We start from the raw sequence: 72089 nt of genomic DNA, 5'->3' as shown, positions 1-72089 counted from the left end.
TCATAAACTGGTGGGAATGCAAAATGGTATGGACACTTGGGAAAACAGCGTTAGTTTCTTATAATGTCAAACATATAATTACTATAAGACCCAAAGATTCCACTCCTAACTTCTTACCCCAAACAAATGAAACACATGTCTACAAAAAGACTTGTACTCTAATGTTCACAGAAGCTTTATTCATAATGGAGCAAAAAACTGGGAATAAGCCAAATATCCTACAACTGGGGAATGAAAAGCAAACTGTAATCTATTCATACAGTGGAATACCCTCAACAATTGAAAGGAATACTACTGATACATACAACACCATTGATTAATTTCAAAATCAGTAGGCAAAATGAAAGAAGTCAGACACAAAAGACAACACCATGTAGGAGTCCACTTATGTGAAATCTTTTCTAAAAAAGCAAACTGGGTGGAAAGCAGGTCAGTGGGTGCAAGAGGCTGGAATAAGGAGAAAGATACGGCTGCACAAAAGCACAAGGGAATTTGGAGAGTAACGGAAATGTTTATCTCCCAAGTGTAGTGGTACTTATACGTCTGTATCTGTTTGTCAAAACTCAGCAAGTTGTACACTTAAAACTGGTGAATGTCACTGTGTGTAAATTATTCCTCAACAAAGATGATAAAAAATATGATGCAGGTCTTAGACCATATGGCCATAGGAAAGCATTTAGAATCTATTAATAAAGTAAGTGGATCTATCAGAAGACTGCCAAGAAATGGGTACGTTTGTCAGGCTGTTTAATAGAAGAATTTCATTTGTGGGAACTAATTAATTAAGGTATTGGAAGAACTGAAAGGACAACTGGAGAAAAAGAATCAAATATCAGGAAGTCACTATCACACATAAGGTAGAAAGAAATTAAAAAAAAAGAAAAGATGCTGTTATCAGATTCCAGGAGCAGCGTCATTCCAGAGGAGCTAGAATAAAAGCAGGGGTTTCCCTGTGAGAACACTACAGAGGACAGGGCTCTCTGGAACCACCACCAGAGACACTGAGCCTCTGACAAAGAAGAATGGCAAGATACGGACTAAGTCTCTCCTTCCTCCCACCTCCCCACCAGGGCCTTCCTTTGGCTGAAACTAGCAGAAGCCATTTGGCAAGGCAACCAATGAAAGAGTCTGCAGGGTCCAGCCACCTGTGACACGCAGCAGAGCAGGGTAAAGGTTGTTTAGAGATGCACAGAAAAAAAAAAAAAAAATGCAAAAATATGGTCATAAGGTACCTCCTACTACTATGGGTAGTTCCTTATATTTTATCTTTTTTAAAAATATATACTTCTCTCACAATAAATAATGAACAAAGTTATAAAAATCCACTCAAGTGAGTTTGAAGAATTTTCGGTATTCTGATGAAATGAAAAGAATTACAACAAAGAGTCCAAAGTTTTCCATAAAATTTTATTTTCTCCTCTTTAAAAACACAAAGATAAAGTTTCTGGGTTCAACTTAGACTTGACTCTAGCTAGTGAAAGCATTAAGTCTTCAGTCATCCCTACTTAATTACGTTATATGCCATGTTGTTTTCAAATGTTCCAGCAGAGCTTGGCATGGTGCTGCTTTCCCATCCAGCCAGCTGGAAAGACCACCATTCCAGAACAGAGCCAGAAAAAGCTGCAAGCATGAGCGGTGTAATCACACAGGCAATTCACTCTGTGGCCAGATGCCTTTCACAGTTTAACCTAAGATGCGAGGCAAAGATGATGAATGAGGGGCCAACCAGACCTCATGAAATATATTTGGGTGATTTCTGCATAGATTTATAGTATCTTCTTCATTTCACAATGATGATAACTGTTCTGAGCCTAAAATGCGTGTTAAATGAGGTTATAGTATTATTTTAAAATCTCAATGTATCAGTCAAAGGTCAAGCACATAAACAGAACCAGTAGGATGGACACACACACACACACACACACGTACACACATACACACATAGATGTACATATGTGTATACGTACAGAGAGAGAGAGGAGGAGGGGGGGAGAGAGAGATTTATCATGAGGAATTGGCTTCTACCATTGTAGAGGCTGGCTAAGCATTGCTGAGATGTGTGGGCAGGCAGGCAGGCCGGAAGAGAAGAGTATGAGCAAGTCGGAACCCCAGAGGCACAGGCCAGAGCTGATGTCACAGGCAGGCAGGGGGGACAGATCCAGCAAAGGGAGAGCAACCGCAGTCTCCGTTGCTGTTGGGAATCTCTTTTTCCAGGAAGAACCCAGTCCCTTTTAAGGACTTATCTGATTAGGTCTAGCCTACCAAGGACAATCTCCATAGTTTCACGTCAACTCTTCAGGAACTTTCATGACATTTGCAATACGTCTTCACAGAAACACCTAGATCTGTGTTTCATCGAATAACTGGAAGAGGGTATGTGTATGCTCCCAAATGGCTGCTGCCCTCTCTTTTGCCCCCAGAGTTTAGCCTAGCTAAGTAAGTTGACACAGCAAAAAAACAGTCACACTCAGACACATACATTTAGGAATACACATATATACTATCAGCTAGCATTGTTTTAAGAATCAAAATATCTCCCTACCCCCAAACAGTGTCTGCCTTCTTCCTAACTCTAAGTCCCCACCGTGCATGCATGGTAGGTGCTCAATAAATACTGAATAAATGAATGAATGACATTTTCTTCTATAGGTGCTGCAGCATCAAAGTGTATGCTGTGTCCACTAATTTAAAAGTCATTTTACTTCGAAGACAAGATAAAAATTAAACTATACAAATAGAGAAAGGGTGGCATAAAAAAATGACATTCTTATGACCAAGAAGAGTGCTTCCAGCCTTCCATTGCCTTCTGCTTCTTCCCTGAAGCCCACCTGCACTTCTCCCAGCCTAGCTGATCCAGGACATGTACTCTGCATGGGCTACTGTCTGTTTCAAAGTCAGATGGATCAGTTAGGAGGCTTCTTTGGCTCTGTCTGCATTCCTTTCCATAACCACAAAGTCTTTCCTTACACATGGAATTTGATGTCCCTAAACTTATCCTTACTGTCACTTGTACCAAGCTCCACCAGAATGGGCCACTGACTGCTGTGTCTCAGCCTCCTCTACCGTTAGCTCCTTGTCAACGGGGGCAATCTTGTTCACTTAATAGCGCAAGAGTCAACCAAGCTCCTGGAACGTGCCAGCTCATTGAATGAGTGAGACAATGAACGAAGAATGTGCCCTTGCCTTAAACTCCTGAAGCACCCTTGCTTCCTTAAATGAATATGTTTCTGAGTAAACCCTTTCCTTCTCGCCTCAATCCCATCAATAATGCTAAGACAGGGACAAAAATAAAACTCAACTGTCAGTGGATATGTTATCGGCCAGGAATAGATCTGCTATTTCCCCAAGGATTATGTATATACCTGGGAATTTTTTTAAAAATTTTTTAATTAAAAATTTCTCATCTTGATGAGCTCTGCAGACTCAGTGTGGAAAAGCTCAGTATTGATTAATGGAGGCATTTAAGGCTGGGGGAACGTAGTCAAATAAATAAACTCCAGGAAAGACTCAACGAGTAGCCTCATATATCAAAGATAATCTCTTGAGAACACAAGCCTGGATTATGAAAGGTTTCACGCTTGTCTTCCCTGTCATACACTCAATTTTCTCTCAGGAGAGCAATTGAAAAAAAAAAGGGGAAAAAAAAAAAAACTCAGGGATAGAAAAAACAACCTGTAATCTATTTCAGCCTTCTTAGTGAAAAGCACTAGCTAGCAAGCTTCATTCTGCTAACAAACTAATGCCAGTATAAAGTCAGGAAGTGATCATATTCGGCATTCAAGTTCCCTGCATTTTCCCCTAGAAATTTTTTGACACTAACCAGATGAATATTTTATTAGAATTCCCAAAGAGGATAACTTTTTACCAGTTTGTTATGAAAGCTGAAGTTCCCAGTTACTGATTTATAAATAAGTTTTATAAATTTATAAATGTACACTAAATGCATTCCTCTGTTCTTTGAATTTTGGAGTGTCTTACAGATGCCTAAGGAGTGAGAGCTGCTAGGGTCACAGGAAGAACATCTTAAGAAACAGACAACTTACTAATGTCATAATTAAGAGATCAAAATGTTTTCTTCTGCTAAGTGTTGGCAAGAAGAAACTCGCCTTTATGCTCAGATCCTAAAGCAAAGCTCCTCTAGGCTCCCCTTCCCCCAAATGCAATGCTGTTCCAGACTTCAGCCAAAGTCACTAGAAGTGGAGCGCTGAAAACACAAAGCTAAAACACACAGAATAGGAACTTCTCATATAGCCTCCTGTTCTTTGGAAAGTAGTGGAAAGACCTGAGTTGGCCCTTGATGCTCCATCTGTGAACACTGATTGTGATGGGGCCCAGCGCAATGCGCAAATAACCCAAAAGAGCAGCTACCAATCCATTCACAACTGATGCTGTGTAACAAATAACCACAATCAATCAGATCATGCATTTTCTCTACAATCTACCTGAATCATCTCCTCCACGAAGTCTTCCCAGGCTTCCAGAAATCTAACAGTGTGTGGTATGTCATCTTAGATTATTGCTTAATTTTGTTTTCCCATAGATTTCTTATTTCCCAAAATTAATTATAAGCTTCTTGAGGATAGGGTAGATAGCATCTAATCCTTCTGTGTCTCCCAAAGTCCAGGAATGATAGTATCTTCTTAGAGTATAGGCTCCAATACAGAAGTCTCAGAAGTCAAATTAAAACTGATGCCTTGATTATACACAGAATTAGAACCATGAGAATTTATGAGACAGATAACTAAAACAAAAAAAGAAAGAAAAAAAATAAAGGTACTTCATGGGGAAATAAATGACCAGTGAAAATGGATTTGTATGGATCTCTTGTTTTATCCATTTTATCAGTTCAGAAAATGTCAAATGTAGTACTAAAACCTCCAAAAACACACACACACACACACACACACACACACACACACACACACACACACACACACAGATCAAGAGATTTATTCTGGAAATCATTTCCTTCAGTACCTGGAGGAAGAAATAATTTTTAAGGAAGTCTGAGGTCTAGTTTCTAGTTGTTAATTTGGTTTGCAACTTTTTACAGATCCTTCAGTCCTTTAGGCTTTATGCCTTCTGCAAGTGAAATGAGAAATGCTGACCTGGATGACTTTACTGTCCTGTACAACTGTAAATTTCCAAGCTAAGGATTTCTAACCTCACTCACGGCTTAGGAACTTGTACAGTATGGCCCTTAAACAGCAACCAGGGTGCTTCATGGGAGATGGGACTCAGACCATTGAGGAGGGTTCTCCCCCAGACTCCTTGTTCTGCTGAGCATTGTGTTTCGAGTGACTGCCCACAAAGGCAATGAGATGCTCTTTCATTAGCTTCCTATGTACCCTAAGTTCTACACTGAGGCTCTGAAAGCTCTCCTTCTTTTTCAATGGCCTGGTTTTTTGTTGTTGTTGTTGTTGTTGTTGTTGTTATTGTTTTGCTTCCTAAATGCACCTGCAGAGGAAAATTTTAATACTTAAATGTGTGTGCCTTCCAGATAAAGCCTAAGCATACCTTTTCATTGACTTGGAAAATGCAAACAAATAATGAGAAAATGCCAGGAAATTGTGAAGTTTTTGAAATGAATGAGAAATAATACAAAATAGAAGAAGATTAAAGACATTATTTACCACCTCCTACAGATCTATAGCTCTCTGCTTTGAAAAAAATTTTCAGAGAGATTCTTATGCCCTGGTTCCTTGCTTGTTTCCTATCTTAAGAGAAGTTCATCTGACATTAGATCATGTCATAAGGTGTCACAATCTGACTGATAAACACCCATGTCAAACACAAACTCTTCAACCATCACTTGGCATTGAGAAGTTGGGCAGGGGGGGAGTGCTAGAGATAACCAAATAAGTCTAGAGAAGGCATGTGGTGCAGTCAATCCTTAAATTTGAAGTGAAACAGCAAGGAACATTTTATTATGCCTGTTCACTTTTAAGCCCCTAAAGGGAGATCAGCGACAAAGTAAATACACATCAAAAATATCTTTACCATCCAAAATGCAATTGTTATAGGGGACAAATTCTTAAAGTTGCATTATGACATAGAGTGGCTTTGAAGTCAGGCAGCTCTTGGCATAAAAAGCCAAAGAGGACTTGCAGGGCAGCCTGCTACCGGCCTAAAAGAAAGGAGCATCTTCTGTTGGGAAAACAAACGCTTGATAAGTAGAATGTTGACTTCATACTGTCGAAGGCCTCAAGCTTCATCTATTTATAAAAGAGAGGCTATTTTAGAGCAAGTCACACATGCACTCAGTTGCAGGGAAGCAGGGTGGAGATGGAAAAGGATAATCTCCCTGAACATCTGTCATGATTACACATAAAACCTTACTACAAAGTCAAATGCGATCTGTTTGGTACTTTGGACTGTTAAGCCTCAGCACTGCGAATGAGTGTTTGCAGTCACGGCTATGTGTTTTATCTGTTTTTATGATGCCTATCACTGGAGTCCCAGGCAATCAAGGGAGGCATAACCAACATAATCAACAGGTCAACAGAGAAGATGCATTTGACCATCTAAGTCAGAGAATGAGGCACACATTATCATACTCTCTTGTTCGTTTCCAAACGGAGTCCTACGGAGAAGGAAACATTCTTGCCATTATAGTAGCTGCCAATTTACTACGCCTTTCCCAGTTGATGAAGCAGCAGGCCACCGTCACTCTGAACCTTGTCAGCAAAGATGGCAGTGAAAGGACAGCAGCAGCTGCCTTCCCTTCCCCACCCCAGCAAAGCAGGGAAAGCAGTTCTCCCACAGAGCCGGCACATTTGGTGCTAACTCAGACCCCAGCATGGCTCCTCCGGGCCTGGCTGCCTACTGCACAGTGAGGGCCTTTGTAATTTATTTAGATGCATATTGACCTTATTTTCTTGGCACTGTCATGTGAGAGTATATTCTTTTGAAGGATTTGGGGAATGGGCGTGGGGGTGCCCAGCACACCGTCTGGCTTTGAATTCACCAGTACCGAGCAGCGGGCCATCTCACCTCCCTCCATCGCCATCAGAGCTTCGCCATCTAGGCAGGAGACGGGATTTTCAAGCTTTCAATTTCAGTCAGAACTGGAAAACATGAGGCGATACAAAATGGAATATTTGGGTGTCATTTATTACCCTTTAGACACAAACACCCAGTAATGACTTTATTTTTCTTAAAGTGTTTGCTGGCCAGGTTTTTCAAAACAACAAGTGTTCCTAATTACAAAATAATTCTCCAAAATCAGAAAACCACAGATATTTGAAATGAAATGACACTCTGATTCTTTTCTTAGATAAAGATACCCCATAATAATGAGTTTTAAAGGGGCATCTCCTGCATACTTAGTAAACAGACATCCTTTTGAGACTCATACTAGAGCCTGCCACTGTTTTAAAGTCAGTGTATCACCCTTTCCTAATCCACTGAAAAACATCCAACAAATATCTTTTTTTTTTTTAAGATTTTATTTATTTATTTGAGAGAGAGCAGAACAAGAGAGAGTACAAGGAGGGGAGGGGCAGAAGGAGAGGGAGAAGCAGGCTCCCCACTGAGCAGGGAACCCCAACAGGGTTCATCCCAGGACCCTGGGATCATGACCTGGGCCGAAGGCAGACACTTAATGCTCAACAAATATCTTATAAAAGGAGTTACTTCATGGGGCACCTGGGTGGCTCAGTCGATTAAGTGTCAGCCTGGAGCCTGCTTCTCCCTCTCTCCTCTGCCACTCCCCTTGCTTGTGCACACTCTCTCTCTCTCTCTGTCAAAGAGATAAGATCTTAAAAAGTATTAAAAAATAAATCAATAAAAGGGGTTACTTCCCTGATGATTTTTACTCTTTCGTTACATTATGCCACAGCTTATAACCTACAGGTAGTATTAAATTCAACTCTCCTTCTCCTCCTGTATTCTTATATATCCAAAATGATAATCATTTACATTTAAAGTATGGTGAGTATTTTAGATCATCACAAACTGTCAATGTCTGTATTTTCACAATACTTCTGGACTAGGACACAAAAGAAAGACACGTGGATCACTTTTAAGGTTGACACCAAAACAGGATGAAGAGCTGCAAGAAAGACTATGACCCAGTGATAGCGGAGTCAGAAGGGACCCAGAGTTTCCCTCCTACTCTTTTAATTCCTCCATGAGACACAGAAAAAAATTTAAATAAACTGGCCAAAATGACACAATTAATCTTCAGAATTTGGCCAATATTTTCCATATTACCAGCATGCACAGCAGAGCCAGAACTAAATGTATATGTTGCATTAAGTCCTACCTGGAAAATTTTAATCTTAGCTCATCACCTCTCCCTCATTTCCACTGTTGCTCTCCAACCTCACAATGTTTTATTTTTCTTTGCTGTTCTTACCAGGTTAGAAATTATATTGCCTATGCACTCAGCTGCTTGCTCATCGTCCACCTCCTCCACTGGAACAGAAGTGCTGCAGTGGCACAGCTCACACCTTCCCTATTCTCTGCCAGAGCCCACCAATGAGAAGAATGCCTGGCACATAACTGGCACTCAGGACACACTTGAAACATTCATCAGTCAACTCACAGTTGAGATTTTAGAAGGCCAGCTGGCACTTCACTGAGCCCAGAAATCACGCAGCAGTCCCTTACAAGGAAGCCCAGATTCCCCTACCACCACCAGCTCGCGGCCTTCGAAGTCTAGTTTTCCGTCCACATCAGCCTCAATGCAAACTGCAAGCAACTTCCTGCCTCTGCCACTCCGCTGAAACGGTGTACTCGGAGTTCCCCCAAACATTCTGATCCTAATATTCAGTGGCCTTTCCCCCTCCTTGTTCTCTTTTGCTCTCTCACAGCATTTGCCCTCTCGGAACTTACCTGGGCAGCGGCCCCTCTCCTTTATGAGTGGCTTCTCTGATTTTCCTGATAGAGGGCCGGTTCTCTTTTCCTACTGATTATGACCATCAGCATTTCCACCAATTCCCACGGTTTCTCTCCCTTATGTGCACATAATCCCCAATTATCCCAGTTTCCAGCCCTGTCTTCCCCTGTAAGATCTACAGCTTTATCTCTGAACTTCTGCAAGATATTCTTCTCATAAGTACTGTCGTCACCTCCAACTCCCCATGTCTAAAACCTCCTTATCACCGACATTTATTTGTATGGAAATACATCTTGTCCTCCTAACCAGATTAAAGGAAGACTACACTATACCTTTTTGGATTCCTAGATCAGCAAGCAAGCCCAGTGCCTTGGGCTTTCTAGGTGCTTCATAAATATCTGTGCTTGACAAATTTATCAAATACGGTGATTGTTATGGTAGAACTCTGTCCCCCAAAAGAGAGATACTGAAGTCCTAAACTCTGGGACCTCAAAGTGGGAGCTTATTTCAAAATAGTGTTATTGCAAATATAATTAGTTAAGATGAGGTCATGCTGAAGGAGAGTGGGCCCTTAATCTGATGTGACTGGTGTCCGTAAGAAGAGGAGAGAGACGCATAGAGTGAAGAACACCAAAGACAGTGGATGCAGAGACTGGAAGGATGCATCCCCTGCATCTATTCTAATTAAGCCAAGGAATAGTCAAGGACTGGGGCAAATACCAGAAGCTAGATGAGACAAGGAAGAATCTTCCTCTCTATGTTCTCGATGGAGCATGGCCCTTGATTTCATATTTCTAGTCCCCAGGACTATGAAAGAATACAATTCTGTTGTTTTAAGCCACCCCAGTTTGTGGTACTTTGTATAGCAGCCCTAGGAAACTAATGCATGATTTAAGCTTTGGGATCAGACAACTCTGAAGTCAGTCCCAACTCTGCTATCTAATTATGTGAGCTTGGAAAATATTAACTTCTCTTTGTGTCTCAGTTTTCTTATCTGTAAAATGGGATAATACGTGTTTCATGGGATTTTTATAAGATTTACATCTGTAATATATATTACAAACTTTACACAGAGCCTAGCATAGAGTATGTGCTCAAAATGGATTTTTTATTTGCCTTTTGAATTTTTAATTGAGCCCTTTACTTACAGTAACTACTGCATTCATTCAAGCAATATTTATTGAAAGTCTTTTTGGGTTAGGCATTGCTCTAGGCAACTGGTATACAGAAGTAAAGGACACAGAAAGACATTTCCTCAGGGAGCTTACCTGTTTTGTTCTCTTAATGAAAGGATGATGAACTAAAACTGTCATTACATCTGTCCTAAACTGTTTCAAGCAATTATGTATTATGATAAGAAAATAATGAGTGAACTTGACTATAAAGTTACAGTAATCCTTTTCAAAGTATCAAAATACTGTAGGCCATCATTATACAACACAATGCATGCCATGGCATAAAGCAACATAAACTACGATTATCTTTTCATAAGATACAAAGAGAAGAAAAACAATTTTTATTACTTTTCTTAACTGCAGCTCCACATTTTAATGAGGCTACAAGAAACCAATTAAATTTAGCATATACAAAAAACAATTAAAAGGTTAAACTGTCATTTGTAAAGATACCTTCAAGTAAATCTCCACCAGTGGAAAGAAGAAGTATTAGCCTCAATGTATTTTTCAATTGTAAAAAGAAAATCTCTCGTGTAGTTATGATAATTTTTATCATTTTCTAAAACGTATTTAGTGACACCGGGTCAATGGGGAAAAATTTAAGTAAGTGCTGACAAAAATGTAAAGCAGTATGAGTGACAAGGTAACAACAAAAAGATCTTAACCTCTGGAATAGTTATAAGAATGGAGCGAGAATCAACATTTTTTTAATCCCAAAGTAAGGAATTCCTTTATAGATATTTGAGATGATATATTTATCAATAGGAAGGATGTCAGAAAATGTAAGTATCTGGTTTGAGTGTCTCAGGAAGTATCCCCAGTGTGGATTATTTCCCTTGTTCCCCATCCCTGTGGCTCTGACTATGTCTCTAGGGTTTTGCTGTCCACTGGGGTAGCACAGCCGTGCCCCACATGTGGCTACTGAGCACCTGAAATGTGACTCGTCTAGACTGAGCTGTACCATGAGGGTACACTGCACACCGAACTTTGAAGACTTAGTATGAGAAAAGGAACGTATAGTATATCAATTATATTTTATAGTGATTACAATTTGAAATAACATTTTTGTTACATTGGTTAAATAAAATACTGTGCAAATTAAATTCACCTGTGTCTTTGTCCTTTCTTAGTATGTCTACTAGGAAATTTCAACTTCTAAACATGGTTCACATCTGTGGCTCACGTTCTGTTTCTATTGGATAGTGCTGTTCTTGTTCTGGAGTCACAGTCCTGGGGAGTAGCAAGGGCTTGTGGTAAAAATCAGGAATCTAGTGATCAATTAATCACTACCACTAACTGATTGATCCATGGTTTCTGTGTATCAGCTTTATTCAAACTATGAACCAATTATGGACCAACTTCCTCCACGTAGCAGGAAACAGAAACACATTTCCCAGGGTGCCTGGGTGACTCAGTCGGTTAAGTGTCCCAGAGCTCTGGGATCAAGCCCCCCATCGGGCTCCCTGCTCAGTGGGGAGCCTGCTTCTCCCTCTCCCATTCCCCCTGCTTGTGCTCTCTCATTCTCTCTGTGTTAAATAAATAAATAAGCTCTTAAAACACACACACACACACACACACACACACACACACACACACACACACAATTTCCCTTCGACATTTTGTTAAACCCGCTGTCACTGAGTAATACACCCTCACTAGGCCCAACACAGAAACCTCAGAAAGAGCTCTGGCCTGATTTAAGTCAGATGCCAAGCATGAGACCAATAACTGCAGCCAAATGGGTGGAATTTGTAGGAAAATGCAGGTCTCTGCTAACTATAGGGCTGGAGTGAGGGAGGAGGAGTTCCCTAAGAAGAATGATGATGCTCCTAGAAGAAGCAAAGGTATAGGGTTGGCAATCTAACAAATATCCATTGTAGTATGAACGTGTTGACAATATTGCAGAGAAATCCTTGCATTGTGTTTCTATTTGTGAGAAGCACATACTGTTGCTTTGATGCAGTACTGCTTCCTTTGCAGAACAGAGTTGTTCTATTTGGAATGTTATCCTTTAAAATGAGCAGTCACAGTTAACACCCCCATCCCCACCCAGTGGGCAATGGGGAAGTGCATTTGACTCTGACCTAGTCAAGCATGGTGCTATATTCCCCTGGTCACAACTATTGTTCCCAAGTTAGTCCATGACTAAAGGAAGACAAATCCCACTCCCTCTAGAACTGAATGACAAAACTAGAAGGTAAAAGTTTTCTTTCCACTGTGATTCATAAAGGAAAAGGAGGGGAATCTAGGACTACTGAGGGATATCCTCCCTGGATGCACAAAGGAGAACCTTCTTCACTAGGACGGAACAAAGACAACCCACAGAGGGAAGCAAAGCTGATAAAGAGAGAGAAAAAGAAAACAAAAGAAAGAAAAGGAAGAGGAGGAAAGGAAAACCAGGGAAGTCCTAGGAGCTAGCTAGTCTGGGCAATCGGGGATTTCCCAGGGCTGTGAACCAGTACATTCCTTATTTTGCTTGAGCTTCGTTTGAGTCTAGATTAGATCTTTTGCATCAGAGAGAGTCTATTCTGATTATCTTAATGATCTAATCAATTGAACCTTGACTTTTAATCTGTCAGTGCTAAATTGTCCTGGAAAGGACAGAAAGCTTAAAATAAACCAGGAGTCCTGAAATACAGACAAATTCTACATACAGAAGGCAAATTTAAGTGTAATTTCCCTTGCCTTGAGATAGGCGAGTCACAAATAATCCAAAGTGCCTCATCTGTGGCATGCCCACACGTCGATCACTGCACTCTAAAATCTGATGACATGTATTTAAATATTTACTTGTCTATCTCCACGACTGGACTTTAAGCCTCTTGAGGGCAAGACACTTTGTTTATCTTTATGATGGTGCTAGGCAATGAATGCCTGTAAAAGGTGAATGGAAAGGAATTAAAATGGAGTGAGAAAAGATACTACAGTCTACCAGGTGCTTATTTGAATTACACTTTCACACATATAACTTCCTGCTACCTTCTTGTTTAACTGTTGGTTTGTACCATAATACACCAATGGAGGGATGGTCTGCTCCTAATGAAAGGATACTGTAATCATCATCCTCATCACACCAGCTAACATTTTGTGGATGTTTTTCTGTATCCCAAACACTCTGCTAATTGCTTATATCTTTTCTGCTTAGAATGCTGAGTTTGGCACTAAGAAGAGGAAAATGCTTTAGAATACTTTATATCATAGTTCTTTATAGTACTTTACAGTTTGCAGAATACTTCCACATAGATCTTCTTGCTTGCAGTTGTTCGCAACCCAGTGAGGTGGGTGGGAAAATATTACTATCTCGTAACTCATATGGAAAAAAGCCTCAAGAACTTAAAAGACGCTTAAGTAACAATATTAGTAAATCAGAATAAGAATCCAGGTCTCATGACCCCACATCAGTACTTGCTCCACTACGGAAACAGCATCTAACATCATTACAAATTAACCGACGAGAGTCAGACACCTGCAGAACCCAAATTGTACCAGTAGCTCCTTACTTCCCATTTTCCAGGCATTTTCAAGCTTCATTTCTGCATGAAAATTCTCCTCCAACTCCCTCCCATCCTCTTTTCTCTTAATAAATCCACTTACTGGAATGAAAGCAAATGCCATGATTGTAACTACTGGTAGGTTTTGCTTGCAAATAGGAAGCTACAGACCTTTCCCTAAAAAGTAATGCCTCCTTCTTTTAAGTAAAAGACAATGAACCATGACAGAGAAAACTCCTTCCCCATAATTCAGAAAAAAAACTTTTCCTTGATATTCCTGCTAAGGTGGCTGGTTCTCATCACAAACAATGCCCAGAGTCATTTTAGACTCAATACACTGCACAGGAGAAGCTTTACTCTAAGAGGGACAGATTTTGCCTTCCCTTTACTGCCCTCACATAATTCCTTAGATTAGGTACATTTTTAGCTACATGGTGGGTGCACCATAAAATCTCATATACATGCACATCACACACACACACACAGACATGCACTTAGACAAATAAAAGAATATGTAATTTACGCAGTTATTTTTATGTTGAAACTGAAATTCTATAAAACAGTAGGTGAATAGATTTCATTTTTTCATGATTTTTTTCACTTTTTGATGATAATTTTTAGAGTTTTGTATAGCCTCAATGATTTACCAGTCTACATATTTCATTCAGGGCATAAAGAAGAGAGGGGGCACTTGAAGAGAAGCACTACAATAATTTCGTAACAGCTATATTCCTTTTTTTTTTTCAAAAGACTGTAAAAGAGTGGGAATCCCATTTTAGCCTACCAGGAAAAGAAAGCTTAAGAGTAAATTCTGGGAACAACTAAAATTGTTTTCATCCTTCTAGAAAGAGCATTCAGGCCGCTCCTCCCTGCAGTCAAGAGATCCTGAGTCCTACTATGTGCCCTGTGTCTGGGGCTAGAATTACCTAGCTGGATACAACCCATCTGCCTGCTTCCTGATCTACCATTTAGCTATTCAGTCAACAAATACTTACCAAGCATCTTGGATGTTCCAAGTATTACATGCTAAAAAAAGCAGCTAAACTCTACACCTTCGTGGAACTAACATCCCAGTGGGCAAAAGAGATAATAAACAAATACATTTTAAAACAGCCTATTTACATTCAGAGACTGATAAGGTTCTGAAGGAAAAAAAAAAAAAGAAGAAAGAAATTCAGAGTGCCAAGGGGAGGGGATTCTAGCTTAAAGCGATGAGCAGAAACCCGTCAATGGACAATCCCTGAGCAGGCCTCTGACAATGGGAAGAATGCAGTTCTGTGCAGACCCACAAGAAGAGCATAGGAGGCAAAGGCCCCGTGCAGAGTACAGCACCCTGAGCGAGGGGAACAGTAGTAACGTGTAACCCTGGAGAGATGGGCAGGGGCTGAGGAGTGGAACTAATAAAAACTCTGGACTTTATTCTGTCTGATATAAAACCATTTGGGCACTATAAAAAAAAATGACGTGCTTGAGAAAGCTCAGTCTAGGCAATTCGTAAAGAAAAATCTGTAGGTTTGTAAAGGGGAAGGAGACGGAGCAATTTGAGGCTCTGCAGTGATCTAAGTGAGGGACAATGGTGGCTTTGATTAGAGTGGCCATGATAGCGAGAACGAACATAATACTAATACAGATAGCACAGTGGCATCATGTACTGTTCTACTAAATTGACATTTATTAATTTATTTGGACTCCTGTATTCAACATTTGAACCATTTAATAACAACCCTATAAGGTACTATAATCATACCGACTTTATTGGTGTAAAGAAGAAAGCAGAGTGAATTTAAGTAGTGTACTAAAGCCTACACAGATAATAACTGATGAGGGGATGTGTAAGTTTAGCCAAGTGAAAAGTCAGAGGGAATGGCCCACACATAAGACCACCTTCCCTTTGATACCAACTGCAAGTTCAAGGGACCCCAAGACCACCTTGGGGTTCTATAATTCACTAGAAGGACTTACAGAACTCATTGAAGGTTGTTATGCTCATAGTTATGGATTATCAGAGGTAAGGGAAATGGATCAAAGTTGGTCAAGGGAAAACAAAAGAGGGTGAAGTCCAAGAAATACCAAACATGGCGCTCCCAGGTGTCATCTCTTACAGAGTCAAGACAGCATTAATTTGTCAGCATCCATGTGTGGAAATATACACAGAGTATTGTGGCGGTTCCATGGTGTAATGGTTAGCACTCCGGACTCTGAAATATACACAGAGTATTGTCAACCAAGCAGTTCACCTGAGCCTCATATTTGGACTTTTAACTGAAGCTCCATCATGTAGGCATGATTGATTGCCCAAGTGGGGGGATCATAGTCCCTAGTCTCTCCAGAGATCTAGTGATGCTGCATGACCCAAATCCCCCCGTCCAACCGTATTACATTGTTGGTCCTTCTGCTGTGGCCAGCGCCCACCCTAAATCATATTAGACGATCGTGACCCAAGGTCCATAGGCAAAGACACTCCTATACACTCTTATCTGGCATGACATGCCTAGGGCTTAGAGATAACCTCCCAGAAACTGGTAGCAAAGGCCAGACCTCTCCTTGGGCAATTGTTAGATTCTTTACTGCACAGGGGAAGACATGAATAAGAGGAAAACAAATAGTTTTTTTCCAGTCATGATAAATTTGAGATGCCCATTTTATATCAAAATATGGATACTAAGTAACAGTTATATAAACATATCTAGGGTTCAAGCATGAGAAGACTGGACTGGAAATTCAAATTTTGAAGCCTATGGATGGTATTTAAATGTCATGGCAGAGCCGCAGAATCACTATGTCATGCACCTGAAACTGAGGCCAGTTGACACTGCGTGTCAACTATATTTCAATACAAACAGACAGACAGACAAATGTATGTCACGGGATGGAATAAGATGAACTAAAAAGAAATTTTAGAGAAATGAAGAGCAACAGGCCTGAGCCTTGGAGTGCAGCCACATACAGAGGCTCAGGAAAAGGAGAAAATCTAGTAAAGGCGGTTGAGGAGGAATGACCACTGGCACAGGAGAAAAATGAGGAAAATATGGGAAAAGTATATCCAAAAAGTGGGAGTAATGTAGGGAAATGACCCCATATTTTGGAAATGCATTCTGAAGTATTTCTAAATAAAGTAACACAGTATCTTCAACTTACAAATGGTTCAGTAAAAATTAAAAGATAAAAATATATTTGTAAACATAAAAGCAATACAGCAAAATCTGTAAAAAATTATTGAATCTAAGTGCACACTGTATGGGTTGTTCACGGTATTATTTGTTCTATGTCTTGTATTTTTTACATTTTTCATAATAAAATGTCAGATGCAAAAAGGGAGGGTGCTAATGACCAGTGCCAAAATGTTCCTGAGCAATCCCAGACAGTAAGGGCAGATGACAGACTCTTGGAATTTGGGATTTGGGATGTGGTAAAGTTAGGAGGAGACAGAATGGGAAATGAGGAACAAGCAGGGAGATTTTCTCTGAGGGAGAGCAAAGAAATTGGTCAAGGCCAAAATAATGCAGCAAAGACCCAAGCAGAGTGGCGAAAATTGGATGGGGATAGGAAGGTGAAGTTTCAAAAGGAGCTGACGTGTCAGTTATGTTTGCAAGAATTAGGAGACTCTTATCAGGGTGAGAAAAAGGGAGAGGAATTCCAGGCAAGAAGAACAACATATGAGAAAACATGGAGGTGTGAGAAAGGTATGATACGGCATTTAGTCTGGATGTCTACAGTTTGGCTAGGACTGAAGCTGATGAGTACAGGTCATCTCACAAAACAGCCAGAGTTCTTCCTCTGAAGTTCCCCAATAAACCTGGGGCACCGGTTAAAACGTAGATTTACAGACTCCCCCAAAGACCTGTTGCAATCAGAATCCCTGCAGGGTGGAGCTCAGGCTGGGAAAGGGAACAGGAGGGCTTGTTTGGCAAGGAGCATGTGTGTGTGCCCTCTCCCCGTCAGATGGCCCTTCAGCTCTGCCATCCTGAACCATAGCTTTTCTCCAAATTTCTTACGCGTTCCCTTTTCCTGCGTGCTCACAGCTTCCGTTCCCCAGACGTTGGTTTGCTGTGGCTTCGTCTTGACAGAGACCGACTCCAGCTAATACCTTCAGGAACATCCACCACAAACAGACATCTACATCTAGATAAGGCTACACTTTTAGTTCTGACGACAGAGAGACAGAGGGGAAAAAGAATGAGACAAAAGGGAGGAAGAGAGACTGATGTTGCACTGAATGAGCCATGAGCACCCTCCAGCGTCAGTAAGCAGCGACAAGGGGCATATCACACGTAGAGAGGGGCAGGCTCTCTACAGCAGTGCTCCTCAAGACGCCAGTCCGCAGTGAGAAAAGGAGCCTGTGTCAGAATGTAAATCAATGCACTGCTTCCTTCGTCAATAAAGTCTTGCTATGGAAAAACAAACAAAAAGTCGGCTGAAATAAATGGAGTGCTTAGTGACAGAGTTAATTTACACTCTAGCGCAAGCCCTTTCTCTTACCGGGGACCGGTTGGTAACAAACAGTTCAAAGACCAATAGCCAGTCCAAGGACCAGCCTTTGAAAAACACCGCTCTCAGAAGAACAGTGGATAAAACAGGCATTTAAAATAATTATCTAAAATAAATAAGATACGATACATGTTGATGTCAGTGATCAAAAATTAGCAAAATGTCCTCCTAGCGAACCCATGATAAGAAGCATTCTTAAAAAGTACAAAAGTGTAAGACAGACTTCATTCCCGAGCATGAGACCATATTTCTAAAAATAATGAGAAATTAGCTTAAAGTGAATTCCCCACTGAAAATAACTCAGACTACCAAAAAGTAAGATGTATGTTTTTATAAAGAAAAAAGAGTGAACCCCAAGAGCACGAGAGGCAGGCCTTTATGGCTTATTTTTATTCCTCTCCACCAGGTACAGTCACCAGAGTGACCTGGGGAGCATAAAAGTCAGAGACCATTTTTTTAAACTCTCTAGAAGGCTGTTAGGAGGTATAAAATACACACCCTGAGCAAAATAAATGTATGCACCTTAAGAAGGTAATAAATCACTTGTAGCTTTATTGTTGTCAGTCATCCGTTCTTGAAGGGCAAACCATACTTGATTCTTGACTTGTTCTTTGCTTCACTGATCAGCAACTTTTCTTAGAAGTTACAAAGTTTTCACTACCAACAACTCTAGGATTCTTTTTAAAACTCCCATCATGTTTTCTAAATACTATTCTATGGCCATATTGGTGTGCAATTTAATTCTACAAACTCCAGTTGAATGCCTACCATGTGCCAGGAACTGCTTCCTCTCTGCTCTAGAAGGAATGCGAAAGGGAATAAAATGTCAACTGAGGAACTCATATAACCCCTTGGGGGAGACCAATATGTGAACAGATACATAGAAATTAATGTAGGTTGCAATTAGTGCCATAATTGGGCAAGAAAAGGGAATGATTAATTCTGACAATGGGAACACAAGAAGACTTCACAAAGTCTTAGACGGATAAGTAGAATTTCAAGGAAAGAAGAAGTAAAGAACATCCTAGGCAGAGGCAATAATTGAACTCAGTCATGGAAGACTGTGATTCATTCAGGAAACTTCAAGTAACCTAATACTAGCCCATAAAATGTGTTGGGGGAAGGATGGACAGCGTGAATAAGAACATACAGGCTTATAAATGCAAATTGTGTTCATGGAATTGTGAGCAGTCCCAGGTTACAAGATCAAGGTTGTATAGAAGAGTGGTGGGCTCCGAGACTGGGGTGTCAATTAAGGCCACATTATGAAAGGCATTGAATGTCATGCAGAGGAACTCAGTGCAAGGAAGAATCAACACGAGACCTATGACATTATAAAATAGCCGCTGTGGCAGATCATAATATTTGGAATTTTTCATTCCCTCCTTACAGCAATTTTCTCTCTGCCATTGCCTTTGGCCTCCATCATGTGATCTGCTCTCTTTTGTGATTTTCTAACAGAGCCAAATGTGAGCAGACATGCCCTATATCACCCTCAAGTGGAAACTTGTAGAGGCAATGAAGATTTCTGCCAGACTATTTGCTCTTGTACTTTTGCCATGGAGAGAGTCTGCTTCTTTAGCCTGAGTCTTAGAATGGAAAGAATTCAACTTCTATAACCACAGATCAGATAAGACCCATACTAGCTGACTGGTGGTCACCAACATAAGTAAAGAAAAAAACCAAGTATCTGCTATTGAAATCCACTGAGATTTCAAGATTTTTTGTTACCCAGTATAATATAGTGAAAGGTGATTAATTTACCCTTTTAAAATTATAAAACTAATATACTTTTATTATAGAAAATAATGAAAATTTTAAAGAAAAATAAAATTACCTATCATTACAATCCCCAAACACAATCACAGATAAATTGTGACTATACCTTGGTGCTACATATCAGTCCAGATGAACCACAGATCTAATAGGAAAGGTAAAGCAATGAAGTTTTTAGAAGCAAACATAAGAAGGTATTTCATTATCTTGGGGTAGATAAAGATTTCTTAAACAGGACACAAAAAGCGCTAAAGTAAAAGACTACGACATCAGACTACACTAAAATAAAAGATGCCTTCTAACAAAAGACACCAGGAAAAGTGTGAAAAAACAAGCCACAGAATGAACAAAACATGTATAAACTCTATGTCCAACCTAAGGGATCATACTCAGGATATGTAAGGAAGAAAGCAAACACGTCAATAGAAAAATGGTCAAAATAAGGGCACCTGGTTAAGCTTCTGCCTTTGGCTCAGGTCATGATCACAGTTTTGGGAGATGGAGTCCTGCATCAGGCTTCCTGCTCAGCAGAGAGTGTGTTCCTCCCTCTCCCCTGCCCCTCCCCCGCCTTGTGTGCTCTCTCTCTTCCAAATAAATAAAATCTTAAAAAAAGAAAAGAAAAGAAAAGAAAAATGGTCAAAACACTTGAACTGGCCCTTCCACCAATAATAATGTTATTTCCTGTTTCAGTGCTGGTTACACTGGCACATTAACTTGGTAAAAATCAGTGGAGTTGTATGCTTATTATAGAGTGTGTGTGTGTGTGTGTGTGTGTGTGTGTGTGTGTGTGTGTGTGTGTATGTGTGTGATGTGGGAAATAAAGGCAGAAGGAAATGTAGATAAAGTTAAATTTCCTTATAACCTGCAGCCCATTGACAAATAACTTGAGGCAGGCAGAGTATAATATTCCTCCAGGAACTCCCAACTGTCTTATTGCTGATGCTTTGCTAGAGGGAAAAACAACCTTAGCTGCAGAACAGCTTGGCCTCCAGGATCCTGTGAGTGTTCTTTCGCACATGAAAGTCCTTTTGGAAACCTGCCTTTGTCTTTACCTCCCCCAACTCCAGTCTATAACCAGCTACCCCTCACAACCCTGGTGCAGCAGCTCTTTCTGCCCCCAGGTCCCATCCCTGTGCTTTAATAAAGCCACCTTTTTGCACCACAGATGTCTCAAGAATTCATTCTTGTCCGTCAGCTCCAAACCCCAACACTCCAAACCACATCACTAGTGTGTGTGTGCGTGTGTGTGTGTGTGTATGATGTTATACCTCAATACAAATATATATTAAAAATGATAGTATCCAAATTGTTATGTGTAGATTTAATTTAAAGTCTAAACAAGCAACTTCTCAATTAAAAGGGGCAGGATCCTTTGAAAATATCAATGGAAGTTTTCTTCAAGAAGCTTTTTAGCACAGAGCACACTTGGCTATGAACTATTATAGATTTCTGCAAAACTTCATAACTGCCAACATAATACTGGTTGTCAGAGATCTGGACATCTTAGCCAGTTCATCTGAATGAATATAATTTGGGGACATATATCAGGCTTAAAAATCCTATTATATTCTGCCTAAAACTAAACTTGCACAAGCCTCCAGTCAGATATTAACAAATACAAAAGATAAATTCCCTTTCCATTTGCCTCAATTTTCCATTAAGTATCATAGAAATCATATTTCAATCAATACATCTGATCTTTTCAAATTAAATTATCGTCTTTTAGAGAGCCTGAACAAAAGATGTTTTGAATGGATGAAGCAATTTGATTAGCTTTACATTTTTGTAATACATTCTATTTAAATGCAATTCCTTTACCAATTAAATTTGTTACTAGTTGTTGCTAGTTGTTACTTTTTAGAAAAACCAAAACTAAAATTCAAAGTGATAGTCCAAGATTTTATGACTTGAATTTAAAAAAAACTTTTTCATAAAATAAAAAATCTTTTTGATATATTTAGGCTGTTACAAATTAATTCCTATGCTATCTCACTCATTTGTTACTGTCTTCTTTTATATCACTGGAGATATAATATAGGTAATAATCATAAAATGATTTATTTATTCAAAAAATATTTATTCAGGGCCCAATGTGTACCAGAGTTGGGAGCCTAAGGGTAAACAGGGAGACAAGTCCCCTTCAAAGAGCTTACCTTTTATAGGAGGAAAATAATTGGGAAATGTGGAAGGAGGGACACTGATGTGTGAGAGGGACTGGGAGGGGCTACCTCCGTTGTATGGACAGAGACCTCCCGAGGAACCGGGATCTGGATCATAGGAGCAGCTGTATACATTTGCTCAGGCTGACATAGCAAAGTCCCACAAGCTGGGGGACTTAAACAACCAAAGTGAATCGTCTCCCAGTTCTGGAGGCTAGAAATCAGAGATCAAGGTGTTGGCAGGTTTGGCTCCTTCTGAGCTTCATGAGGGAGAGTCTGTTTCACATCTCTCCCTTGCTTCTGTGGGTTTGCTAACAATATTTGGCTTTCCTTGGCTGGTAGAAGCATCACCCGGATCTCTGCCTTCATCTTTGCATGCCGTTCTCCCTGAATCTATGTCTGTCTCCGTGATGAAAGATATTTGGAAAGGGACCAGGGGCCCCCGTCCTAAGAGGAAACCACCCTTAAAAGGATTTTACACCACCCTGGAAGGAACCCTCCACCCTTTCCCATGTGATAGGTAGATGACAAAATGCTGACTGGGTGACAGGTGCAGGGAGGGTTAATCAGATTAAAACAGCCTGCCAACAAGCCCATAAAAACCCCTAGACTTAGAAACTCTGGTGGCACCCTTCTTGGGTCCCCTCCCTCTTCGGGAGCTTTGTACTATCACTCAATAAACTTTGCTAAACTTTACTATCGCTCAATAAACTTTGCGTTGGTGCCCACCACTCTTTGTCTGGTCTACCTCTTCATTCTTCGAAACAGTGTGACCAAGAACTGAGGGCACTGAAGGCAAGAAATCCTGTAACATCTGTGTCCAAGTTTTTTCCTGCCAATGCCTTGATCTTGAATTTCCAGCCTCCAGAATGGTGAGCCAAAAGACTTCTGTTGTTTTAAGCATCCCAATTGGTGGCATTTTGTTACAGAGGCCCTAGCAAATTAATACATGGAACAAAATAACATTGTGTCTTATTTAACTCCTAGTTTAGGGAATTCTAATGAAAACTTTAAATATATTATAATCTCAGAAATGTCCAAAAGTTACCATCTAGAAGCAATTTCTCTCAAGGGCAAATAAAAAATTCTTTTGAAGAGATAGCCTCTGTATTTTGGGTTCTTCAAATCAATGACTACTTGTCATTATCTTGATGGTAAGATCATCTATTTTCATTTGGTTATTTTGATATCAATGTAGACACATTCTAATCGTACATTTCATAATTAGAATAAGTTAGTGGAATCATTAGAGTTCATGTATTTGCCAATAGCAATTTAGATATTGAATAAAGTTGTTACTCTTTATCTAAATTGACATATCCTGCTGACCACGTGAAAGCTGTTAAAAAAGTGACAACAGGCCCAAAATGGAGTCACTTGTGCTAAACCCACAACACCAAACCAAGGTTTAATACCCAACCTACCACCTTCTCCAGAAATGTAGTCTTAACCAGTCAGTCTGCAATTGTCTGGTCAGCACCAATGAGGTAATCTGTTATACAGACCCTTTCCATCCCCCAAAGGAAGATGAAGTAATCTGCTTTTTCTTCATCCCTTCCCCCTTCTACCTACAAAAACTTTCCACTTTGTACAGCTTCTCTGGGGTCCTTTCTATTTGCTTGGGGATGCTGTCCAATTCATGAGTTGTTAAAAAGCCAGTTGGATCTTTAAATTTACTCAGTTGAATTTTGTTATTTGACAAAGCTAGGGACGATTTTTAATGGTTGCCAAAATAGTAGCAAAAGAAGTCTCCACTATTATTTGCCAATGAAAAAGCCAAATTCTGGGGCGCCTGGGTGGCTCAGTCGGTTAAGCGGCTGCCTTCGGCACAGGTCATGATCCCAGGGTCCTGGGATCGAACCCCATGTCGGGCTTCTTCCTCAGCGGGGAGCCTGCTTCCCCTTCTGCCTGCTGCTCCCCCGCTTGTGCTCTCTCTCTCTCTCTCTGTCAAATAAATAAATAAAATCTTTAAAGAAAAAAAAGAAAAAGCCAAATTCTCTTATCTCTGAAACCAGACCCAACCTATCTCCACAGAAAGTGTATGAACATGGTTGAATTAAGAGTGTAGTCCTCACTATTTTCCTTGGAGATGGCCACAGTTGGGATGCAAGGTAGAATTGTGACCACCCTTTAGCCCCTAGCCAGGAGATCCTGTATCTGATCCATTAGTAATAACAAAGTGTGATTGTTCTTTCCAACAAGGTACACGATGCTCAGAGTCAGCAGAGGTGGAGATGTCCCTCAGAGATCGCCCCCAGCGCTCTCCAAAGCCTGGTGAAAAACTGACAACAGCAAAAAAAAAAAAACAAACAAACAAAAAAAAAACTCCAGAGAATTTCCCTTTTATTTATTTATTTGTTAAAGATTTTATTTATTTATTTGTCAGAGAGAGACACAGAGCACAAGCAGGGAGAGCAACAGGCAGAGGGAGAAGCAGGCTTCCCCCTGAGGAAGGAGGCCGATGTGGGACTCGATGATCCCAGGACCCTGGGATCATGACCTGAGGCGAAGGCAGCCGCTTAACCAACTGAGCCACCCAGGCATCCCCAGAGAGTTTCCCTTTTAAAGTGCTGGATCAATAAGTCTGTCATCTGACTTATTCTAAAAAAAGGAAGCTCATGAATCTTAGGGAGCACAATTACCCTCTTACACCATTCCACTGCCCCAAAGTAGCTACTACTTAACTGCCTCTAGGCTGGAACATCAGTATCCGTAAATGGAAGGAGTAGATCTTGCTCTTAATTTCTGACCAAAATTCTTTTGTCTTTCCCTGCTCTCTGTGACAAAGGCTGTATAGTTCTTCTGAGATGAATAGCAGAAGACAGTGCAACAAATTAATACAAATGAAGTCATTCCTGAGTGACTCCATCTGCTTTAGAAATAAGGCTCGGACAATAATGTGGCCAAGATCCAGATAATTAGGCCTGACTCCAAATGAAGGCACACAGGTAACTTATAGCTTCATTAACTCTCTTCAAGAAGGCAGACATCCAAAAACTAACCTTAATAGAGGCAGCATATGATCCATTGACAATCTGTTTTGATATTAAAAAATGAACTTTGTTTTTGCAACGTTGCACGAACAGTAGGCAAATAACATGCAAGTCAAAATACCATGGACCAAGGCATGGTTTAGCAGCCTAGAAGCGAGGCTCAAAATTTAGAGAACAAAGACCTTAATTTGTGTTTACAGAATTTAATTAAAAGGCATTAATAATCTAGCAACTAAGAAAGGCACATGAGGTGTCTGCAAGTGTCTTTTCTCTGTAATCAACAGGAAGATTATTAGGTAATAACAAATGTTATTCATCTTCATAATGGCTAAATGACAGCCTGTTTAAAAATAACAAATGACTATTCCTCATTGACTATTACAGGGTGAGCATGACCTTCACATATTTTAAGCAAACAAGTCCTCTTTTCAAAGACTTCAGGAGTCCTTTAATTGATAATGATGAGATGTTTTATCTTTACCAAGGGATGCTAAACCTTTTAAGATGCTATTTAAATTGAGATAATTTTATACAGCCCCTGAGTGAGAAAAGACCCTGAAGGTCTCATACTGATTTTTTTCATAAACAAGATATTAATGAACCACAAACGTAATTAGCTAACTGTGCATAGAAACTTCATACAGAAATGCCTCTTCTTTGCCCTTCCTGATGTTTCTATTGTGAAACAGTTAAGTTGCAATTCGCAGGTCAAAAAAAATAAGATTTTAAGACTAGATTTTTAAAGATGATGTTTATTGCCTTTGAAGTACAAGCCTTATACATATCTAGTTACTGCAGACAGCAGGGCTTCAATTGAAAGCTCTCTATGGCTTCTAAACCGTTGTGACAATCACACCAAGCATGACTCACAAAGCCTCTTACAGTACTTTGTTTTCAGCTTCCCATGTCCCCCAACCTGCTCGTTCAGAGATATTACGTGGTAAGTTGCTCAAATGTGACGCAGCAGCTGCAACATGCAGAGACCAGTTAGGGCAAACTTCAAGGATAACCTGCTGGCCCTCCTGACACAAAACCAGTAAACAGAGCAGCTAAAGCAATTGATGCCACAGTCTCAACAGACAGGCCACACTGCCCTCACTACTGGAAGCCCCATTCCTTTCCCTCGGCCCTACTGTAGTGAGCAGAATAATGCCCTCCTCCCAAAATGTCTACCTTCTGGTCCCTGAAACCTATGAGAATACCTTACCATACCGATGAAAGAGACTTTGCAGATGTGATTAAGTAAATGGTCCTGAGATGAAAGAAGGGGGATGAAATGATGTGCTTTGAAGACAGAGGAAGAAGGGGCCACAAGCTGGAGAATGAAGGCGGCCTCTAGAAGCTAGAAAAGGCAAGGAAACAGACCCTGCCTACAGCCCTGCAGGTGCCTTAATTTTGGAGCAATTGTAACTGATTTCGGACTTCTGACCTCCAGACCTGTAAGATAAGAAATCTGTGCTGTTTTAAGCCACTAAGTTTGTGGTAACGTGTTGCAGCAGCCCTTGGAAACCAATACACCTACATAGTCTTTGGACTCAGAACCTAAAAACTAGCCAGTGGCTGGGGCTCCCGAATAGTGAGGTATTCCTCCCTCCTGAGAACAAAAGCATCACCATATATATAGAAATAAAGCAATGGCAGAATTCCATGGAGGAATTTTTTTTTTTAAGCCAGAAATTAAGCTACTTGTTTCTCTTCTAACTCAAATGCAAATTTTAAAGTGTCACCAAACTTTTCTTTTGGATGCTGGAGTCACTTAAACATATTATAAGAAAAAAGTTAAGTGTGTTCTCCAACAATAGGCAAGATATTTTACCTTTTAAGCCTGCAGGGCCTCTTCTATAACTGATAGGGTTCAACCAAATGTTCCCCAAGTTTATTCCTAAGGTTCTAACTTACACCAGAATCTCTAATTTCTAGAATGTGCAAATATATGTTACTCTTGCTTTACAGAGAGGCAAGCTTTCCTTCGTGCTTTATTCGGTGATAATCTTGACTATTTCACCTCGGGTCCCATTTCCTCCAGAGGGAAATTTTTTTGCTACAAATCAGCGAAGGTTATTTATCATCGACCTGCCTTTTCTCAGGGACTGAGCATACACATTGATTTTCTAACACGGTTGTCAAATTATCTTCATAAATCAGTTAACAGTCAAACAAATAATGCCATGAACAAAAGTAAAAGATATCTTGGTCTTCACAGGAAGTAGTGAGCCTTTATTTCCAAAAAGCTATGTGACCTATACCAACCACTGTAACTAAAAACAACTTTAAAAGTCCTTGTCCTGTACTCAGGACAAATTGGGAGACTGTCATCCTCAAGTTTGTGCCTTTTCTAAATGAATGTATCTAAAGTAGCATACCAGCTGGGAGATGGGGAAGGAGTTGTTTTCTGATAAAGCTGTAGGCACATAGTTTAAGTTAACGAGACATGGCAAGAGCAGGTGGGTAATTCCATGTTCACACACTGTAATGGGCCAAAGGCTAATTACTATTCACTGTAAAATGAACATAAAAGTAGCAATTATGCCTTCATCCTAGTGGATGTGATGTATTAAAAGCTATCAGCTTCATCTTCTGTAATAACAACTTCTGTCTGTTTGTACCAGGAATGTGGGAAAATAAGACAGATGTGGAAAGGGGGAGCTCTGTGGCTCTGCACAAGAGCAAACATTAGATTCTCACTGTACCCCCCCCACCTTCTGTGCTCAAGACACAAAGGACAGATGAAGCCCCGTGGCTTCAACATTGTACGTACACTGCTTTTCTTCCCCGGCTGTGAAATGCTGCCAAATTAACTGTTCACATACAGATTTTCCCATGTCACCTCCTCAAGTCACCTGTGAGCCACAGATAAATACTGAGTTCACAAGGGGAAAGTCTCAACCACCAAGTTCAAATTGTCAGAGTTAGGAACACGTGTGAGTAGTGCTGGCGGGCTGAGCAGAGTGTCCATCATCTTCATCTTTGCCGAAAGCATCCAGCAAACAGGACTAATTGATCTTCTCACTATTTAACAATGAAAATCTATTAAAAGTGCCCACACAAAAGAGATACAGGAAAGAAAGATAAAGAGTAAGGTTCAGAGATGCCAATAGTGTAAAATCAATCCTATTTGGTACCAGAAGGAAAATCTTAAGTGTTCTGACAGAAAAGAAAACTATGATCTCCCAAGTAGAGAAAAAGAATGCTGAACAGCTAAACATGAACCACAAAGGGAATTCTTACTTCCAGGTCAGGGAAATGAAAACCAACTTCGACCTTGTCTGTCAAGATCCTACCACATGAATACTTCTGAGATACACCTATTTAGTGAATTTCTAACCAGACATGAAAGGACTATTCCATGCAGCTGGGACCCGGCTCCCAGCCTACACTCTGGGTCAGCTTGTTCTGTGATTAACCCTCAACTTTTCACCCAGAGCCTCTCACCGGTCTACAGACATTCCACTCTTTCATATTCCAGCATCACTGAGGGGAACCCGCCAGCTCTGTGTCGTCTCCAGCCTGACCTTGGGCTTGAGAGCTGCCCCTCGAGCCATCCTGCCAAGTGGGGCCAGGTAGGTCCAGCACCTCCCCAAGTGCCAGAGGGTCAGGGACTCAGCAGACAACAGAAAACTGTAACATATTGTGGTGATAATCGTCGTTTACCTACGTACACAGTCAATGCAACGTGTTTTCACATAGTCCAAGAAGTAATTCCCCAAATAATGTCAAGATAACTTTCCAGGAAAAAAGTCTTAAACTCCATATTAAAAGACATCAGCCTAGAGTAAGGATTCTGCCCAGCTTATTTCTCTCTTTGCTTCAATCTACACTTCTCAGGGACTCTTACTTTTATTGCCAAGTTTTAAAAGAGAAGTCCAACTGAAATTTACAGAGGGAGATGCGGTATGACATAGCTTACTCTCAAAAGTTTCGGGGGATTTCAGTATAGCTCCTCAGAACTTTGGGACAGGTTTAATATGTCCTCTCCCAGAGAGAACAGGGGCAGAGCACTGACTAAGTTTTGATCTGTGCCAATGACACCTGACCCACCTAGAACTTGTTTGAGTTCTGCCTGGCACGCCTCCTTGCCAGGAGACATCCCACAGGGTGCCGGCTTCTCAGAGATAACACGAAAACCCCACAATTTTCATTTTGTCACTTGCAAGACAAGTTGAGAGGGTTGTGAATATGTCTACAGTACAAATTATATCCCAATGTCCTAATGCATTCTATTCTGTGGGTGTTGCAATCCAATATTGATTTTATTTAGAGCAAAAAAGAATTATTTGATGACAAAATTTAAATTTATACTACATAAAAATTCAACTTTTTAGAAAAGCTTTACTTCCAGATATATTGCAACTACTCTGCAGTGACTGGCTTCCGACTTCCTTAACTCCTTCACTGCAATGATCCGAATCTCAAATGCAGGTAATGACTTCTTTTCAGGTCTTTAAACAGTGATTTCCCTCACCAAAATAAAGCTGGAGACCACACAGTGTCTCCTGACCTCCCCGGTCTAATTACGGTTGCATGGTTTTCTTTAATCTTACCGCTTTAAGATTTGTCTGAAACAGCATTTGCGTTCCCATCATTCTTAGCTTGCTTCCTGATTTTATGTACCCTTGTCTGCTCAAGGAGATTACTAAGGTTACTGATGTGTTTTTAATGTAAATATTCTCCCTTTGTCATGAAAAGGGAAAATTACAAAGATGTCAAGTAATGTTGAATGTAAATAAGCCTTTCTCACCTCAGCTAATGCTGAATTTCTGTCACTTAGTAAATAAACTGGTATCAGAGTAGGATTAATGTCAACAATCCACTGAAGGTTGCTAGTTTGAGGCAAAACAATAAAGCAAAGACTACAAAATACTAATGACTCTTCTGGGTGTCGGTACTGCTTGCTTTCCACAGGATTCATAGATCTAAATTCTGTCTTTCTGATATTAACATGGCTGTGGACCATTAAAATATGAACACTGGTAACTTACAAATAAAAAAGTATCTGGAGATCAGTCACATGATCCAGGTGTTAGCAGTAATGCTGAGCCTCATATTTTCAGTTTATTCCCAGAAATGTAAAGGCACTGAAGGGTATACCATCCATTCTGGGCCAGCCATCATTAGCAACTAAAAGCTAGTGAAGGACAGGCAGGCATGAGTATAAAAACACACAGGTGAGTCAGAAGTGAAGACAAAGGGAAATCTGTCCTAAACCAGGGGTCAGCAAAGCATCGGAGACTTGTATATGGCCTGCAAAGCCCAAAATATTTACTATCTGAACCCTGCCTATCCCTGTTCTAAACGCTCAAACCTAAATGTGGAAACCAGTTTATGTGTGACCTTGGAGCTGCAGAGAACCGGGGACCTTCTGCAGAGTCCAAGCCCGGGGGTGTGGGGATGTGCCTTACTAAGGAACCCCAAAAGCAGACACTGATATGAGAGTTTGTGTGCAAGTGATTTCTTAAGGAATGCTCCCAGGAAACTCCAGTGAGGAAGGCAGAAGCGAGACGGAGCAGGGAAAGAAACCAAGTCCCAACCTCAGCCTGATCCTGTAGAGAATTCAGGAGTGTAAATTATACCTCACAGTGGATCCCACCTCCAGGCAAAAGAGATGGGCTTCCACATTCATGCACCAATCATTGGCCGAGAGAGTGAGGTGGAGATAGAAACGGCTAGCCACTTTCTTCTATCTGGGGGTACAGGCAAAGCAAGGGCAGGGCTCCCTAGAAAGTCACAGGTGTGAGTCATTCGAAGAAAAGCACATGGAAGCTGGATGATGGGCACAGGAGCCCACAGAATATGAAAGGGGGATTGAGGGGTTCTTGGTGGGGCACAGACCCAGTCCAACACCAGGTATATGTGCACAGCACAGGCTAGGGATGCGGCAGACAAGATTCAGCGTTGAGTGGCATATGATTATCTTGATGAATGTCCTTATCAAACTCCTGGAGGGGGTCTCTGCTCCACCCTGTCATAGTGAAACAACTCTGTCCCACGCTTGAAGTACAAAGAAAATACTAACAATGGTTTTTTAATATTTACTGAGCACTGTCAAACTGTACTGAACTCTTTGGATATATTATTTTATTTAATCCTCATAACCAACCCTTCAAAGTTGGTATCATTTCCACTTGTTTAGGGATGAGGGACACAGGACTCAAAAAGCATTCTTTAAATGACCCAAAGAGACTCAGAAGGGAAACAGGAGAGATGAAATGTGGCCCCAAGTCTGTCTTCCTCTCAAGCCCTTAGCCTTCCTCCTCTCCTACCTTTTGAGCTGCTAAAAATGAAGCATATGCCATTCCCTAGAACAGCTGAAAATCAATCTCAGCAACAAGTACCTTTGTGCCATAGTACATGTGAAAACCTCGGAGAATGCAAGCACAAAGAGAGATAGAAAGGGAAGAGAGAAGAGAAAGAGCTGCTTTACCCATCTCATTCAAGGGGGTGTCAGGGCTTGAAGGGCAACTAGAATGAGACAGCTGTACTGTGCTTTAGGCTTTTCAAACTATTTTTTTTTTTAAGATTTGTTTATTTATTTATTTGACAGAGAGAGGCACAGCGAGAGAGGGAACACAAGCAGGGGGAGTGGGAGAGGGAGAAGCAGGCTTCCTGTGGAGCAGGGAGCCCGATGCGGGGCTCGATCCCAGGACCCTGGGATCATGACCTGAGCCGAAGGCAGACACTTAACGACTGAGCCACCCAGGCGCCCCTTCAAACTATTTTTAATAAACAAAATCTACTTCTTATATCATTCAGTTTGCAGATTTTACTGGATCCTAAGGGAAAAGGCCTGTGCATGTTTTAGAGTAGTGGGCCTCAAACTCTAATGTACTCCTGAATTACTTTGGGAGTACATTTTAAATGCATGTTCCCAGACCCAGCTCTCCAGGATTTCTGTTTCGGTACGTGTAGGTGACACCCAGGCATCTGAATTTCTTACAGGAAACTCAAAGCAGATGGTGTATAGATTGTACTTTGAGAAACACTATTTCACAGGAATGGGCAAGAATACAAAAATAACCCACTCTACCCAGGATTCTTTGCCTGACCTGATATTATGGTAATTTCACAGATGATAGATAGATAGATAGATAGATAGATAGATAGATAGATAGATAGATGATCTATCCAGACTGACCAGCCAGGTATGATAAGAGTTTTCACTTACAGATGACTTAGCCATATGTAACCTCTCTGTATGCAATCTAATTACTGATCTAGAGTTGAAAATTAAAGATGTTAACTTCTGATATCAAATGCAATGGACTAGAGCCAGGTATATTTTTGAATATAAATATGTGCACCAATTTAGTGGTTGTTTTGTTTTGTTTTTTTTCCTTTTCAGAAATTCCAAAATGAGTAGGAGGAAGAACAATTTGGTGTGCCGGCCAAGTTCTATTCTGGGGTAATTAAAATCTGCCTACTTAAAATTCCTTTTGTAAATTTCAGTAGCTATAAGGCTTCTTCCTCACTTCCCGCTCTCCAGGCCCATAGAGTGGTGCCGTTGTTAGCTGACGGTGACGCTCTCTGGAGCAAATGCAGGGGTGGACATGTGTAAATCCAAATGTGAGTCAGATAAGTCACTAATATCAACATATTATATATAAATATGTACAGTTAACATGTCCATGTTTGGCTTTGATTCCAGAACCTTAAAAAGTATATTTCTAATGTTATTATATTTGGATCTCATAAGGATAACTTGATAGAGCCAAGTAAATTCACACTAAATTAATATACATGATTTATTGAGAGTGCATCTCATTATCTAGATAAATAGCAACTTGTCATAGAAAGGGCAATCTTGTGCTTTTTTTTTTTTCTTCCCAAATGATTCCAGTGTGGCCTTAGAATGTTTACTTGGAATAAGACGCTTATGTCCCTTCTTTTTCTAAGGACTTTCAAATACTTTGCACACAATAGTGATTGACTCTGACAATGTCCTTAATAAGACTTAAGTGGATGAGAGCAGTGGGCAAAATGAATAGAGAGAGAGAAAAAGAGAGATAGAAACCACCACGTGGTCCATAAATGAAGAGGAAAGAAAAACATGCCACCAGATGGCCAGGGGGGCAACAGTCGTTTGCAGCCATTAGAAGCAAAAGCATTCACTATAATTTCTGATATTGTATTTCTGTCTAAATATGGCGATAAAGCCTCTTTTGACTGGCTTTAGCTTTTGTGATACAGCAAGAAAATTTGTTTGGCAGAAGGAGAACCCACAGAAGAAACAGAAGGCAAGATCCCACAGGGACCACACGGGTCTGCCAGCACCGAAATCAAACAAAGGCAAGAGATTCAGGCGGCTGATCTGGAAATGCTGCAGAGGACCACCTTGCATTATAGGACGGAAATTCTCAAAACCTTCGCGAAAGAAGCACACTTTGCCTCCACTAGTTCAAGTTACTCCACCTTATTATCAACAGGCTTATTTTAGCCAACACTAACCCTCAGAGGTGGCTCTCAAGAAAACAGCCTATTGCTCTTCTGAGCTTATGTAAGCTTAAGCTTTTCAGACATCTGACCAAGGCTATTTTTTAGCAGTTATGATGTTTAAAAATCTAAGTACATTTCATGTCAAAATAGAGTATTCTAATCTAGAGGTAGATGAACATAAGACCAAAAGGGAAGTAAGTTTAAAAATCAAAGGACACAAAATTAAAATCACATTAAAAAATCTAAAAGACCAGAAAACATCTTAAATATCTCCTTTTGTTCATATCCGTAGTTTTGTATTTTAGAGAAATTACTATTTTTATAAGAAATGACACCACTGGGGTGCCTGGGTGGCTCAGTCGGTTAAGCATCTGCCTTCAGCTCAGGTCATGATCCCAGAGTCCTGGGATCGAGGCCCGCATTGGGCTCCCTGCTCAGCAGGGAGTCTGCTTCTCCCTCTCCCTCTGCTGCTCCCCCTGCTCGTGCTCTCTCTCTCTGTCAAATAAATAAATAAAATCTTAAAAAAAAAAGAAAAAGAAAAAGAAAAGAAATGACACCACCCAATTCTAAGAAACCAGAAGTGTTTAAAACGTAAAAAGGTTGAATAGAGGACTTCTGGTTGAGAAATATGCAGCTTTTTATTTGAAAATGCTCAGTAATGTCTTGGTTGATTGAAATTGCTAATCAAGGTAAAAGATGTATGATTCAAGCAATTACAGAGCAAATATAGTTTCATATTTTTCAAGACACACAGTGGATGCCTAAACAGGATTTTAATAAATGTTTTGCAATACTTCACACCTTAGATGTTTTCAACTATTTATTATTTTTTTCCTTTCCTCCTTTTTTTTCCTTCTTTTTTCCCTTTATCTCTACTACATGACTAGCTAGCTAATCCTAAAACAATTATGTCCCAAATCTTCCATTATTCCTGGCACATATGAGAAACCAATGAGTCTTTGGGGCGCCTGGGTGGCTCAGTTGGTTAAGCATCCAACTCTTGATTTCAGCTCAAGTCATTGAGCCCCGCACTGGGCTCTGCGCTCAGTGGGTTATCTGCTTGAGGATTCTCTCTCTCTCTCTTTCTCTGCCCCTCCCCCCATGCTCTCATGCTCTCTAATAAATAAATCTTAAAAAAAAAAAACAGTAAGCCTTTGGTACATGAATAAATGGTGAATGATATATGGTGGATAAATGGATAGATAAGTAAACAGATGAATAAATAGGCAAATGAATGAGTGCTGTCGTAGGTCAGGTGTCAATGGGGTACAGACGGAGACAGGGATTTGTGTGTAGGAGACTGACTGGTATGTGCTCTCGCTCATGAAGGAGTGAGGGAAGTGCATGAGAAGAGGGAGGAGCTAGGCCATGTTGTAGTTTCAATAGAAGTCTCCTTGTAGGTCCCAAAAGAAGCTCAGGAGCTGGGACAGACCTTCGGAGTCATCCCATTTTGAGGCACAGGGCATGGGCCTTTACATCCCACACTAACCAAGAGGGAAGGGGGCATAACTTTGGACAAGGCAGGTCCTTCAATGGAGGATAAGTCCCAGAGAAGGACTCAGCTGAAAGGCAATTGTTTACCAATGCTCCCAGAAGCTGAAGAATGAATGCCTTGGTTCTGAAGGGGGAACAGGGTGGTACCCAACAGTACCCACAAGAGTAACTTTAACATGAATCTCTTTTACCAGTGGACCTCAAAAGGGACTAATGAAAACACCAGAGTTATTAGCAGCATATCCAATTATCCAGCTGCAGTTAAATGCTGGCTTTGGACGAGGCAGCTTCCATGGCTACACCAGCAAGGACAGCACAAACTTGGCTTTGAACTGAAAGACTAAGGTTTTAATCCCTGTTCTATAACTTACCGTTTATGGGATCTTGAGAGGTTATGAAAACCCTCTTAGTCAGTTTCCATGATATATAAATAAGATAACTTAGGGTGGTTTTTGAGAACTAAATAGGACAACTTATGTAAAAGACCTAGAACATGCTTATGGGAGCAGAAGCCCCATAAATGTTAGTTCCTCTGCTTAAACTACCTATCAATGCCACTGCTTAGTGGACATGGAGCCACTGGTTGACTATCATCACAGATAAGAGCCTCCTAGTTAACTGAGATTTTTACTATATAATTGGGAATTTATTGTATTCTTGTATCCAAGGGTAGGATAGGAAAGGATAGGATGGATGAATGGATGGATGGATAGACAGACAGATATTACATCAGGTAGATATTTTAGCTCTATCTTAAAATGTTACTAGAAAATGCATGTTATTTAGTTATACTTCAATTCATTCTACAGAGCATTTGGTGTGGTCTTCAAGAAAGCCATACCTTAATACATAAACACATGTATACATTACTGCAAGCACACATACATATGTAGGGACCAGACAACATATAAATTAGGATGGAAAACACAGAGGAAAAGTAACACTGATAGCAGACCATGAAGTTTTTTAACAGAGCCATAATTTACACATAATTTTAAAGAATGCCAAATTGAGGCATAGAGAAATTAGATGACCCAAGATCCAGCAACAAAGGGATTCGCAATTCTTTACATTTATCTCAAATTGTTGTAAGCGGGAGGAGCCTTTACTGTCTGGTTGAACTTACTGTGTCACTGAAAGGCCACAGAGTAGTTTTAGGGACAGGTGGAGCCAAGGCTTCACACCATGTCATCAGGATCTAGTATTTCTCCATCTCTAACTTCTGTTTCCCCCATTTTGGCCATATTGGTGGGATCTTCATTCATAGTGACAAAATGGCTACTAGCAGCCCAAATGTCATAACCTCATCACTCAAAAAAAAAAAAAAAAGCCAGTGCCTCTTGTTTTTCTAGAAGTACTGAAATTAGCTTTAATTGAGTCACATCCCCATTCTTGAATCCAATATTATAGTAAGGTAGATGAGATATTCTGATTGGCCAGGCCCCTCCTCATATGGGAAAGTAGAATCGGCTCTACTCCACCCACACAAACTAAGTGTAGAATTGCTCAATGGATACTTGATTAGATATGATTCATATTTGAAATGGTTGTGATTTCCAGAAGTAGGAGGAATAGGTATGCAAAAACTAAAAATAAAACTAGAAAAACTAAAACTAAACTAAAAAAAAAACTAAAAAAAAAGTGTTCACTTTTTAAAAAGAGTCTTAAGTGCTAGAGCTGGGTCTCCATCTGAGCTTCAGATCGTATAATTAGGTCTAATAACAGCCCTATAGCAAATTTAATAGTAGTTTCAATAGTCAGGCTTTTCAGCAGTATCCTGAAAAATTCAGATCAACACCAAAACGGAACTCAGTCAAAGCAACTGTATGACTATACATGAAACATTCTGAAATCATTTTGAGCCTAAGTCATGGATATACTAAATGTATGTCCTCTAAAAAAACATCCTTAAAGGCGGTTACCCTACATCATGAAACAAGGATCGCAATCCAACTCTGCACACCTGAGATTGAATGAATATAAAACAAATATCATTATCACTCTCCACTTGACTTTGATAAAAAACTTGGCAATTTGCCAACAGCCTGGGTGAAGCATTTCTATGTCAGTAACTGAGGGCAGATCACACACTGTAGACAAACAATAAAAGAGTAAGATAAACATTCATGGATGGCCACTGAGGAATCTTATCGAGCTTCCCACTGGCACAGATGGACAAGGAAGTACCTACAGGCAAAAGCAGGATTTTTCTTAAGAAAGAGTTCTAAGTTCACTCTGCTTCTTGAGTGAATAATCAATAAGCCCTCAAAATTTGGAAGATGGCCAGATGATTTTAGTCTGGAAAGGAAATTGCACCTTGTAACCCCACATAATTGTGAGAGCAATGATGAAAGCACAAAGTAAAATCAGATTATTAGCTTTCTTCCCTACATCATTGGTTGCCATCGGTGATTTGAAGACATGAGTCTTCAGTGTTTCCAGATTCTAAAGATTACACATGACCACAAAACAAGCACCCTTCCTGCAAATTATTTAAACCAAATATATATAATGTTTTTAGTAATAAATCGAGATATGTGTAACTTCAATTTTTAAACTGTGTTTTACAGCATATAATCATACTTGTAAACTATAACTGTTATAGTTTCAAGTAATCAAAAAGCTGTAAAAATCCACCAATGGCTTTGAAGCTTTTCTCATCTCGCTGTAACCCCTATGTTCAGATGGACACTCAGAACTATCGCAGGCTAAAAGTGAGAGGTTTTAGGTGTCGGAAGCGCCTCTGATTTGAACCCTAGGTTTATCCAAAGGTGTCCTAAGTTGTTCACTCCAGGATGAAGCCATGTCTCTCCAAAACAGGTAACAGTCAGATATTTTATAACCTATATAACTAAAGAAGGTCAAGCTCACCCAGTACCTTCCAAGGTAATCAACACAATTAAAGGGAGAAAAGAGTCGGGGGTGGGGGGGGTAGGAGGCCGAATCCCACAGATCCATGTATAGGTTAGATCTTGTACCAATCACTTTATTATAACTACACTATTCCCAAAGACACCTCTATTGACGGGAGTTTGTCTTAATACAAAAGCCTTCCCAACACTGGGTACAAAAAAAATCCATCATTCACTATTTGTGAGCAGATTAATTCTGCCCAGATATAAGCCTGCATGAATTATACCTAAAGTTCTCATTAGGAATCTTTTTCACAGACAGTAACATTTCAACATATATAACTTGAAAAAAAAAATGAAAGTACATGGATGGAGTTATTTGGCATGCAAAGCCAACCCTAACCTGCTGTCATGAAGGGGTGATTTGTAGGTGATATGACACTTTTCCTGGCACTCCAATTCTCCCCATCACTATAAATTCTAAAGGAGCCTAAAATGACTTAAGTCTAGATTTTCAGCCCAACACTATTAGGACCTATTCATCAACCAGTTACTGCAATTATTATACATGGGAAATATTAGCCCTAAATGATCTCCATGTTCCCATATTATCTAAGTGATAAATCCATAGCTAACTCCTTTCCTTTTCAGGTGATATTTGCGTGGCATAAAATTCAAATGTAGAAGTGATGCTACTGCAGAAATAAATAATGTCAACAATTAGGACATGTTTTCATTTTCATTAACGCTAATTTCAATCCTGGAATTGTATACAAAAGTCTAAATTACAATAAAAGATTTACTTTTAAAGTCACCAAAAAAGAATGAAAATTAATAAAATAAACCTAGCAAATGCCAGCCATTTGCTTCACTGTCTAGGCTATCAGAAATGCTTTTTGCTTTGTAAAAAGTGCCTATTTTATAACATTCAAATAAAGATAGATAATTTACACTGGACTACAATAAAATTCTGAAAATACTTTTGGAATCCAATATCACCTCAAATAAGTTACTGAAGATTAATGTTACCACTGAGAATTCTAAAATAAATTACTGCAAAAGATCAAATTAGTGTAAATGTCTTTTATCCTTAAGATAGTCTAGGTAACCACATAATTTTTTTCCTGTTTTAAAATGCAACAGTAATTAAAGCTTGGGAAAGTTCCCTGGTTTCCAAAATTGACCCTTCAAAGAATGCCATAAAGGTTTAATATTACTTGCAATAGAGAGAGCAACTGATAGCATTATTTTTTATTAGTTCCTTTATCAAATAAGTCAAATATAAATGTTACAGTTTTACAAGTTCAATATATCCCTGGGCTTGTTGACTTTAGAATGTCCTCTTGGTACATGGTGATCAATTATTGCTTGTGTCAAACAGCCTAAGTAAACAGTTGTCCAATTACTTGCTTAATTTAGAAGCAACTAACTCACAGAGGGATTATTTTTCAAAAAAAAATTATTGTAAATTCCTAATTCCAAGGATGATGGTGCATCATTTCTCCACAGGAAGTGGAGAATAGAACAGTGGTCACAAGAGTGGATGAAGGAGCCAGACTTGTTGGATTTGGATCCCACCAGGGCCACTGATAAGCCTTTAAGACCTTTACAAAGTTATGTAAGCTCTCTTGGCCTCAGTTTTCTCATTGTAACATAGGATAATAACAGAATTTGTTCCACAAAGTTGCAAGGATTAAGTCAATTAATACACGTAATGTTCTTGTGATCAATAGATGTACATGATCTTTTAAATACAAAACATATTTATTTTCTACTTTAATGCGTCTGACTTGAAAACTCAGAATAGAAACTATTTCACTTATGAAATCACTGACTTTATTTTAAACATATACAATATTACCGTGCCCTAATATTTGGCAGGAACCAAGCTTCTTGCTTGGTTCAATTTTGAACCTACACTGAGGCCGTTCCCAGGTGCCCGTAACCAGGATCATACCTAATATATCATGTGTAAGATTCAGTCTTGTTCTCCATTTTAGTAACTGTACCTCTTACTCCTCCAAATCTGAATTCTTGCCTTCATTTAGATCCAGAACATCCCCTATCCCTGCAGGCCTCACACAATGAGAGCCTTATTGCTAATCAGTCCTAGCTCAGTTTCAAGTTCTTCCTGAGAGTCTCTGCTTATTTCTCTAACATGAATTCATGGCTTCAACCACCAAATATTGATTTAGCATTTATTATGTTAAAGGGACTGGTTTAGACTCAGTGGTATGGAAAGGAGAAAGCCAACACATGGAGTCAAGTCTCTTCCTATAGGGCTTTGCCCTCCTAATCAGTTAGCTACCAGGCACCAACCCCAGATCCTCCTACTCTGACTGGCTATCCAGAACCCCTTCTTTGCTTGCTTCTGTGATCTGTCTTAATTAATCTGTCCAACTAACTTGCTGCAATTCCTCCAAGAAGTCAAAGTCCCCTTCAGTGCCCTCACAGAGAAGCAAAAGACTTCATGGGAAATCAATGTTAATGGGGGACAAATGTGGCTTTCTATTCTGCATCTAGACTACTCAGACTTCCTGGAGTTTGGGACCAGGGCACTAACTGCTTAAACATGAGTGTAATCTGCCCACTGGCCTGATGGCACCAAATCACTCCAAACCTCTGAACGTATCTATTGTTCCTCCTCTTCTATGAAGCACTAGATTTTGCTTATGATGGCGCCTTCACCCACCTGCCTTCCCCTCAATCCCAAGCCCAATGAGCCACCTTGATTCAAAGGCCATCATTATCATCTGGGATCATGGGTACCCACAAAGATGAGTCTGATGAAGTTGGTGACCTCTGCCCTGAGCCCAACTCTTCAGAAACATGGGGATTCAGAAGAAGGGGCCCAGAGAGAAAGAAACACAATAGCTCTTAGCTCTGTTGCAGCCACTCCAGGGAAGGAGGCTTTCCTTTCGGGAGCTCTTGTTTCCCAAGGCACATATAGCTCGCAAAGAAACACTGACCATCACAGAGAGTGAGCGTGTGAGAAGAGGTGCAGCATGAGGGAAATCAGCCTTTTCTGGAGATATCCCAATGTGCAGAGCAATGTAATTGATGTGATTCATATTAAACCTCACTTAATCCTCACCTTGAATTATATAGATCAGGCCACATTTTATTGAAGAAAGAGACTCAGAGACATAAGCAGTGTGGTCAAGGCCACATAGATCCTGAGTAGCACAGCTGGGTCTCTCTTTCCACAATATAAGACCACCTCCTAGGAAGAGCACAACCTCTGCAGGGCAATGTTTTATTGCAAAGATAAGCCAGTGGGAGTTCTGATAGCTACATTATAAAAAACAACTAGGAGCTTCTGGGTAACAGAGACGTTCCAGAGTCATTATTAGCTTCTGCCTGGGCCCCCCAATAAACATGACCCAAACTGGTCCTATCTGATCAGAAAGAACAGAAATAAGAGGAGCTAGGTAACAACCAGGTTCAGTTGTGCTCCTCCAGGAATGCACACAAGTCTTAGAATAATTTCCCCTCCATCTCATGAGCAGCACTGGCTCCCAATTCATATTTCAAACATTGTACCTCTTCAACTTTATTTGTGCATTCATCAGTTTAACAACCAACACTTGTTTTAAACCATGATAGAGGTTCTTGGGCTTTAGAGATGAGATAAACAAGACTACAGCATCCCCAAAATGTTGATGTTCCAATGATGGGCAACAAGCAATCAAACAGCTAAGCGAGGCATCACGAAAGGTGTCACAGAAGAGGCGTGAGCTGAGGGTTCTGTGGAATCAGAGGAGAAGGGTTGGGTTGGGGAAGGCTGCACTAAAAAGTAACAGCCAAGCTCCATGTGGAGGAAGAGTTGAGGCATGCGATCATTAATTTGGGTCTTTTGATGGGAGTTTACAATCCCAGGGATCAGAGATAAGCCCCAAGCAAAGTGGCAAAGTTTTCTTTAGGAGTGTTTGAACATACTTCTCATCTTAAACTGAATGGAGCTGCAAGAGCTCAATCCATTTTTATCCCAAACTCTGCAATCTATTCACCAAACCCTGTAACTCTGGCTAAGGGAGCACTTGGAATATCAGCCTCAACAGCCCACACAAATTTAATCTAGGCTCCAGCTTGACACACTACTCCTTAACTCTAAAGCATATTTATTTCCAAAGAGTTTCCAACTCAAAAAAAAAAAAAAAAGAAAGAAAGAAAGAAACTAGTTCAGGACACTTTTATGTAACATACTCAAATAAAAATTGTCTCTTATCTCGGTTTGAAATTGTAAAACAGACTGGCAAATATTTCCTGGGTAAAAGATAAATAGTCCAAGTGTTAGAACAACAAATGCAAAAGCTTTAACACTAAAACCTATCTGATCGAATGCTGAGCACTTAAGAGGTCCTTGGCATGGCAGCTCTAGGGTATGTACTATCTGTAGGTCCTGGAGGTAGAAGCCAGATCTCAGAGTTCTAAAGACTGAAAGATAATGCTTTCAAATCACCATGGAGCCTTCCTGGAAGGCAAGGTAAATTCTCCCCTGAAGAGAATATATGCAGATTTAGCTAGTTTCCAAATGGAAAGATGAGTTGCAGAGTTTTATACCATTTGGAGGTTATATCTGCCCACTGGGAAGACCAGTTAAAGGAGAATTACAGGAGTTTAAGCTTGAAAAAAAGAAAAAAAAAAAGGAAAGCAATGAATCAACACTCTTAGATTTTGAGCAGTGCTTTTAGGCTTAATGTTACAGTACATTATTTTTCCCCCAGAGGAAAAGAACTATTTTAAATTATATTATTACTGTGATTCATAAATAAGAATAAGGCACTGGGTTATTTTAATCTGACACTGATGCTACCAGCAACTACTATTTCCCATTGCAGCAGAAGGGTGCTAGTAGAAAGAGGTAAGAAAAGCAGGCATGAATAGTGTCAATTTTATTTGTATTTTGATAAATCTATTTTATTTTATTTTTTTCAAGATTTATTTATTTTAGAGGGACAGAGAGAGAGTACACCATAGGGAAGGGCAGAAGGAGAGGCAGAGAGAGTCTTAAGGAGACTCCACACTGAGCGCAGAGCCTGACACAGGGCTCAGTATCAAGACTGTGAGATCATGACCTGAACTGAAACCAAGAGTTGGACGCTTAACTGACTGCGCCACCCAGGTGCCCCTGATTAAGTCTATTTTAAAAAGGAATTAATAAGAAAAAAATAAATCTAGTCATTAGTGATCCTGATGTTCTATATAATGCTCTGTCTAATAAGACAACAATATTAATGTTATTTGATAAATATGCTATATGGTGTATAATGTTCTTGTTATCAGAATAAAAGTACCCTAGAACCAGCATGATCTTGATTTTATTGTTGTTGTTGGGTCTTTTGGCTTACTTGCTTGTTGTTTCTGTTTTTACTTGACAGAGTTTGTAAGGGAACAAATAAAAAAGGAAAATGATGATGGTCTTAACAAAGTTCAAAGTTAGTACCTTTAGGGTCTGACTTGACACTGGGGGCAAAGGTTCTAATCAAGCCAGAAATTTCCAAGTAAGGCCAAATTCAGTTCAGTTCTTCAAATTTTAAGGACTGTTCTTGTCCCTTTGCTTAGCATTCTAGTTGCCTGATTGTAAAGTGGGTAAACCAATTTTTATAGACATTGAAGATGGAATGTAAAGCCAAAATGAACTCTTATCTTCAAATCTATTCTACATGGATCAGGTAGTTTGGATTTCAGGGTTTGTGCAAAGTTAATATCAGATGGTATTTTAAGTATCCTCTGTAACTGTCCTGTTTAAAATCCAGAAACTTCCATATCTGGATCTCTCAATGTGCCTTTGTGGATTATTTTTATCAATTCTCCAAAGAACTAAATGCTATCAGTTATCAGTGGGTGATTCACTATCCATAATGTAAATTTGATCAATATATGAATCTATTTCAATAATTGGAAGATTAAACATACACAGTTCATCACTTTCCTCAGCACGGCAGATACTATTTCAAGGAAGGGGGTGATAATGGAGGCATGCCCATAGGCACTCCTGTCAGAGTAGAGTGAGAAGAGAGGAGAGTATTCAAAGTCAGATTAGAAGAGTTTGCTCTCATGGTAATGATGATTGCAACACTGCTGATGTTGCTACATAAGAAGTGGGATTATCCAGATATATATGTGTCACCAAAGAGCACTACCTTTGCCCAAACAGGCCCCTGGTTTAGTGCATGCACTCTAGATGAAATAAACACCTTTAGACAAAGCAGAATGTATGAAAGTCCATTCTGAAAACATGGTTTGGAACTAAAATATCCATCTCTGGTCTCAAATGTACTATGCTCCTGTTTTCCCCAGCTATGAGTCCCTAGCTTCTAGCCCAGCACTAGGAGACATAAAATAACTGTGTATGAATAAATGAGTGAACTACTGAAATAGGCCAAATGAGTCTAATTATCTAAAAGCAAATAAGAGTTACACAGTAAGGAAACAACTTACAAAAGCCTGGATATTTTTTATTTCCAGTCACTTTATTCTATGGCCTTTCTTCTATGTTTGAACAGCTCCCGTCTGTAATTTCTCCTTCTGGAAAACAGGGCAAATCTACTGTATCAGAGATGTCTATGATAAAACAAACAAACAAACAAACAAAAAACCCACACTGGTTCCGTTACCTACTTAAGACCACACGCAGAACCCTGGGGAAAGCATTCCAGTAGACAGACATCACAACTAAAAATAAGCATGTATACCATAATATTAAGCCCTAAAAGAATTTTGTTAAAAGACAAAGTCTAATTTAACAATATATTTAACATATATATTCTATTTGTTTATTTTATTTCCTTACCCAACCCCAGAGTACGGGGGTCCCACAAAGAGCACATCCACTGTGTTTGGAGATGCTAGCATCCTTACAGGCTCACTTCCTAGGCATACTAGACAGTCTTCTCCCTGAGGTCTTGCTGTTTCCTCACAGCCCTGTTCTACCCCAAGGACTCACAGATATTTCCCATTTGCCTATTTTAGAAGAATCTCTCCATTCTGGTCTCTCCTCCTCTGAAAATGCCCTCTTTACATTCCCTCTTTAAGATATGCAGCATCATTTCTTCAAAGAGCTTTGGCTAAAAACAAAAAGCCCAATAATAAGATTAGCCCTGGGTTCCAAGTAGTTCCTTCTTTCTGCCCCCTTACTTTAAACTTTGCCTGAGGGAAGAAATTGCAAGGTCTAGATACCCACTTGAAAAAGCAGGAGGGAGAAATTTGATAAGATAATAAACAAACCAACCAAGAAATATCTCAGTAACAATCACAGCTTGTCTACTTCTACTATCTCTAAAACAACACCCAAACCCCTGTTCACCAAAATCACCCTTCCACTCATTCATTCCACAAGAATGAACCAAGCACTTTCCACGTACTCAGCACTGTGTAGGGCCAACATGGTTCCTCTGAGATTCCACTGTCTAGTGGGAGAGAGACAAGTCAATAAGAAATGCAAGACAGTACACAAAAGTGCTCTGATGGGAAATATATGGGGAATTCTCAGAGCCATAGAAGGGACAGTGAAGCCCAGGCATGGCGACAGGGGCCCAAGGAAGTGACATCTAAAGCAACCCCGGACGAAGAACAAGGGTCAACCATGAAAAGGAGGGAAAGAAGAGACAAAAAGGGAAGGAAGGAAAAATGAGGAAACAAGGATTTCAGGCTTTAAAAATAGCCTGTGCACAAGTTCAGAAGCAAAGAAAAAGGAGCCAGAGGTTTAGAAATCAGTTTGATATACCTGGAGAAGAGAAACCAGGAGCTATGACTGGAGAGGAAGCAGGTGTAAAACCAAGAAATGGCCTTCAACCAAGTCAAAAAATTTGGGCTTCCTACTGAGGGCAATGGGAGCTCTTAAGCAAGAGAAGAAGAGCATCCTACTCATGTGTGGAGAATGTCCCTGGCAGAAGCAAAAGTAGAATCAGGGAGTCCAGCATGGAGGCAGTGACAGTCATCCAGGGGAAGGGACGATGGGGCATAAACTAGAGTAGTGACAGTGCAGATGGCAGGGAGGGGAGGGATTCGAGAGATGCAGCAGAGAGAAGTGACAGAACTGGGAGCCTGGAAGTTTCCATAAAAGGGTGAGGGGCTACGATTAACCCACCCACTTAAGAAATATTTACTGAGTTGGGGCACCCGGGTGGCTCAGTTCCTTAAGTGTCCAACTCTTGATTTCAGCTCAGGTCATGATCTCAGAGTCTGAGATCAAGCCCTGCACTGGTCTCTGCACTGAGCATGGAGCCTGATTAAGATTCTCTCTCTCCCTCCCCCTCTGCCCCTTCCCTCCTCTGCTCAGGCGCATGCGCCTACTCTCTCTCTCTCTCTCTCTCTCTCTCTCAAAAGTATTTACCGAGCACCCACTCTATGCCAAGCACTGGTCTATGTGCCAAGAATACAAGGGTAACCAGAGTCATACTTCCTCACTGAAGTAAAAGTATTAAGAGAGTCACATAGCAACCCACGACCTCAAATAAGTGTATCATTGGGGCGCCTGGGTGGCTCAGTTGGTTAAGTGACTGCCTTCGGCTCAGGTCATGATCCCGGAGTCCTGGGATCGAGTCCCACATCGGGCTCCCAGTTCAGTGGGGAGCCTGCTTCTCCCTCTGACTCTCTCCCCTCTCATGCTGTTTCTCTCTCACTTGCTCTCTAATAAATAAATAAAATCTTAAAAAAAAAATAAGTGTATCGTTAAAACTCACGTTTTAGACGTATAAAGGAAAAGTAAAGAATATGGTAAGAGATCATAACAAGTGACTGGTTTAGACTAGAAGATTAGAGAAGACTTGTCTAGGGGTAACCTCTAAGAGCTGAGTCCTGAAGGACTGAGCCAAGTGACAAGAAGAATGCCCAAGGGAGAAGAAGTAACGGGGAAAGAAGCAACATTATTGAGATTGATTCACAAGGAGCATCCCTATCCTGGTGATTGAACGGATGTGGAACTGAGGGAGAGGGAAGCCTAAGGGATGACTCCCAGCTTTCAGCTGTGAACAATAATCAGACGGTGATTAGCTCTCTCCACACACTCTTTTTCATAACAAATGCCCGAATGCCAGCCACCAGGCGTTGCTTCCTCTCGAGGCCATTCTCTGCCCTGTGATGCAGCCCCTCGTCTTCAGAGAGGTTGGCCAAACTACGAGTCAGGAAAAAATGGGTACAGGATCTTTTTGTCCTCACATGGGGAACTCAAACCTGTCTTTTCAGCTTTCCTCCTGAGTTTGACCATATCACCTTCCTTGAGTCTCCACAAACACAAGGACCAAGACCTTCAACCCAGCTCTAGACACTCCCAAGCCCTACTTGGGAAGGATCTGAATAATTGGTAATGGCCAATAAGGTATTAGCCCTTTCAAGTCAATGATTTATACTTTAAAGGGAATGGAATATTCTATGCCTTAACCTACTGATTTTCACACAGTAGAATCCCTTCGTCAAATGTACAAACTTATTCTTACAAAGACGTCCAACCTAGAGAACAGATGAAAAGGGAGGCATTCTGGTAGAAGCTGCAGTGAAGCGTCCTGAGCCTCATCCACTCTGCTCTTTACCCCCCAACCCCTCCAAAGTTATCCTTCTGGAACGTGGAGGTTTTGCCTCAATTCAAAATTAAGTTTGAGAGTTTGTGAGAGACAGAGTTTTCCAAATCCTGACATGAAAGTTAGAAAGAAGTAGAAGAGAGGTAAACCAATGATTCCTGCAGCCCTTTTCTCATTAAGAAAAATAATATTTTAAATATGTATTATATTTTTATGTGCTAAATGACAAAACAGACAGGGTATCAATCAGGGTCTTGGCAAGAGGCAGATGGGATTCAGACTAGGTAAGCTGAGGAAAACAATAAATGTGTGCAAAGGTGTGAGAGACCACAAGAGGTAACAGGGAATCCCATTCGAATAGGCAGGAGGTACCAACCCTGGGCTATGAGGTGAGACCCCCACAGGAGGAGGGTTCTTAGTTGGGGAGCAGCCAGCATAGGGAGCCCGTCAGGATAAAATCTGAAGAAAAATACCCCGATGCCACTCAGATTCCCCTCTGTTCTCCTGTATCCAGAAGCCAGAAGACAAGAAACCCTGAGACAGACCCTCAGAGAGGAAGGAGAAAGAGTAGAAAGTAGATCTGGAACAACAAACAGGAAAAACGCAGCACAGTTTGCCTGATTCGTAGGTAAGTGAATATTTTAGTGTAATTTTCATCCATGGATTACAGTAAAATATAAGATCACTTAGCATGTGACATAATATAAGATGGCAATTTATGTGGTGTTAAGTTCAGGAAAATGATGTAAGCCCCTAAGCGCTCCAAATAGTATCTTTGACATCAGAGGACAATGATTTAGGTTTTTAAATACTTCTCCCTGGGGTGTCTAGGAAAATTCTGTTTGACCTTTAGCTAAAGACTGTCTCAGGCAGACAAATGATTGTATCTGCCCTGAAAGGTGATCCAAAAGACAGTCTTGCGGCCCAAATGGCTACAAAGAAGCTCTATCTTCAGGTTTTTCTTCAAGCGATTTGGTTAAAAATGCAGGTGACAGCAACATCGCCAGATGCCTCCAAAAATCCCCCCTCCAAATTTTGAGGGCCTTACTACTGAAGCTGCTTTGTCAATGTCTTTACTTAGCCATTATCTTCAGGGACCAGCATGTACATACACGTGTAATTGGCATGCTGACCAAACACGTGGTAGATGCAGTTAAAATACAACTTATTTTCTTCTTTCCCAAAGTTTCTTTGGATTTGCTGAGTGGGGTGATTCTCCCCAGCCCGGGGTTAAAAACTCCAGGGGACCAGGACCCTCCATCCCTCTGGGGTAGGAGGCCGGCCTACAGTCCTGCTTAGGGAGAGAGCTGCTGTCCGCCTCTGCATTCTCTTCCTACTCATCTTCTCCCCACTCACAGGGGAGAGCTTGCACGCAGGGGAAACAGGGAGGGAAAGAACAGGAGAGCCTCTCTGGCTGAGAACTGCTGCAGCAGGAAACAGACTTGGAGCTCTCTGCCCCCCAGCAGCCTTGTAGCCTTGTGAGGCTCACTCTTCCTCTCGCGGGAGCTTCATGGGCTCTTCGGGGAGCCCTTCCCGTGGGAGGTGGTTAATCCCCAATACAGCTTCCTCCCCCCACCTCCTCTCATTTTCTACCCCCTTCTCTCTCTCTCTCTCTCTCTCTCTCTCTCTCACACACACTCACACACACACGCACGCACGCACACACACACACACACACCATGCTCCATGTTGTTTTTGCTTTCTCACATGTCAGTCAGGCACCAGACCTCAGAGTCCCAGCCCCAGGAAACTGGGCTTTTCAAGCGGCCCCTTCCTACTCTGCACTTGCAAGAGGAGGCACAGGATCGTCATAGAGCTCTCCAGAGAGATGGGTTCAGGAGCCCTGCTCCCCACCCTCTCCACCATCCCGGCAGCTCTCAGTCACTGATGCTGAAATTCCTGAGTGGAGTTTGGTGCTCCGTTTTCAAATTTCACATCTACTCTATGTTGGTGCCTTGAGCCAAACTTAAAGATATGTATGCAGGTACATTCATGCATACATCTATATTCCATTTTATACTCTATACTTATACAGCTTTAGGGTTTAAATAGTTCAACTCTGGAACTCCCCCAAATGACTAAAAATCACTGTCCAGTGGAGGCTTTTGTAAAGTAAACAGGAGCAAGACTAAAACCTGCCTATTTATCCAACATTTCCTATCAAAGGAATTTAAAGAGGGCCGCAAAGAATGCAGTAACACGTTTTTCATGGGTGAAATTAGGAAAAAGTAAGCAGTAAGTGATTTCATATAATCCTCTGAGTTGGGGTTGCATTATATTTAATGACTTGAACAGAAATAATTAAATAGGTGATTATTCTGTACCATTGGTTCTTTTGCAAATATATAAGAACCACATGGAGGCCATTAAAATTAAAATTCCAGGGGATCTTTCCAAACATCTAGATTTTAATAAGGTGCTTCTGTTGCATGAGTTCAAAGAACCCATTTGAGAAAGTCTGCTACTAGCCTGGCAAAGGACAAAAATAGAATTGCAGGTGTCTGTGGGCATGACACGTGAACACTGTGCCTCCATATGCCTTAAGCCCTCTTACTGCCTCAGTCAGTATTCTGACTACTCGATCGAGAATATTATTTAAAGCTTAAATCACAAAAATCATTAAAAAAATACACTTTAATTTAAAATATATTTATTTATTTACTAGTCTTTTATTATGGGGCTAAGCCTATGGTTCTTCTAAAGATGTTCTAAAAGACCATTCTTTCCTAAACCATATCCCTAGTACACTCTCTGCAATTCCCACTTCCAGCTTTTTTAAAGTGGAGTCTAAATCTAAATTCAAAATGAATGCAAAATCCTCCTGGGTTGTTAGTGTTTCCTTCTAGTACTTTATGGTTATATTAAACATACCTACTTTCATGTTACATACCTACTCTATGTTCTAGCTACTCACTCCAAAACTCTACAAAACAGTCAACTTGGTATTCATGAAGACACAATTCCAAATCCCTATTTCCTCATTGAATTCATAACACTCGTTGATACTGAGATGCAATTAGGTTAAATGATTGCAGTAACAAGAACAGCTGATACAAACAAGTTTGGGAAGGAAAACCACTGACTCTTGATAAGGGTATAACTCACTGTGGGGGAAAAAAGTACAGAGTTGGACTGGAACAAGGTTGGCAAACCATCACTTAAAGGGCTACACAGGAAGTATTCTAGACCATCTCAACTACTCAACTCTGCCTGTGACACAAAAGCAGCTATAAGGTATAAGTAAAAAAAAAAAATAAGTGTGGCCGTATTTCAATAAAACTTTATTCATAAAAACAAGTAGCTGGCCTGCAGACAATAGTCTGTCAACCTCTAGGTTAGAGCAGTGATTCTCAAACATTAGCGTGCATCAAAATCAACTAGAATTTTTGATTCAGTATGTATAACAAGGCTCTTAAAGCCTAAGAGGTCGCATTTCTAACAAATCTCTAGATGATGCTGATATTGTTGATCCAAGGACCACACTGTGAGAAGCACCAGACTGTAGTGGCTTTGGGTGTCCAGTGGGCTGTGAGCAGTATACTTAATGAAGGTGTTTTATCCCAGGTTCCCTTGAAAATTGAGCTCTAGGAAAAACTTATTAGCTAATGCTTTGGGGAATAAAGAGGAGAAACCCAGGGAAGCAAAAAATGAGAGAGAGAGAGAAGTGATGGAGGAAATGAGAGAGAGCAAAAACACGGGGATGTGTTCCTGCACTGGTCACAACTTCACAGCAAACACAGCTGGTTGCTCAATCTCGCCAGTTGTCTCCACAGAGCCTGTGAAACTATTTCTTGAAATAGTCCTTGATGGAAAGGAAGGGCAAGAAATAGATCTGCTGGCTTCTCTTCTTCTTCTGTATCTTGCTGGTGGAAGTCCATAGCAGGTCCAGCTTGTGCTGCCTTGGCCCTCTATGCAGCTGCAGAGGTGGCTAGAACTTACCATGTACTCTCTCGCCACTGTTCAGGGGCAGTGGACACCTTCGTTACACCACCTTAGCCTACAGCTTAAAACCTCTGTCTCTTCTCACCCGTTAAATGTAGCAAGTCCTAAGAGGTCATGTACACATTTTAAATTTATTTTTTCATTTCTTCAGTGATGCTAACCATTCTCGTGACTTCAAGTCACATGGCTCTGTGAATTATTCAAATGACTGTCTATAGCCCTGATAACTTTCCGAAGTATATTAGCCACAGCAAGCCTCAGCATTTTGTCAGGCCCATAGCAATTCTACGGGAAAGTGTGCTTGATGTTTAGAAGGTTATATTTTATATCACATGATCCTGCCACCTCTACTCATAGCTCATCAGACAAAAGGATGGCACCTGACCCAAAGCAATCAATCCATAGGCTGGCAGTGGCCTATCATTTGTCCTGATGAGAAAAGATAGGATGGCCAAGCAGATTCCTCCAAGGAATGTGATTATTCGATGCCCAAAGGCTAAGCAGTTGGCGTCAGGTGTTGAAGCTGACAGGATCCAAAGAGATAAAGTCAAGATGCATGAGCCCAAAAAGCAAGCTAAAGTTGAGGAACGGAAAAGAAATGATGAGCGGGAAGAAAAAACCTGGTAATGCAGAAAGATGCAGACAGCAGAGTAGAGAAGTGGGGAGTAGTCTGGAGCACCTGGCTCCAGTGGTTTCTGCACCCAGCACCCAAGAAGGCCCGTCATACCCTAATCCACATACCCTAACCATTCACTACTCTCCAGCAGGGCCCTAGCAGAAGACATCGTTCTCTTAACACAAACTGCCTCATGCTTTTGCCTACATGGTTTCCTCTACCACAGGTATCTTCCACCGAAACCCAGATGCCACCAATTAAAATTCTCCCCATCCTGCTTGTGATGCTTTCCTCATTGTACCAACGTAAAGTAACTCCTGTCTCCCTCCACTACGCTTTCAGAAAAACCCGCTCGTTAGCACTTAATACGTATTATCTGATTTAGACCCAAGAGTAGCCCTATGAGGTACTCTTACTGTATTACCCTCATTTTCTTGGCAAGGGAAGTGAGAGACCAGAAGTTTAAATAACCTGCATGAAGTCACATGGGGCCCCGCGATTTGAGCCCAGGCAGTCAGGTGTCCGCGTCTGTACCTGTAGCCACCATGCCATCCTGCCTCGTAGGGGCTTAGGCCGCAGTGAACAAAGCATGGTCACTTGAGGACTGGCATTGGTGGGAAACAAGACACGTTGCTAACAGAGAGAAGACCCATAAACCTACGTCAGATAAAATCGTTCCAATTCCAGCCCAGGTGCCAATAACCTGGGTAATACAAGCATGATAGAGAAAGCAAAGACACCAATAATAATGGGCCCTGAACCAAAATGCTCCCCACTTCAGTACATGGGGGGGGGGGCGACAGCAGCCCCACTGACCAGCTGCCCTAAAACTCAATTCATCTGGGGCTAGAGCAGTAGGAAACAATGTCTGAGCAGAGTAGATAACCCCAAAGTGTTTACTTTCTTTTCAGGATCAGAGTATTATATCCAAATTCCCAACATCTTTGCATGTTTCCTTGGACACAGTCCAGCCTGGGGAGGGGGGGCACTCAGGAGCAGCTGCTGACAGTAAATCACCTGGCAGAGCATTGCATGCATGTAAATCCCACCCACCCAACCCCACAGCCACTTCATCTCAGAGGAAGGATGGACACCATACTGTTTGGACTATGAGCTCTTGCTTCATTACTCTAGCACCCTTCCTGTTGGGGGGTGGAGTTACTTAACACTAGTTAAATAATGCATTTTGTAGATCTCTTATCTGGAATAGAAGAAGCTTGCTTAATACATGATAGCTTTTTATTAAACATCTAAAATGTTCTAGCTACTTCTGGCTGCTAGTTCAAGAAAGCTTGCTTACCCTCTCAACCTTAGATTATTTATCTATAAAATAGAGATAATATCCACTGCTTATGGTGTAAGAAAGCATTAAATGAAATAACATAAGTAAAACACTACATCACTTGTTACTTGGTAGGCACTAAAGTGATGTCAACTAATCCTAAATTCTTCCATGTATTTGTTCATAGGCAAGACCTCCGTGAAATTAGTCTACTCCTACCAATCCTTATATAAAATCTCCCGTTTCTTATGGGGGGAAGAAAAAAAGCATTTTGAATGAGTTTTCTTATTCTTGAGAAGCCTGCCAAAACAATTATTGTAATTAATGCAATAGGCTGGTTAAAAAAATCTGTCGGTCACTAATTCTCTATAAATGTTTTGAGTCGTCTTCTGAATAATTAAGTGCACTGAAACTTCTTTAATATCAGCAAATCAAGCATTTGATTAGATATTTACTCTTATGTATCAATTTCAAACAAAGAACTTAGAACAAAAGCTTTGAAACAAGACACTGAACAAACAGCTAACAACCAGTGCCTTGAAAACGAAGGGGAAAAAAATCAGTGTTTGCTAACCAGGCGATATATCATTCTACACAAAACTTCAGTTTGTCCTCAAAATATAAGGAAAAGAATTATCACAGTATTAGATTTTTAGACTTTGTTCGTATTTAAACAAGCCCCATAATGCCCATTGATCTGCATTTAGACAAGTTCTGAATTTAGACAAGGGCCAGCATCTGGGCGGAAATGAAGAATCGTGAAACAGTAAATTATATCCCCAAATTGCATAACCTCTGTTCTTTGGGGCTCCAGATGAAGACAATGAGCAATTACATGCCTATCAGATGCTCAAGATAACGGCAGATTACCAGAAATCAGGGAGATTAACTATTTTGTTGAGTAAGATCAGACACAGAAATTTATAAATGAAGAAGGATAAAGATCAAGGCTTCAAAAGAATAAAATAATACTAGAAAAATCCTAAACCATTTAAAATATTTACTAATTTTTAGCTCTCTCTACAGGCACTTCAAGGTCATCCGAACAAAAACTAAAATAATGAAACTATACCCACAGTGTGAGAGCTTTCTAGTATAAAGCAGGATTTTAAAACAGCAATCCCAAGACAGGAGGGTGATATATACAAACCCTACGCATGGGACAGCAGGGAAGTTATGAGAGGAGAGGTAGCTATGCATTTTCTCAGCCCCAAACACTCTGGCCTCAAAGTTAAATTAATTAGAAGATATAAAAATGCTTTGTTTGTGTACATAATATAGAGAGACGAGATTAAAACCTTCTGTGGCTCAGAAACAAAATCATTACAAACTCAATTTCTGGGCCATGGTGGCCCCTGTCTTCCCAGCATAGAACCTCCTGACTCCGCCCAGGCCATGGGTTGCTACTTTTAACATTCCCTTCAGGTGGCTTACTCTCTTCTTCAACTTGGCTTCTGCGTAGGAGCAAAACATCAGTGATGATTTTTGCATTGGCAGAGATGGGAGAAGACAAAACCGCATTGATCAAAATGGCCCTAACATTCCCCTCAGTTTGACAAACTTCAGAAAGGCTTCTTCCTAACTGTAGGCCCCTGACCTCCCTTTTCTTAGAACATTTATTTTAGAAAACTTGTAATTGCAAATTCTTTCTCTGCCCCTTTGAAATGTAGATAAATCTTGTCCTGGCCTCTTAGGTTTTACAAACCAAGAATTTCTTTCTCAATGACCTGGGAGCAATCCCTTTGAAATGTAATCATCCAGAAAGATAGCAACCCCAATCTCTGTGGGAGAGAAGCCTAAGTTAAACAAGAGACAATTTGCCAATGCGAATGGACCGATTGCATTAAACAACCCCCCCTCCCCTGACATCCTCCAGTACTTTTCCATGCCCCCCCCAGCTTAAAAACCATCCCACCTTTTAGTTTTGGCAGAGTTCAGTTCAATTTCTCTCCTCTGTTGTAATATTCTTTATTTTTTTTACTATTGCAAAGTCTTCCTTGCCTGTTTAACTCTGTCCAGTGCAATTTTTCTTTGACAACATAAAGGATTTCTAATGAGTTACTTTGAGGTCCTTTGTCCTGTTCCAAGTTTCCATAATTGAGTAAAACAAAAAATATTTAAAATACATCTGCAGTAATACATTTCATGCCAAAATTCTAACAGACAAAAATAACTACTTTAATATATATTGAGAAAACTTACAATCAAAGTATAAGAGATGGTCAGATGTCTATCAAAGAACAGAAAATTGATTGAGCCTGGGTGGCTCAATCAGTTAAGCGTCCAACTCTTGGTTTTGGCTCAGGTCATGATCTCAGGTCATGAGATCAAGCCCCACACCTGGCTCTGCACACCTGGCATGGAGTCTGCTTGAGATTCTCCCTCTCCCTCTCCCTCTGCTCCTCCCCCCACTTAAGCGCATGCTCTCTCTCTTAAATAAATAAATAAAATCTTTAAAAAAAACAAAGAACAAAAAAGTGTCCTGTATGGAAAGCCAAGGGGGTAGAGAAATTTTAGAAAGATGGAGAGGTCAACAGGGTCATATACATAGAACCGTCCAGTAAGATAAGGAAGAAAGTGACTGCTGGGGTGACCTTTGCAAAAGCAATTCCAGTTAAATGGTGCCACTGAATGTAAGACAGAAGAAGAGAGAAAGGGAAAAAAGGAATAACCCAACTTCCCATGAAAACTACTGAATTAATGATGAATCTAGTGTTTTTGTCTTGGGTCTATAGGTCTGAACAATAGTGCCCAGAATATGAGCCTCACATGGATAAGCATGGCACATATTTCCAAATGCAGCAACTAATAATCAAAGTGGGACACTTTGCACTTTGCTTTCCAAGCCAGTTTACAGACAACACAGGTAACAAAATGATTGGTAACATAATTGAGTGAGATGGAACTAGACACACCCAGAAAGGAATGCAGCTTGGGCTGATAGTGAAATTTCAACAAATAACAGAGGGAAAAAGAAACTGTTCGATTCTGTTGCTTACAGTTGTTCCACAAAAGAGATTGATCTTCAGAGCGAAACCATCTTCCAAGAAATGAAATTAAAATCACCAACAATTGGGTAAACGAACATGCCTGTCCTGTCATGTAAGGACACATTACCTATGCAGCAATTTTGCCAAAAATGTTTAACCAAAATGTGATCATGAGGAAACAATCAGACCAATACAAATGGAGGAACATTTTGAAAAACAATGGGATTGATCTCTTCCTAAATCTTCAGTGTCATGAAAGATGTGAGAGGCAGGGAAGTTTCTAGACCAGAGAGGTGTGACAACTAAATGCAACATACCAGGTTACTCAGATCCTGTTCCAAAGAACATTACTGTGGTGATGGGTGAAATTTGAATACAAACCACCTATTAAATAATATGGTAATGATAACCTCTTGAGAGTGATAAACATATTGTTACATAAAAAAATGTTCTTCTCTGTGACTGTCTTCCTCATTTTCAATAGTTCTGCAAAATTATATAGAGGTATTATTAAAAAGAAGAAGTAATAGGCCCAAAATGAAGTCACTTGTTCTAAGCCCCACATGAACAAACCAAAACTTAATACCTAACCTAATATTGTTTTCAGCCTCTTCCAGGAATGTCACTTTTAACCAGTCAAAATATCACTACACAGAGTACATTTTTTTAAAGATTTTATTTATTTATTTATTTATTTGAGAGAGCGAGAGTGTGTGTGTGAGTGAGCGAGCACAAGTTGGGGAGGGGCAGAGGGAGAGGGAGAAGCAAACTCCCCTGCTGAGCAGGCAGCCCCATGCAGGGCTTGATCCCAGGACCACAGGACCATGATCCAAGCCAAAGGCAGCTGCTTAACCAACTGAGCCACCCAGACACCCCTACACAGAGTACTTTTTAAATACAAATGAGAAAAGATAGTTTTTCTGGTTAGTACTAGTGAGGTAATCTACCTCACAGACCCCTGCCTTTCCCGGAAGGAAGGTGACTTTACCTGACATAATCTTTTCTTTTGTTTATGACTTCCTTGGGCCCTTTTAAAAACCTTCCATTCTGTACAGTTCTTTGGAGATCCTTTCTACTTGCTAGATGGTATGCTGCCCAATTCATGAATTATGGAATAAAGCCAATTGGAACTTCAAATTTACTCAGGTGAATTTTGTTTTTTTAACAGGACATTATGCATTATAATCTTAAGCAAAATTCTATTTTAAAAATGGCAAGAACTTAGAAGAAAAATTCATGTTTACTAGAAGCCAGCTCCATGTTTACTAAATTAAGTTAGACTAATTTTTGAAAGCTTAGAAGACAAGATATTTCAGGGAAATGGAATAGAATTTAGTGGGTTTTTTTTTTCAAAAGTCAAAAGAGACAATTAATGTCTATCTTAATATCATGTAGACAAACTAAAGAAATATGAGTTGAATGGTCATATGACAGAGTGAATTCAATCTTATCTGAATGGACATAATTCAAAGGATTGACATCGGCCTGTAGGGAGCTCCTACAATTAAGATACAGGATTCTAGCCATCAATTGGGTGAGAACATGAATGGCATGGTAATAAAGCCTGTTAGTGATAATGGGAAAAACTCTCAGTGACACAGTTATGAACCCCAAAGACCTTGATGGACTAAATGGGTCAAAACCAACATGATATTTGAAGTTCCATTATTATCCATTAATCATTAATACATGCATTTTGAACATGTGCCAGGAACTGGAAATAAAAAGGTAAACAAGGGCGGAGCAAGATGGCGGAGGAGTAGGAGACCTGGATTTCGTCTGGTCTCAGGAATTCAGCTGAATAGGGATCAAACCATTCTGAACACCTACGAACTCAACAGGAGATCGAAGAGGAGAGTAGCAACAACTCTCTGAACAGAGAAGCGACCACTTACTGGAAGGTAGGACGTGCGGAGAAGTGAATCCGAGGCGATATTCGGGAGGATAGACGGCGGGGGCGGGGGCCTCCGTCGGCCGCTTCTGGCAAGTGCTAGAGCCGCGGAGCACAAAATCGGAACTTTTAGAAGTCGGCTCCGCTGAGGGACGTCGCTGCAGTGGCTAAGCGGGTGTGGGAGGATGGGGGGGTGGAACCCTCATGGGACAGTGTGGTCTCAGGACCCTCGGGGTCACAGAAAGACCGGGGGTGCCTGAGTGCGGCAGAGCTCCCAGGTATCGGAGCGGGGAAGCCGGCTGCAGAGACGGAGCCGAGGCGCGGGCTCTCAGCTCGGGGTGGCCATAAACTGTGATCCGCGGCCCAGTCGGGCCACTGCTCCTCCAGCAGGGACCCAACAAGCGGCAGAGCTGGGGAGACTCCCCTTCCTCCCCCGGGAGGAGCGGCGCGGGAGCGCACTACAGGGATCTGCTGGGTTTGGAGACTCCACACGAGGTCGGGTGCCAGAGATAGAAACGCTCAATCACAAGCCAGGTGAGCATGGAGTGTGGCCGGAGACCAGGGACACAGGAGTGACTGACTGCTTTTCTCTGGGGCACACTGAGGAGCGGGGCCCCGAGTTCTCAGCTCCTCCAGGCAGAGATTGGGAGGCCACCATTTTCACCCTGGTCCTCCAAAGCTGTGCCGAGAGCTTGCAGGGAACAAAAGCTCCTGAGAGCAAACCCAAGCAGCTTGCTTAGCCCGGACCAACAAGGGTGGGGCAATTCCGCCTCCGGCAAAGACATTTGGGAACCACGGCAACAGGCCCTTTCCCCAGAAGATCAGGAACAGCCAGCAAGCCAAGACCAAGTTTACCGATCAAGGAGAACGGGGGAACTCCAGCACTAGGAGAATACTGCACATAGAATTCATGGCTTTTTTACCATGATTCATTCGTTTTTCAAAGTTAATTTTTTAACTGGTTTTTTTTTTTGAATTTTTCTTTTTCCCTTTTTCAACCATCAATCCCTTTTTAAAAAAACATTTTTTATTTTTCATTTTTAGAGTCATATTTTATCCCTTCAGAGTAGTTACCCTTCTTTTTGGCATATATATATAAGTCTTCTCTCTTTAAAAATTTTGAGATACAGTTTCTTCTAACAGATCAAAATATACCCTAAATCACTAGTGTATGCCTTTGTTCTAGTCTCCTGCCTGATCACATTCTCTCCCTTTTTTTTTCTTTTCCTTTTTCTTTTTTTTTAAATCTTCTTCTTTCTTTTTTCAAACAACTTCTTATCTTATCAATTCCTTTCATAAAATCTTTTATAATTTTCATCTTTACAGTCATCTTCCATCCCTTCATTGTATCAACCCTTATTTTGTACATATATAAGTCTTTCTTCCTTTAAAATTTTAGGAGGCACTTGCTACTAACAGACCAAAATATGCCCAAAATCTAGTGTGTGGCACTGATCTATGCACTAGCCTGATCATATGTGATCATATTTTTTTTGTTTTGTTTTGTTCTGTTTTTGTTTGTTTTTATCTTTTTCTTTTTCCTTTTTTTCTCTTTCTTTTTTCATTCTTTCCCCTTCTTGTCCTCTGGTTTCAGGTCTTCCTGATTTGTATAGAGTATATTTGCTGGGGACGTTGTTAACCTGTTAGCATTCTATTCTCTCATTCATCTACTCTCCTCTGGACAAAATGACAAGACGAAAAAAATCACCTCAGCAAAAAGAACAAGAGGTAGTACCGTCAGCTAGGGACCTACTCAATACGGACATTAGTACGATGTCGGACCTAGAGTTCAGAATCATGACTTTAAAGATACTAGCTGGGCTTGAAAAAAGTGTGGAAGTTATTAGAGAAACCCTTTCTGGAAAAATAAAAGAACTAAAATCTAACCAAGTCGAAATCAAAAAGGCTATTGATGAGGTGCAATCAAAAATAGGGGCACTAACTGCTAGGATAAATGAGGGAGAAGAGAGAATCAGCGATATAGAAGACCAAATGATGGAAAATAAAGAGGCTGAGAAAAAGAGAGAGAAACAACTACAGGATCACGAGGGCAGAATTCGAGAGATAAGCGATACGATAAGATGAAACAACATTAGAATAATTGGGATCCCAGAAGAAGAAGAAAGAGAGAGAGGGGCAGAAGGTATATTGGAGCAAATAATAGCAGAGAACTTCCCTAATGTGGGGAAGGAAACAGGCATCAAAATCCAGGAGGCACAGAGAACCCCTCTCAAAATCAATAAAAATAGGTCAACACCCCGACATCTAATAGTAAAACTTACGAGTCTCAGAGACAAAGAGAAAATCCTGAAAGCAGCTCAGGAGAAGAGATATGTAACCTACAATGGTAGAAACATTAGATTGGCAACAGACCTATCCACAGAGACCTGGCAGGCCAGAAAGGACTGGCATGAGATCTTCAGAGCACTAAACGAGAAAAATATGCAGCCAAGAATACTATATCCAGCTAGGCTGTCATTGAAAATAGGAGGAGAGATAAAAAGCTTCCAGGACAAACAAAAACTAAAGGAATTTGCAAACACGAAACCAGCCCTCCAAGAAATATTGAAAGGGGTCCTCTAAGCAAAGAGAGAGCCTAAAAGCAGCATAGATCAGAAAGGAACACAGACAATACACAGTAACAGTCACCTTACAGGCAATACAATGGCACTAAATTCATACCTTTCAATAGTTACCCTGAATGTAAATGGGCTCAGTGCCCCAATCAAAAGACACAGGCTATCAGATTGGATTCAAAAACAAGACCCATCAATATGCTGTCTGCAAGAGACTCATTTTAGACCCAAAGACACCACCGGATTGAAAGTGAGGGGGTGGAAAACCATTTACCATGCTAATGGACACCAAAAGAAAGCTGGGGTGACAATCCTTATATCAGACAAATTAGATTTTAAACCAAAGACTGTAATAAGAGATGAAGAAGGACACTATATCCTACTTAAAGGGTCAATCCAACAAGAAGATCTAACAATTGTAAGTATCTATGCCCCGAACATGGGAGCAGCCAGTTATATAAGGCAATTAATAACAAAAGCAAAGAAACACATTGACAACAATACAATAATCCTGGGGGACTTTAACACCCCCCTCACTAAAATGGACAGATCATCTAAGCAAAAGATCAACAAGGCAATAAAGACTTTAAATGACACACTGGACCAAATGGACTTTACAGACATATTCAGAACATCCCATCCCAAAGCAACGGAATACACATTCTTCTCTAGTGCCCATGGAACATTCTCCAGAATAGATCACATCCTAGGTCACAAATCAGGTCTCAACTGGTACCAGAAGATTGAGATTATTCCCTCATATTTTCAGACCACAATGCTTTGAAACTAGAACTCAATCACAAGAGGAAAGTCGGAAAGAACTCAAATACATGGAGGCTAAAGAGCATCCTACTAAAGAATGAATGGGTCAACCAGGAAATTAAAGAAGAATTAAAAAAATTCATGGAAACCAATGAAAATGAAAACACAACTGTTCAAAATCTTTGGGATACAGCAAAGGCAGTCTGAGAGGAACGTATATAGCAATACAAGCCTTTCTCCAGAAACAAGAAAGGTCTCAAATACACAACCTAACCCTACACCTAAAGGAGCTAGAGAAAAAAACAGCAAATAAAGCCTAAACCCAGCAGGAGAAGAGAAATAATAAAGATCAGAGCAGAAATCAATGAACTAGAAACCAAAAGAACAGTAGAACAGATCAAAGAAACTAGGAGCTGGTTCCTTGAAAGAATTAACAAGATTGATAAACCCCTGGCCAGACTTATCAAAAAGAAAAGAGAAATGACCCAAATCCACAAAATCATGAATGAAAGAGGAGAGATCACAACCAACACCAAAGAAATACAAACAATTCAAAGAAACAAACAAAGAAACAGTCCACAAAACCAAAAGACAACCGACAGAATGGGAGAAAATATTTGCAAATGACATATCAGATAAAGGGCTAGTATCCAATATCTATCAAGAACTTATCAAACTCAACACCCAAAGAACAAATAATCTAATCAAGAAATGGGCAGAAGACATGACCAGACATTTTTCCAAAGAAGACATCCAAATGGCCAACAGACACATGAAAAAGTGCTCAACATCGCTCGGCATCAGGGAAATCCAAATCAAAACCTCGATGAGATACCACCTCACACCTGTCAGAATGGCTAAAATTAACAAGTCAGGAAACGACAGATGTTGGCGGGGATGTGGAGAAAGGGGAACCCTCCTACACTGTTGGTGGGAATGCAAGCTGGTGCAACCACTCTGGAAAACAGTATGGAGGTCCCTCAAACAGTTGAAAATAGAGTTACCCTACGATCCAGCAATTGCACTACTGGGTGTTTACCACAAAGATACAAATGTAGGGATCCGAGGGGGTACGTGCACCCCAGTGTTTATAGCAGCAATGTCCACAATAGCCAAACTGTGGAAAGAGCCAAGATGTCCATCGACAGATGAATGGATAAAGAAGAGGTGATATATATACACAATGGAATATCATGCAGCCATCAAAAGGAATGAGATCTTGCCATTTGCAACGATGTGGAGGGAACTGGAGGGTGTTATGCTGAGTGAAATAAGTCAATCAGAGAAAGACATGTATCATATGACCTCACGGATATGAGGAATTCTTAACCTCAGGAAACAAACTGAGGGTTGCTGGAGTGGTGGGGGGTGGGAGGGATGGGGTGGCTGGGTGATAGACATTGGGGAGGGTATGTGCTATGGGGAGCGCTGTGAATTGTGCAAGACTGTTGAATCACAGATCTGTACTTCTGAAACAAATAATGCAACATATGTTAAGAAAAAAAAAAGAAGAAGAAGATAGCAGGAGGGCAAGAATGAAGGGGAGTAATTCGGAGGGGGAGACAAACCATGAGAGACGATGGACTCTGAAAAACAAACTGAGGGTTCCAGAGGGGAGGAGGGTGGCGGGATGGGTTAGCCCGGTGATGGGTATTAAAAAGGGTACATTCTGCGTGGAGCCCTGGGTGTTATGCACAAACAATGAATCATGGAACACTACATCAAAAACTAATGATGTAATGTATGGTGATTAACATAACAATAAAAAAATTTTTTTTAAAAAGGTAAACAAAAAGGTCATGGAACTCTTAATCTTGCATGAAAATTTACATTTAAAACAGTTACAAGTGAGGGGCGCCTGAGTGGCCCAGTCAGTTAAGTGGTCGACTCCTGATTTTGGCTCAGGTCATGATCTCAGGGACCTGAGATGGAGCCCCATGTCAGGCTCTGCACTCAGTGGGGAATCTGCTTAAGGATTCTCTCTCTCCCTCTCCCTCTGCCCCTCTCCCTGTGCTCTCTCTCTCTTTCTCTTTCAAATAAATAAATAGTTCCTTTAAAAAAAAAGTTACAAGTGAGATAAGTTCGTGAAAGTGGAAGCACAGAGCCTTGGAAGGGTGTACGAGATGGAATAGAAACCGAAAATCAGGAAAGGCTGCCCATGGAAGGCAATGCATGCATGGGAAATTTTAGGGTGCTCTGGGAATAAGCAATCAAATAGGAAGGCATCACAATGGAGGGCTAAGGGGAATTTGAGCTGAAAAAAGAATATACCAGCCTGTCAGAGGGAGTACATGTGCAAAGGCCCTAAGCAGACATGGCCCTGGCATAGTCACCAGCTGAGAGTAATCCAGTATACTTAGAGCAGAGAGAGTAAGAAGAGACAAACCCAAAGAAATATAGGATGGAGCAGACAATCCTAACAGCTGCATCAGTCAAAAAGGGTTACAGGTTTAACTGACTCTAATTTCAGTATGATTCAATAATGAAATGTAGTTCTTCAAACGATAGAATACCAGGACAAGGGCAGTGAGGTCCTGTTCTGCTCATTGCTAATCATGCCCAACTTTAAATCTGTGCTTAGTTCAAATACATTCAGAGCAATATGTATGTTGAAGCCAACTGAAATCCCGACAAACTGTTGAAGAAATTGGAAGTAGGTCACCTAAACAGAAGAGGGAAGATTCCAGGAGGCATGATAACTGCCTTCAAATATCTGAAGGGCCGTTGTGTGAAACAAGTATAACAGCTGGTATGTATTTACCAAGAGTTAATGAATGGGGGGTCCTAACAATGCACATTTAGTTCAATCTCAGGAAGTCTCCTAATAGATCCTGGCTGAAGATGGAACGGCTGTCTGGGGAAATGCTGAATCTCCCAGGCTGACTGATAAATAGACAAGGAATTTATAGAGAGAATTCAAGTCCTTGAACTAGATAATTAATAGGCTTTCTTCCAATCCTGATAATCCATAATTCTACGACAGTGCCATTTCCATTACACTGGCAACATACTAAAGAGCTATTCAGAATGTTCTAGTAGGAAGAATTTGAATAGGGCCAAACTGATAAATCTATAAAAATAAATCTTAAAACCAACATCTGTACCACAAAGTTAAGACTGAATCTTAAGGGGCAGCTGGGTGGCTCAGTCGGTTAAGTGTCTACCTTCAGCTGAGGTCATGATCCCAAGGTCCTGGGATCAAGCCCTGTGTGGGGCACCCTGCTCAGCAGGGAGCCTGCTTCTCCCTCTGTCCCTCCCCCTGCTCATGCACTCTGTCTCTCTCTCATATAAATAAATAAAATCTTTAAAAAAAAGACTACATCTTAAAAGTAACTTCAAAAAATAAAACCTCAAAATGTAAAATAAAGGCAAACCTCATTTTTGAGATGAAGGTAGCCTAGCCACTAAGAACATGGCCTTTAGAGCAGACCTGTGTGGCTCTGAACAAACTTCCCAGCCCCTCTGTGTCTTGGTTCTTTATCTATATGAAGAAGAGAATTTTTTAAAGTACTTGGCTTATTAAAAAAATAATAAAATAAAAATAAATAAGTAAATAAAAAAGGGCGCCTGGGTGGCTCAGTCGTTAAGCGTCTGCCTTCGGCTCGGGTCATGATCCCAGGGTCCTGGGATCGAGCCCTGCATCGGGCTCCTTGCTCAGCAGGAAGCCTGGTTCTCCCTCTCCCACTCCCCCTGCTTGTGTTCCCTTTCTTGCTGTGACTCTCTCTGTCAAATAATAAAATCTTTTAAAAAATAAATAAATAAAGTACCTGGCTTATGGGATTATTGTGGGAATTAGTGAGTTAACAAATTTAAAGTGCTCAGAACAGTGCCTGGCACAAAGTAAACACTATAGAAGTGTTTGATATCTGGGGTCAATCATAGTAGTTAGATGAGAGATTCTAGGGTCAGACGAAGTTGGAGCAAATCCAAGTTCCATTGCTAACTAGTTAGGTGACCTCTCCCTCCCTATAAAATGGGGATGAAATGATCTACCCATCAAGCCTGTTTCAAATATCAGAAACCATCCTGGCCAGCATAATCAACTGCAGATTTAGTACAGTGCATTAGGAGTTTACAAAAGTCTGTAAGAGAGGGCTGGAAGGGCACGTTCTGGACTGAACTCTCAGGATAATATCACACCACTGGTCCTCCACTGGAGTCGCTGTCTCTGGCATAATTTGGGATTGAGAATCAGGAACCCACTGTCCCAACTGCTAAGTCTGCACCACTTCACTAGGATCTGGAAATCCCAAACTGCTACCATAACTGTGGACTTCCAGAACATACCACCAAAAAATGGGTGCCTATACTCTATGTCTCTACAGTGACCCTGTTGTCAGTGCTGCAAAACAAATGTCTCCACCACAGTACTTGCCAAGGCAACAGAGGTAGACTTCATCTCATATCTGGATTCCAAACAGCACGGGGGGACCATCAGTTCAGTTCACGCACAAACCTGAGTTGTAAGAAAGACTGAAAACTGCAGACTTAACTTTTCAGCGATAGCAGCAGCCTAACATTCTAAAAGGGAGCTGGGGTGGAAATAAAAGAGCTAATCTTCAGTAGCTATCATCCTATCTCTTATCACTAGGGTCACAATCAGGATATTAATGACAGCATTTAGTTCCCTGTTTGGCAGACAGGAATCATTCAGTCAGTTACTAATTGACTTCTAGTATAAACCTGGCTGAGTTAAGAATTACCTTTCCATTTCTCATCCCAAAAGTCAAGAAAAAAAAATGAACACAACAACTTAAAACTCCATTTTCAGTAAAACTAAGAGAAATACACAATCCATTGACTCATAAACATACGTAAAGCCTTCCAAAATTAGCACAAATAAAACGCAAGCCACAGAGGAAGTCAGGCAGACAGGAAATGGTGGAACCTAAAGTGCTGACAATGAAACCTCACACCAAAGAGCAAAAGGAAATACCTGGTTTGTGAAAATGGGTGCAGAAATGGAAGTGAGAAAGCTGACAAAATGAACTCTCCTAGATGACTTTCATTTTATTTATTTCATTTACCCCAACGATTCACTTGCAGGAGCTACAGTTGCAAAATGGCAGCACAGCAGGTGAGGGCTTTTGGGTTGAGAAGCCTGGAAAGCTGCCGTGACACCAGACACACACATGCACACGCATACGCACACGCGCACACACACACACACACACACAGAAACCCTATACGAAGAGACAGTTAGGGAAAATTCAAATCATTCAATGAGTAATATAAAAGAAATTCCCACAGAATCAATATGAAAATATGATAAGTGAAAAATCTCGGGGGGAGGGAGTAAATTTTACCATTAGGTGAAGAACACTTCCCAGAAAATGAGCAGATAAAAATAACTAAATAATAATCTGACAAGAAGTTAAAAAATAAGAATTCAATAAAGTAATCACCTGTTATGGGCTGAATTGTGTCCCCCACCAAAATTCATATATTGAAGTCCTAATCCCTAGTACTTCAGAATGTGACTATATTTGGAGATAGGCCCTTTAAAGAGGTAAAGCTAAATGAGGTCACTGGGGTGGGCCCTAATCCAATATGACTGGTGGCCTTACATGGAAAGGACATAAGGACAGACACACACAGAGGAAGAACCAGGTGAAGACAGAGGAGGAAGATGACCATCTATAAGCCAAGGAGAGAAGCCTAAGAAAAAATCAACCCTACCGACACCTTGATCTTGGACTTCTAGCCTCCCGATTGTGAGAAAATGAATTTCTGTAGTTGAAGCTGCTCAGTCTGTGATACTTTGTTCTGGCAGCCCTGGCAAACTAAAACTTCACCTCTAAGAAGAAAGATCACAAGGGAGAAAGGCCAAACTCTGGTAAGAGATGATGAGAAAATAGAAGAAACTGAAATTTGAGCTGATGGAACTCCGCAAGAAAAAGGGAGGGGACAAAGGCCACAGTGGAATAACCAAAAAACAATGAACAAATAGAACCTACAGAAAACACTGTTAGGGACATATAGGACAGAAATAATAAGATGAACAAAATTCAGAGGAAATAAGGAAAAGGTTTTCAAGGGTTAGAGAGAAAATGATTATGGAAAGCAGTCAAAGCAAATCTAAAATGTGCATAATTGGAGATGCTAAAGAACACCAAGACAATTCAACACAATAAAGTTAAAGCACACAATTCGAGAAAGTTTCCTGACTCTCCATCCCAAAGGGCTCACCATGTACCTGTCAGTATGGTTAGCAAGGTACATCCCAGTAAAGTTACTGGCGTGTAAAGATAAAGATAGACTCCTGGGGCAGTCAGGCAAAAAAATGAAGTTGTTCACAAAGAAAAAGTTGAAAAGTGATCTCAAATTTCTCTACAGCAACATACAATACCAGAAGTGGGGCAAAACTAACAGGCAGTCAAGAAAAAGAGTGTGAATCGAGGATTACGTGTGCATCCGCTCATGGAAACTTGAGGTGCAAAGCTGCAGACAAACATGCAAGTGTGCAAGGGGCACAACACACACAGGTCCTTCTTGGGCATGTGAGCAGAAAACCAACTTTAGTCAACCAAGAAATGCCTAGGAAAGAGAAAGTAACAGCTGGCAATGAGAACCGAATATACTTAAGACTAGTAAATGGTAAAATTAAGACTAAAGCAAATGTGAAGATTAAGGTGATAAAAGAAAATGAAAATATTACAGCTCCCCATAATGTAGTAATCATACAACTATTAGGAGAAGAAATAGGTTAAAAGGTAGGATGTACAGGAAGTTCATTGTTTCACCTGTGTAGTTAACAGTCAAAGGATTTCATTCAATAATGCCATTAAAATGATAAAATATAAGCATGGTTAACAATACAATGTAAACACTAAGAAAATACTAATAATTAAAATTGAGTTGTTAAAAAAAGAAAGAAAATGGAAAAGGAAACATGGCTATTCATTGTAGAAATCAATAAATATTGACTAAAGAAACACAAGACTAAGACTTATTATATAAAGATTTAATTATAAAGATAACCACTAAAACAAAAATATAAACTCCTCTAAACTCTGTAAGAAAAAAACATATACCCCTACAAGCTAAAAGGCCAAGAGGGCACATAGTTAAGACTTTGAAAACATTACAAAACAGAAAATATTACAAAAAGTAACATGACAAAACTAAGATCAAATACAACTTCTGTGATCAATCTGTAAATGTAAATAAGTTTAATTCACCTATTAAAAAGGAAAAAAAATAACTTTTAACACTAGATCACAAAGGGACACCCAACTCCTAATTCTTATGAAAGATAAATTAAAACAAAATGAGACAGAAAGATTGAAAACAAAACAACGGGCAAAAGTATACTGGTAGATGAACGTCCAGCTGTGGCTAGCTGAAGAGGTCAGCAAATCTTCACACACACACACACACACACACACACACACACACACACACACAAAATCTTAACTGGTCAAAATTGTCAAAAATAACTATTCCAGGGCTCTGGAAATAGACCTAACTCAGACAACACATTGGAAGAGTACTTGATCCTGAAGAACGACTACAGTTTCAGGTAAGAACAATCTATGGCCTCATTGCCTGGGGTTGGTTGTATACCCAACCCCAGCTCAACAGACAAGAGTAGTGGTCTTACCAGCACTGAGACTACTGGAAAACCAGCCACTCTGATCTGAAAAGGGTTGGATTGGGGGTGAGGAGGTGAGGGTAGGGAATTCATGGCTTTCTCCCTAAAAGTCATGGGCCTCAATAGGAAGTAATAAGGAAAAAACTACCTCTTTTCTAGCTTGAGGTTGTGCTCAAGATAGAATAAATGCTGGAAATGAGAGAGTCACAGAAGGGCTCAGTAAGTTCTCTCTCCACACATCCTTGGCCTGCAAGACACAGGGATGTACAGGGGAAACCCAAGAAAGCCCAGTGGTAAAGAAAAACCAAAAGAGATTTAAAAATGGCTGACCTCTGCACTTCCAACCTCAGCAGAGGGTTGAAGTCTTACTGGCTCAAAGTGTTCGAGCACAGCCTTTGCCCAAGTCACTGGCTGACCAATAAACTATGCAGACACAGAAGCCACCTCTCTAAAGCCTGGCTAACAAGTGAAAAAGAGAATAAATAAACTGACCAGAGATAAAAGTGTCTCCACACAATGGGGGAAATAAGATGGCACAGATTAAGTTCAGGGAATTTATAAAAAAGAAAAAGAAACAAAACAAATCAGAATCCTGAGTTGCTACACAATGTTAATTAAACTGTCTAGGGTTCATTTAACCAAAAATTACAAACGTGCAAAGAAAAAGAAAGTGTGGCCATACTGAGAGGAAAAAAATCATTTAAAAAAATCATTAAAAAAATCTCCAGGTAGATGGAGACATCGAATTTATTAGACAACAAATTTCAAAGCATTTATTATGAATACTTGGAAGAATTTTTAAAAATATGATAATGGTAACTCAACAAATAGAGAACCCAAAGGAAATATAACCCATATTTTAAAAATGGAAACTCCAGAGTTAAAAAGTAGAATAGCCAAGGGGCGCCTGGGTGGCTCAGTATCCAACTCGTGGTTTTGGCTCTGGTCATGGTCTTGGGGTCATGGGACTGAGCCCCAATCCGGGGTCTGTGCTCAGTGTGGAATCTGCTGGAGATTCTCTCCCTCTCCCTCCCTTTTCCTCTCTGCCCCTGCCCTGGCTCATTCTGACTAAATAAATTAATAAAATCTTAAAAAAAAAAAAGTAGAATAGCCAAAATGAAAAATTCATTACATGGGATCAACAGCAGATTGGAGATGAGAGAATAAAGTATGAATGAAAAATAGAACAATAAAAATTATCCAATCCAAAGAACAGAAAGGAAGAACACTGAAGAAAAATGAACGAAACCTCAGAGACCTGAGGGTCAAGATTAAGCATGTCAACATATATGCAATGGGAATCCTAGGAAAAGGGAGATAAAAGGATGGAAAATCTGAAGAGACAGTGGTTTTAACCTTCTCAAATTTGCTAGAAAACATTAATCTACATATCCAAGAAGCTCGACAACATTCAGATAAACACAAAGATATCCACACCTAGACACATCATAACAAAACTTGTGAAAGACAAGGTCAATAAAAAAAAAAAAAAAGCAAGCAAGGAAGAAATTTTGAAAGTAGGAAGAGAAAATCAACTTATCAGTTAAAGGGAATATAATATGAATAATGGCTGACTTCCCATCAGAAAGTATGGGGGCAAAAAGTCAGAGGAATCACATAATCAAAGTGCTAAAGAATAAAAACTGCCAACCAAGAATTCTATCGCCAGCAAAATCAGCCTTCAAAAATGAATAGGAAATAGAGACATTCCCAGAATAAAATAAAAATAACGTGAGATTTGTTGCAAGCTGACCTGCCCTACAAGATATACTAAAAGAAATCCATCAGGCTAAAAGAAAATAACCCTAGACGGTAACTCATGTCCACAGGAAAGAATGAAGAACACTGGGAATGGCAGATATGTGAGTAAATATAAAAGAACCACCAGCCAGGAGACACCTTAGCATCCTGACTATACTGGACTCGCATTAGCTTCTCCAGAAGCTACTTAAAGCAGCTAGTAATTCAACCCAGAAATGCAAGGGAGTTAATGTCCCCAAGAGCATTCCCCAACCAATGGAAAACAAGACAGGAAGAAGCAGGAAGGTAAGTTGGTCACCTGTCTACCTCCTACCCACCCTCCCTTCGCAGAGGACTGTTCTGAGTGTAGAGTTGTAAATGCCACCTCTGTTTCCAGCTGTGTTCTTGAGAAGCTCTGGCCTCTTTAGCAGCACATCCCCTTGTAATTCTTCCAATTTCTCCCTCAGTTCACTTCCCTTTTTCCTTCATTGTCGCTTCTCCGGGATGACAACCCCTTCCAATAAGGTCCCTTTTTTAGGGAACCAAGCTCAGAGAGTTGGTACCAGGAGTGGCTCTAGAATTCAACACTCACAGAATGGGATTCTGGAGCTGAATCAGCAACCTGTCTGGAAATAATAGGGAGACTCCTCTGGTGGACAGTGTGGTAGTAACAGTAATAATTATTATTATTTGCTATTATCCTGCACCATGATCTTTCACTTAACAGTGTATTTTTGATATCTTCAATATCAGTATATAGTGAACTTTCTCATTCTAGTCTTTGTTTCATTTTATTTATGAGTCAATTTCTAAGTTACCAGAATATTTATTTTTATTCATCATCCAACAAATATTTATTGATTCCCTCACTGTGTGCCAGAATCTATGCACAACACTTGAACTACCTGAATGGGAAACAGACAACCACCTCCTGGGGGGAAAAAAAAGTCCTTTTTGCTCAAGGAGCTAACAGCATAGTAAGAGAGCAATGTTTATTTTTTTTTACTTTATTTTTTTTAAGATTTTATTTATTTATTTGACAGAGAGAAAGAGAACAAGTAGGCAGAGCACAGGGCAGAGGGAAAGGGAGAAGCAGGCTCCATGCTCAGCAGGGAGCCCAATGCGGGACTCCATCCCAGGACCCTGGGATCATGACCCGAACCCAAGGCGGACACTTAACCGACTGAGCCACCCAGGCGCCCCATAAGAGAGCAATGTTTAAACAGACTCGGACATGCCTATAGGATGATGAAAGCAATGGTACTGATTCCTGACACGCAATGGTGCCACAATGTCTAGAACTTTCACCCGCGGTTAATTGGGATGAGGTACAGGTAGAAGGAAAGGCACTGGGCTACCAAGGGGCCCGATGTATGGAATAGGTATGGGGCCAGGATGATGCCAAGGACGGTGGAGAGGGTTGTCTGCTTCTCAAGGAATTGAAACGAAAGAAAGGAAGGAAGGAAGGAAGGAAG

The sequence above is a fragment of the Eumetopias jubatus genome, unplaced genomic scaffold, assembly GCF_037043125.1.
Source record: "Eumetopias jubatus isolate StellerSeaLion01/CBP00866 unplaced genomic scaffold, mEumJub1_p1.0 scaffold_16, whole genome shotgun sequence".
Taxonomy (NCBI): Eukaryota; Metazoa; Chordata; class Mammalia; order Carnivora; family Otariidae; genus Eumetopias; species Eumetopias jubatus.
This window is presented reverse-complemented; position numbering follows the sequence as displayed.